At 36.4% G+C, this 72,089-nt stretch overlaps 2 long non-coding RNA genes across 2 annotated transcripts; both read left to right on the top strand.

Annotated features, from left to right (window-relative positions):
- The first annotated feature begins 20,133 nt into the window (after window positions 1-20,133).
- On the top strand, window positions 20,134-38,022 carry LOC128854411 (uncharacterized). The gene is made up of 3 exons (XR_008453490.1): window positions 20,134-20,245; window positions 34,899-35,035; window positions 37,200-38,022. It is a non-coding gene; the product is annotated as an uncharacterized LOC128854411 (long non-coding RNA).
- Window positions 38,023-43,886: 5,864 nt separating this feature from the next.
- Window positions 43,887-54,533, top strand: LOC128854409 (uncharacterized). Its single transcript, XR_008453486.1, has 4 exons — window positions 43,887-44,332; window positions 45,235-45,354; window positions 45,539-45,613; window positions 54,487-54,533. It is a non-coding gene; the product is annotated as an uncharacterized LOC128854409 (long non-coding RNA).
- The last annotated feature ends 17,556 nt before the right edge of the window (window positions 54,534-72,089 follow it).

The raw sequence follows: 72,089 nt of genomic DNA, 5'->3' as shown, positions 1-72,089 counted from the left end.
TAATATAAAGAGGGGAAAAAAGGCAGGAAAAAAACAGGTTGCTTTTCAGTGGAAATCTACACATAATTTTCATGCAAATGTACCTTCTCTGTGCATATTTGATGAGTTATTTTGCTCTCAAAAGATTTTTCCATTAATTGTTGTGTCTGTCACTTATAAAATGTGTTTGCTAGATTATAAAGGCAGCCTTTGCTGTGGGTGTACTCCCAGCCACTTCTTTCACAAAAGATCTTTAGTCTGATTGGTTTATCTACTGCTTGCTAAATTATACCTTTCACTGAACTTACAGAAAATCCTTCTCATGAAGCCCTTATAGTTACTGACATACAGAATAGTGTATACTTCTTGGATTACATCAGAGGATCTGAAAGATGAGCTTGAAATATATCAGCCAGAAAGACAAACACTCAAACCACACCATGGGATTTTTTATAGGAAATATTCTAAATGTTTGAATATTAAAGGAATTTAGAGGAATGACTTGGAGTTCCTTAAGAATCATTGGACCTTATTTGGCATGAAGTTTCTGCCAGGACAGGATCTGGCACCTTTGCTAGTATCTGCTGTGTCTCACTGCTGTTAGATTGTGATCCTATCTGAAAAATACAGCTCTGTAAGGGTAAAGCTGGGCAATGCGTCTCTCAAAGATTAATCTTTGGTTTTATGTTGAAAAACAAAGCTAAAGGTTTAGATTCAATGCAGAATTCTTTAGTTGTCACATTTTAAAAGCTATAGTGCTACCACAGGTCTTCTTTAACCCCAAGGGTTACAGACTTAAGCCACCGCTGGGTGAACTAGAACTCATTTTTGCTCTGTCCTCTGAGGTTTGGCCTCATCGTGGAGCTGAGGCCCCTGGACACTCAGGTTCTTCCATAGAGCTGCACCACCTAGCTTATCCTTAGGGAGCTCTTGGTAAATATCTCCCCTATGTCTGACCTTTTGCCTGCATTCACTTTCTAAACTGAATCTACTCATAGCAAATAGTAACTCTTGGGAGTTAAAACCAAAGTGTTCCTGCCCCATCTGCACCTTTCCCTTCATTTGGGTCCTTGCACCAAAGTTTCATTGTGCAATTAATCTAGGTTTTGTAAAAAGACTTTTTGGTATTTGAGGACAAATTATTTAACTGTCATTGTCACAATAATGCTAACAAAATGATGTAGAGGTAGGTTTCCGAAGAGCATCCAGAGAATGAATGCTTATACATCTATTGTTTTCAGTGAGCAGCTTTAATACATCAACAAAGAAAGTATTTATACATATGTGTATATATATATATATATAGAGAGAGAGAGAGAGAGAGAGAGATATGAAGGTGGCAGTATATAAATAGAAGTTGCCATTCAGCATCTTAGGCCAGCTCAAATAATTTTTAAATTCTTTTTTGTTTAATGGGAAATGGAACATATCCTTCAAGTGGCATCATAAAATTTAAGCATAATTTGAGTAGGAAGAGAAAGATAAATCATGGAAGCAGAGGTGGGGAAAATACAGTGCTGATGGCTACAGTGAAATCATCTATTTTTGTGTGTCCACAAATTATTTATTGTGGACATCTCTTAAGCTTTCATCTTGATGTATAGGACTCAGTTTCCAAGTCTAGACTTTAGAATATCTGATTCTAAAATATTTTATTTCATCTGGAGAAATTGTAGTGGAACTAAGAGTTACTTGGAGGAGACAAGCAGTTGTTATTTATTTAGCCTAAAAGTGCATGGAAAGGGCATAGATAATCGACTACTTCAATAGTGAGGATTATGGCAATGTTAGATCAATAGAAGATTAAGCTTTTCAGGTATTTCTAAAAATGCTTTTCATCTTGTATAAATATTGTTGTCTAAATCTACACTTTATTTTCCAGAAAAAACATCAGCTGCCACACACACAGAATATTAACTACGCTGAGTACTTAGAGCACTAATTTCTTGTCAGTTTTCTGAATGTAATTGTGCTAATTTGACTCTATTTCTTTAATAAATATTTTTGTTTTATTCCATTTTGTAGTCTTTTTTTCCTAGGTGCTACATTGTGTTGAATTTATATTTAGGGAATTTTTTGTTGTTGTTCTTCTCAAGAATATGAGAACTCACGAATGGCAGTCCATTCCTTGTGTGCAGATTTTGCCGTTGTGTCTTCCAACTCCACTTCAGATTAATTTCTGATGAGATTTGACAGTGTTATTTTTCTGCATCCTGTGAAGGCAGGGAGCGGATTTCTTGTCTGTTCTAAATTCGTGTTGTCCTAGTTCAGCTATGAGATGAGAGATGCCCAGTTCCCGTAGTCATGTCCCTGTTGAAGATAATGGAAGCTTTACATGTAGTATTTCTGAACCTAATATTTCAACCAAAGTTACAAGAAAGTGAATGAGAATTAGATTAATACATTTTAAAGAGGAGAGCCTGTATGGTTTATCACAGGATAATCCTGATATCAGGATCAACGTTATCGTAGGATAGCTGAGCTGAGGTATTTATACGAAGGTGTGCTGGGTTTGGTTGAGACAGAGTTCATTTATTTCACCATAGCTGGTAAGGGGCTATGTTATGGATTTGTGCTGGAAACCGTGTTGATAATACAAGGATGGCTTAGTTATTTCTGAAAAGTGTTTGCATAGAGTAAAGGGCTTTTCTGCTTCTCACTCTGCCCCACCAGTAAGTAGGCTGGGGGTGCCCAAAAAGTGAGAGGGGACACAGCCAGGACAGCTCACTCCAACTGAAGGGATATTCCATACCATATGACATGATGCTCTGCAACAAAACTAGGGGGAGATGGAGGTTAGCAGAGAGGCTACTGCTTAGGAACTGGCTGGGCATCAGTGAGTTTGTGGTAAGCAATTGTTTTCATTTACATCACTTGTCTTTCTTGGGTTTTATTTCTCTCTCTTTATTATTTTTCCTTTTCATTAAAAACTATTATGTTTTATTTCCATTCTTAAACTGTTTTTATCTCAATCCACAAGTTTTCTTGCTTTTACCTTCCTGATTCTCTTCCCCATCCTGCTAGGGAGAGGAGTGAGTGAGCAGCTGGATGGTGTTTAGTTGCCCATTGGGGTTAAACCAAGACAGAAGGAACTAATGTAACCAGTCTTGCAAGCTAATAATTAAAACATCTTAATATTTTCTGCTTTTATCATCTGCAGCTGATGGCTAATGAAACAGGTGGGTTTTTTTTTAGATGAGGGGAAATACAGGAAGAAGAACTAAATTTATCTCTGTGTCTGGAGTAACTCTCCAGTACCAAAGAGGCACTATCTGTTTCACAGAACTTAAGAGATCTTAGATCCTGTGCTTTATTGTTTTTACATGTTTATAATACATGGATCAGGGTTCCCTTGTACCAGGCATTGTAAAAGTAAGGAATCCAAATAACTCTGGGGTACTTGATACATGCAATACTGTTTCCTTAACTTTTCAAGTCATGCTAATGTCCTATAATCTCTGTGGTAATAAACTATTGCTCTTTTGAAGAAAGAAGATATTAGATATTGTTTTTAATGTTTATTAAGTAATGCATGAAATTAAATTTCATGCTAGAAGATTTTAATTTTTCAGTATCAGTAGACCACAAGCATGAACATTTTAAATACGAAACAAAATACTGAGACTAAACAAAAGATAAAATGAGATGAAAGGAAGGAGATCTACTCTTTGCTAGCATCTCAAAAGATCTTTTTTAGGGATTTTAACTTTCATTTAAAGTACCAACAAACCCATGTTTTGTTTGTTAGGCAGGCTTTTACACACAGGCCTTGTAGCAAGGTTCAGTTTCACCTGTATAACCTGCCTTATAATCTTTTGCCAGGTGTGCCTCAATGAATAGAGATTGTTGATAGGATGAAAAGGCATTGGCAGGGACTAGACTGAAGTGACCAATTAATTTTTTTTTGAGAACATTTGCCATCTCTTTATTCCTTTCAGCAATCTCCAGCATCATCTTTTTAAAGACCCGATATAATTTTCCTGCCTCAATATGAACATAAACCCCTATAGATGGATCCTAGTTTGGCCTTTGCTTTCCTTTCCCTCAGAGCACTTAGTACAACATTCACTCCCCGTAACAGCTGTCAGATAAACACTTACGCCTGACAGGGTACCAAATCACTAGGTCGACACGTTTTATCATGGACACAACAATGTCAGTGATTTCCTTTTCCTGCCAGAAAAGCATTGCTGCTGCAACCGTAGGGTGAGCAGAAGGGCTCTAGCAGCCAGCAGGTGCTATTAGTGCTGATTGCTTTTGACCTCTGTAGAAGGGGTCTCCTTCACTATTCTGAGAGGTGGGATTATGAATGTAATATGCTGTCTTTATCAGGAAAGGGATCAATTAAGGATTGAAAATAATCTTATTTATTTGTATCTTTCCCTTCATAAACATAAACTTGGTTTATTGTGTGTCATGCCTCAGATCCATAAGCTACGCATTTGCTTTCAGGCTTCTTTCAACCTGCACAGTTGAAAGAAGGGGGTTCATTTACCTGTGTGGTGATCCAGAGGCTGATATAGTCACTCTCAGGGCAAAAATAATAAAGCAAAAGTTACTCTGTCTTTGACCAAAACAAACAGAACAAAAAATCAGGTGCACAGTCAAGATATGGGGGTGCAACCTCCCAAGTTGCAGAAAACAGATTTCAGATCACTGTTTGATCCCTGAACACAGCCAAGGTCACTCGGATGAGTCTTGCCATGTGTGTGCAGAAGCTCTTTTGGGAGGGTCTGGCCAGGACAGTCAGGTGGGTGTGAGGAAGAAGGCAGCACCCGCTGCTGCATCTGCTCCCCCCATAGCAGCTGGCTCAGGACTGTGAGCTCAGCCAGGTGAGGGGGAGTGGTGCTCACTCCTGCATCTCCCTTCCCATTGAACCCAGTGCCACAGACGAGGCCCTCAGGCAATATCCCAACATCAGCCTTGGAGGAGTGCCTGCTGCTGTACCCCCTCTGCTACTCGTTGTTGGTGTCACAAAACAAGGGCGCAAATGGCCAGCCTTCAGACAAAATGTGTAAGGCAAAGAAAGAAAGTTGGACTTAAAATGGCATGTGTGTATTTTGCTGTGGTAGTAGAAGTGACCGCAAAAACACAATGAAATTTGTGCACAGCTTCTTGCATGTGGTTTTATTTAATCATGCTTCCAATTACTAGTTGCATAAATAATTCACAAATTGTCAGTGGAGGAAAAAGATGAGATTGAGTAATGTATGTATTTTTTATACACTAAAAAAGTGACTTATTATTCTATATAGTGATTTCAACTAAAGATGCAGAAATTGCATTCTGCATTATAGCTGCTTTTAAACTTTACTTTCATGAAGTAAGAACATGCAGTGGTTAAAAATTTCCTTGGTCTTAGAAGTTGATTTTATCTTTGACTTTGTGGTCTGACCTTGGGCAAGTTGCTATTACATGTAAAAGGGTGTTTCACTGTCTACATAAAAGCATGCAGTTCTCAAATCCCCGGCATAGCTTATACCAGTAAAATTTGCCAGATGCTTAATGTTTTGTCTCTGACTTTACCATTTATGAATGTTCTTGTGTCTTGTCCAAGAGTGAGTTACATGATGTATACTTTAGATTTAAACCATATTGAAAGCCACGAAGTGTGACCAGAAATAAATCTGCTACCTCGTGCTCGGAAAAAAACAATCTGATATCTATATGCTTAGTACACCTAATGTGAGTCAGTGTACCTCCTCTGCAGTGGGTTTAAGTCTTGTTTAAATATGTAGCCGGAGAACATGACAAGCACTTTCCCTATAGATCATTTACTAACGGTTTCCACACTCCGTTAGGATGTAGCTCACCTTCATTTTTTTTTCTATCCATTTTTCCCACTTTCAAGGGAGAAGAATTCAGAGGATAATTCTAGTCTTTGCTTTAAAGGGTATTTATGTATTTTATTTATTGTAAAGTATATTCAAAGTCTTTAGAGCGGGTACTGAAATACAGACTCTCCTCCCCAAGATGTAGAATCAGCTTATCTTCTTTCTTTCCTGCAGTGGCCTCTTGGCCTTTGATTCACCTCTTCTGCAAGATTTAGAAAGTTCTAAAACTTTCTAAACTGGGGAAGGCTCTCATCCCAGAACAGCCTTCTGACAGAAAATCAGGGCTGTCTCCTGCTAGTGGGGAGGTGAGGGCTGGAACCTAAGGGAAGGAGCAGAGCCTGGTTTTCCCAGCAGAGGTATAAGTACTGTGATCTCCAAGTTGGCTCACTCCCTCATCCACTAGTCTTTTTATGCTGTTACATTTCTTCTGTCAAGTGCTTTAAAGGAAAAATAAAAGTTTGTCACTAATGATCGTTTGTAAATTAGCTTGGGTAAAATCAGCTAAGTCCTTACATAGCAAAGGTTGTGAATGCCCTGCTCGAGCCAAAATGTTGGTTGTATGAAGGTAGTCTGCAAAACTGAGTGGACAATCTCCTTATCTGAAAAGTCAAGGACAGATGCACCAAGAAGGTGTGATATATTCACATAACATCTTAGGAAGGATGTATTATTGTTTAAAAATAAGTGGACTTCTTGGAATAATTGTTCCTGTATTTATTTCTATTTTGTTTTGACTTAGGGGGTTCAACACTTGGATTCAAGTGTTGAATAGTGTATAGTAAACCTGTGGCATCATACTTAAACTTGAAATAGAGAAATAAATTGATATTTTCTGGTTTTATCTTAAGAAAACTGAACTAAAAATTATTGTACTATTGTTAACACTTGTGATTTCATTGCAAGTTCCACGGGATTTGCTATTTTTCTCAAAATACTGGCTCCTAAAGCTCTGGGTGCATTAGTTATATATAAATATATAAAATGGAAAAAAAGCCCAGAGAATTGCTAAGTGAAAAAAGCATTTGCATGAAGGCCTTCCATTATACCTCCTTGAATGTAGTGGTTGCATAGTAATTATCAGGGAGAGACACTTGGGAAGCATTCTTTAATCAGAGAATTTTGATTAGCCTAATCACTTCTCTACAATGAGTATGCACATGTTAATTCTGGTGGTGTTTTTTAATTTGAAACCATAGGTTTCCTTATTAAGGAACACAAAAAAAAGTTAGTAGTGTTAATAACACTGTTGTGGCTACAGCATGAAATCTGGAAAACAAAAATGAGGGGAATATAAAATAGCAAAACGCTTCCAGACTGAAAACATCATTTCAGACATTTGGCCAAAGACGAAATATGTTTTCCATTGCTAGCAGATGCTTGAACAAAGCTGTTCCTGTTTTGATTTTCTATTCTAGGAGTAATGAATCTTTTTATAGACTAATCACTTACAGTGGTTTTTTGGGAAAAAACATTTTCTATGTGCAGCCATTCCAAATTAAGTTGGTTTTCATAGAAGTCCTTGTCAGTAAAAGTATTTTTCTTAATGATTTTTCTATCATATTTCTGAATAACTCTTGATTAGGCAAGTTTGAAGTTACTTAGAAGTACTTGTATAGCTACAGATGTGCATTCATAGTGTAAGGCCTTAAGGACTGTTAAGACATATTCTTGATCCAGCAAAGAGCTGCTTTCCTTTTTTTATAGGAATCCTTTCAAGAGCAGAGACTTTCAGCCTCAGGGCTGTTCTCCCACATTTGAGAATTTTGAGCTGGGTTTTTTCTTAGACATTGAAAGCAAGTAAAACTGTAGGATCTTAGTATTTCTGAAACATAGTGAGTTTCACCATTCTCTCAGCATAAAAAAAGACGGAATAGTATTGGAACTGTACAGCATAGTACTATAGAATATGTCAGAATTAAATAAGAATACCAGTTAAGCTTCCTTGTGTCACCAGTTGGAAGCAATTGTGTTCTTATGTGAAAGTGTGTTAGCAGGTTTGCTTGATTTATTGCGTAGAGGAAGGATGTTTGTACACACAGGTTTGCAGGATTGGGGTTTTTATGGCAAATTCTCATAATGTAGTTATGATAGATGTTACAATATTCAATAAAACCAAGTGATGTTAATGTGTATAAATCATTCATTGAAGTGATGAAAGAAATGAAGCATAACTAGCATTTGATAATGTCAGTTAAGTTTCATATTTATCTTTTATTTTTAACTAGAAGTTAAAATATTTTTGAACTGAATATGTGGCCCATAACATAACTTTTAAAAAGGTTTGAATGTTGTATTTGGACTTAATCTATTAAAAAACACGTGTTGCACATAGGGCCTTACCATAGCTGAAATTCAGATATCACATACTTTATGACTTATGCACAGGGGATAATCGAGTTACAGTCTCCATAATTATGTATGTCTCCCATGATGCAATGACCTGGTCCAAGAAGACCAAGTATGCCGTGGTGAAATGATTCAATAATCCAAATGGTAGAGAAGACAGCAAGGCATATAGTACGGCTGTGGTTCAGATTAAAGTTGAACTGACCTAAATGAAGGATGTAGTTTTGACTTATTTCAAATGGAATGAGATCCTAATATAAAAATAGTGAGTTTGAGTTGAGAAACTTTCTCCATTGGTGAGAACTGCAGGGCTGGCAGCATACATCTTATCTTTTTCTGTTCTCTCCAAACATGTTTGGGTTAGATGTTGTCTTCCATGCCTGGAAGTAGAGTTTTCCTTCTCCTTTTCTCATATCTTGCTAATTTATATCAATTGGCTCCCATTATTAAAATACTTTGTTCTTTATATATATATATATTTTTATTACATTTGATATCTTGATACTTTTATTTGCTATCTAAATATTTTCCAGATATTTAAGAACATAAATAAAAGAAATGCTCTAATTTTTTTCAAAGAGAATGAGCTTCTGTAAGTCTCTGAATCCACTGTATCTCTGAGTATTTTGTGATCTTAGTTACTTATATGTTTATAAGATTTTGGACTTTCTATTCCATATGTGGTTTTCTTTGTTAATTTATAGAGATAGATCTTCTGCTCCTTTTAAATGATTACTTACTGTGTTTGCCTGGTATACGAGATTTTGGGCTCTGGAGGATTTTGTAATTATCTTTTAGTTAGTTATTTTTTTTTTTTTCAGTAAAGTGTAAGACAGCTAGAATAGGATTTCGATTCTATTTCAAGCCAGGATAATTTTTACTAGAAATACTAATACATGCACTTGTTTTTACGTACAAGGGCAGCTCCAGAGATAAGCAGTTATACTTTCACTGTCCAAATGACTTAAATGCAAAAGTGTTTAGGGCTAAAAGTTTTATAAAACACACTAAGTAACTTCAGGTGACATTGACATTTTACCTCCTTCCAGAAATACAAAAACTGAATCTTTTCCTGTCTCTATTACTCATTGCTGCATTTGTACTTTTCAGGACAATTACAGAAAATCATTACTTCTATATTCTTATGGACTATGTTCTGATATCCTTTTCATGCCTTCTGGTTCTCAGAAATCATAAATGAGATATTAAATGGCAAAATATGATAGTAAGTATATGGCACAATCACACCAGAAAAAATGAATAAGAGATCTGTAAGATACACATAAAGGTAGTCTTGGTATTAAAATGCAGCCAGCTCCGATTATCCATGGGTAGCTTGTCTGGGTTGCAAATTACCAGGGTTGTGGATGCAGAAAAGAAGGTAGTCCCATGGAGACCCTTGAGTGAAACAGGATTTATTAACATGACTGCGGCACCATGCAGACATAATTACATTTCTTCCAATGGCTACTCAGTTATACAACCACTATTTAAGCAGCATCACAAGCTGATAAGCTCTGAGCTCATTTCTACTTTTCCCCAGACTAACATCATCCAAACACTTTATAAATTTACTTTATATAGTACAAATTTTTAATAGTGATAATAGAACAAAAAACATTGTTAATGATAATATGTGAAAAAAAAAAAAATCACTCAAAGTGTTTTAAATAGGCTTTTTTTTTATCATGTCTGGCTCAATAGCAGGCCTGCCTGCGTGGGATTGATTGCATAAATACCTGAGCCTAAGCTAGTAACTGTGGATGACTTTTTAGAACCAATGAGAAGGAGTAGAAATTTCTGATAGAAATAGGAGACTAGTATATCGTTAACACACACACACACCTGTGCAAACTACCTGACTCTGACAGTGACTCCATAGGCAACTTGCATAAATAGGTACTGCGTCAAATGGCATTGTAGTCCAGGGATTTTTAAGACAGCATGGCTAAATCAAGGACAAGACTCTTCAAGATGTTTCTTTGGCTCTGTCTAAAACTAACTACAAATAAAATGAAATTGTTTGAGTGGGTATAGTAACTGACATACTTGCAAGTCTCCTGAGAGTTATCATGCTGTGCCAGATCCTAGAGATCTCAAACTATTTAATGTGGTATTAGGACTTGTACACTGGCAACACTTTTCCACACATCACATGTGTGCAAACCATGGACACAGCTGGTTCTCCATTGCTGAGTACGGAAAAGTGCTGCATTCTCAGGTCTGGGGGTTTCAGAAGCAGAGGAAGTTGTATCTGTATAATACAGTGAGAAGGCCTGTCCAACAGGATATTTTTTCTCAGTCACCACTACCAGCAGAACAAGTCTCAAAATGAAAAAGTCTAGTTAGATGCAGCTAAATGGATTCCTCTAAATACTGTCATAAGTAACCGTGACCCTTAAATTCTGTATCCATAAGCTTAGTGTAATCGGTGGCAGGGCTTTTTCCACATGTGGCTCATGATGCATGCAAGTAATCCAAAAAGTTTCATCTGTACGCATGTATTTGCTATGCTTAACTCAGGAGTTTCTTTGCGGAAGACATACAAAGAAAACTGAGAACGCTTAAGCAAAAAGTAGTGAATGACAGTACCAATATTTAAATATATTGGATTATTATTTTCTTACAAGTAAGGTTAAACGGGAACAAACATAAATCAATTTTCCTCAGTTGTTCTCATATACAAGTATATTTTTAATGAAGTAATGTGGAGCAGTCTCAAATGTAAGAGAAACATTGGTAGGATCCAACTACAATAAATGATACCCATCAGAACCAGAATTTTGTGCTGAAGCAGTTGTCAGTAAAGCAAGCAGGCAAAGTGTTTATAGACCACTTCTAAGAGTTAATGTTTTGGAAATGTCGCCATGGATGAGCTAAAGAATAAACTAGTTTGTAGAAATAGGGGTCCGATTCTGGGTTCACTTATACTAGTGTAAATTTAAGCTAGTTTGTTGAAGTTAGTTGAGTTACATGGAGTGAGTATTTAATTTAGGGTGTTCAGTCAGATGCTTTATTCATTTTAGTATTGCTACATTTTTAGCATGCTGAAGTGAATCAAAGGACTTTTGTGGAATCAGAATCAGATCTACTGTATTAAATGACTGCTGGGAACTTGTTTATGGAAATTAATTTCAAATATTATGCAGAAAAAAAACATAAGGGGTACGTATTAATTGTGACTCATGCATGAAGATTTGGCTGAATAACTCCCATTAACAATAATAGAAGTTGCAGAACTAATTTCCTCCTAGGTCCTGCTAAAAATTCACCCAAGGATATTTTCTGTGCCTTCAGATTCAGATCCTCTGAATTAGCATTTAAAAATCTCCTTATGCAATCATTGCTAATCTATCCTGTATAACAGTTTATTTAAAAATTATTATTAAATTATAGCTCTGTTGGCAGGTTTTGGTTTATTGCTTAATTGTTTTCAAATCTCCATTTGATTTTAATTGCAATTACCGAAACTAGTTTATGGGAATTACACAGGATAAGTTATAAAAATATTTTCACACACCTGTTAATATAAAAATATTTCTTTGTTATTAAAAAAAATCAGCAAATAGTTGGAAGAAAATGAGAGGATATGTTCCAAAATCATATCTAAGTTAAAATTAATTTTTTGAAGAGGGCATTTGTGGGCTGGGATGTTGAACCAGTTTAATCATGATGTAAATATACTTGGACTCAGTGATTTTCATTTAAATTGTATTAGACAAAAAGCACAACACTACCACTTGTTTCATTCTACTGTGTCTATTTCTGGAAAAAAATGATTTTTTTTTTCCTTTTTTCTGAGATTTCCCCTCATGAGTGCCTCAGCCTTTATCTCTGATATGTGCTAGGTACGCTAGCTCTACCTAACTGCTGTATTTTTTGTCAATTTTGGATCATATAATAAAGTAGCCATTGTTTAGGCAAACGGATCTCCTCATTTCTTATTATCATAGCTTATATATCATAGTAATAAGGCAGACTTGAATGGAAATTGTGATTGTAAGTTAATGCAGTTAACCTAGGCAAGCTAACCCATCGCGTAACAGCCTACTTGTACAGATTGGTAGGCCCTAGGGTGTAGCATGGTTATTTGCTATTTTGTTTTCATCAGCTACTTCACTGATTGAAATTAAAAATCTAATCCTCTAGGAGTCTTTGGATTAGTTCCTAAAGCACACTGGCTTCATAAACCAATGGGCAGATTACTGAGACAAAAAGAATACCTTCATATTCTTCCTCTGGTGACAAATAAACTCTTACCCCAGTGTTGAACATATTACATAAATAGAAAATGTAATAATTTTTCAAAGACCCCATTTAAAGCTAAGGTAATGTGTTTGTATATTTTAAACAGGCTTCAGGCTTTTGGCAGTTTAACAAGAAGGGCTTCTACAGGTATGTCAATCGGAAAAGGAAGGTTAAAGGAAGCTTGCCCCCAATGATGGAAGAAAATGGTGACTTCGTATCAACAGAGAAGGAGAACGCTGAGGTATTCAACTTTTTTTTGCCTCAGTCTTCACTGACAACTGCAATCCTCACCCATCCTGGGTCACGGGACAACAAGATGGGGACCAGGGGGTAAAACCTCTCCCACTGTTCCCGCTGAGGATCCTGAACCTCTCTATGGTACCTGATGAAATGCATCCAGAGATCTGAGGGAATTGGCTGATGGGGTTACCAAGCCATGCTCCATGATATTTGAAAAGTCATGGCAGCCAGGAGAAATTCCTGGTGACTGGAAGAAGGGTAAAATCATCACCATTTTTAATAAGAATAGAAAAGATGATCCTGGTAACTACCGATCTGTCAGCCTCACCACTATGCCAGGGAAGATCATGGAACAGGTCATAGATTCAGAGAATCATAGAATATTTTGGGCTGGAAGGGACCTTAAAGATCACCTAGTTTCAACTCTCCTGCCATGGGCAGCGACATCCCACTAGATCAGGCTGCCCAAGACCCCATGCAACCTGGCCTTGAACACCTCCAGGGATGGGACATCCACAACTTCCCTGGGCAACCTGTGCCAGTGCCTTACCACCCTCATAGTGAAGAAATTCTTCCTAATGTCTAGTCTAAATCTGCCCCTCTCCAGTTTATACCCATTGCTCCTAGTCCTATCAGTACAAGCCTTTGTAAGCAGTCCCTCTCCAGCTTTCTTATAAGTCCTCTTCAGGTACTGGAAGGTCATTATAAGATCTCCTCAGAGCCTTCTCTCCTCCAGGCTGAACAAGCCCAGATCTGCCAGCCTGTCCTCGTACAGGAGGTGCCCCAGCTCTCTGAGCATCCTTGTAGAGCTTTTCTGGACAGTTCCAGCAGTTCCATATCCTTCTTATGTTGAGGAATACAGAACTACACACAATACTATGACATTCTGTCCTTCTGATGTGACAACATCAGGTAGTGATCAAAAGCTCCGTGCCCAGACGGAGATCCATGACAAGTGGCGTCCCTCAGGATGATCAGAGGGCTGGAGCACCTCGCATATGAGGACAGGCTGAGAGAGTTGGGCTTGTTCAGCCTGGAGAAGAGAAGGCTGAAGAGGTTTTACAAGAAAGTTGGGGGGAGGTACATGATAGGCATTTTTTTTACAAAGGCATGATAGGATTAGGAGGAATGGCTGTAAATTGGAGAGGGGAATATTTAGACTTGACATTAGTAGAAAATTCTTCACACTGAGGGTGGTGAGACACTGGAACAAGTTGACCAGGGAAGTTGTGGATGCCCCATTCCTGGAGGTGTTCAAGGCCAGGCTAGATGGAGCCTTGAGCAGCCTGATGTAGTGGGAGGTTTCCCTGCCCATGGCAGGGGGTTGTTTTTCTTTAAGGGGTGTCTTTAAGATCCCTTCCAAGTCAAACCATCTATGATTCTTTGTTTGAATTGTGTGTGAAAGAGAATTTTGACACATATGGCAGGGTAAACAAATACGCACATATATATATTAATGGTGTCAATAAAGTTGTCTACAGAGTCTTTTGAGTATCAATTAAGAAAACCTGGAATTCCCTGGAAGCTATTGAATATTTGCTTTTTATGTGCATCTACTTACTAATCCTTCGCACAGCTTAAATACAAGGCAAATTCTCCTTCAGCATGAACTTGTGCTAATTAGTTTATTTCAGATAGGGAGGAATCCAGCAGGTACCAGAGAATCATCTTGGAAAGGTGTTCTAAACTTTTGGACTCTATTTCAGTTTCAATAAATAAGAAGGTATTACTCTCTACCCACCTCCCTCCTGCCCTGGCTGTTCTGTTTGAAAAGTTCTTCCTTTAAAAGTTGTTAGAAGACTCTTCATAGAAACAGAAAAACATGCTTACAGGATTGCTATCTCAGTTCAGGCACGCTCTTTGCAATAAACAAATAAGTGTCATATTACAACACTAGTAAATTACACATCAATAGTTGATCTGTTTGCCACAACTTGATTTTTTTTTAACTTAATCATGTTAGACTAAAGCATGAAAACAACATGTGAAAGTACCTAGACCTGAGAAATACAGTAAATTCTACCCATCTTGTGAGTGCAGCCCAACTAATGAGAAATAGATCAAAGAGCTATATTTAGTGAATGTTCAGTTTATTGAGTGTTGTTTGGAAGCAAAAAGAAAAGCAACAACTAGAGTTACTTAACCACAGGGCTTCTCTTCATTAGCTTGGCTCCTTTTCACCACATGATAATATTTTAAAGCACCTCAATAAGAGACTATTCAGCAAACATTTAAAAGATATTCCCAATACTATGCTTGTCAATATCTGTGCTACCATGCAGCTTGCATTGCTGTTCTGTCAAAGCTGAGAGCTCAAAGCAAAGGGATATTTACTACTTATACCTTCCCAATCTCATCCTCTTTCTGAAATAAGAGGCACTCAAGTTGAACATAGTATGCTTTGAAGGTTGGACATGCTGGAGGGAAGGGATGCTATCCAGAGGGACCTTGACAGGCTTAAGAGGTGGACCTATGCAAAGTTCATGAAATTCAACAAGACTAAGTACAAGGTCCTGTACCTGGGTTGAGGCAATACCAAGCACAAACACAGACTTGGCAGAGAATGGACTAAGAACAGCCCTGAAGAAAAAGGACTTGAGGGTACTGGCAGATGAGAAGTTTAACATGAGTCAGCAAAGGGCACCTGCAGCCCAGAAAGCCAAAGGTATCCTGGGCTGCATCAAAGGAAACGTGAGTAGAAGGTTGAGGGAGGTGATTGTGCCCCCTGCTCTTGTGAGACCTCACCTGAAGTACTGTATTCAGTTCTGGAATCCTCAGCACAGGAAGGACATGAATCTGTTAGAGCAAGTCCAGAGTAGGGCTCTGAATAAGATCAGTGGCCTGGAGGACCTCCCATGTGAGGACAGGCTGAGAGAGTTGAGCTTGTTTAGCTCAAAGAAGAGAAGGCTCTGTGGAAAGCTTAGAGCAGTCTTCCAATGCTTATAAGGCCTCCAGGAAAGCTGAGGAGTGGCTTTTTATCAGGGAGTGTAGTGATAGGATGAGGGAGAATGGTTTTCAGCTGAAAGAAAGTAGATTTACATTAGATATCAGGAAGAATTTTTTTTTTACTGTGAGGGTGGTGAGGCACTGGAATGTGTTGTCTGGAGAGGTTGTGGATGCCCCATCCCTGGAGGTGTTCAAGGCCAGGTTGGATGAGGCTTTGGGCAACCTGATCTGATGGAAGGTATCCCTGCTCATGGCAGGGAGTTGGAACAGGATGATCTTTAAGGTCTCTTCCAACCCAAATAATTCTGTGCTTCTATGGAATTTAAAGCAAAATCAGATAAGTGTAAGTTTCTTCAATTGTGGTATACTTCTAAACGTGTAAGGAATGTATTTGTTTAGAATAAGTTTCTTTAGTTCTTTGTTTAGCTGCTTTTTTCATGGGCTTTGGTGAATGTGGTCTTTCAAAACATATATTCAGCTTAAGTATTAGCAAAATTGGAATACAGCTGGCCTAAAGACCACAGATCAGATCTTAGTAGTTCAGCCATTCTAATTTCCAAAATGAGCATGGCAAATTGATTGGTTTTGCTGTCTTTAACCATTTAATAAACTTTTTTCTCAGAATAAAATATATTTCCTGCTCATTTGATGCCATCTAACCCAGAAATATGGACTGGGTATGTGTTCTTTCCCCTTTCCATGGCTCATCATTATTCAAACGAAAAAAAACTTACCACTACCTAACCAGAGATTAAATCCTTGTGTTGTCATTTTTTCATGACAGAGGTTATTTTTGTTTCCAATTTATTTTTTATGGGGGAGCATGGAATCAGAAACTCACCCTAAGTAAATATATTTTTTGAAGAATTTTTGAAAATGTAGTAAAGACCTAATGTGCCAGTGGTATTCCTGAATTAATGAGACATAAGGATACTTTTGACAGAAGGCTGTCATGCGACTTTTCCTGGACTTTTTAATAAACTATTTGGGGTGGCTGAAAGGCTGTATAGGTACTAAAAGACCGACCTCAACCTGCCTTAGATGCTTAAGAATCAGGTTTGCTGGGTTTTCGGTATCTTGTTTTGCCAGCCCTTTTAAAACCAGATTGTCTGTTACTTGAATTTTGACATATATTTGCCTGAATGATGGAAAGATATCAAGCAGTTCACTATACTAAATTTATTTATCCATTGCTTTGCCAAGTGGTTTTGTCTTGCAATGTTCAAGGACCGTCAAACTCATAGTGTAACTATTTAATTTTTTTTTTTACTGTTAAGGTCTTGTTATTTTCCTGTGTTACAGGCAGGTATGCTGATGACTTGGTGGTCCCTCAGTCATTTTATATCCTTTTCTTTCTGTGATTCCTAGGGAATTCATTATCTGTGGAAAATGTACGGGCATTTTGAGATATGGGCTCTGCTTCCTACTTGTAGGTGAGTTAACCAGGTACAGGCTACCTTGTTAAACATCAGACATGTAAATCCAGATGGTCATTCTTAAAGAACTAAAAAAAAATGGTCTATTATGATGATTTAAATTGAGGTAAAAACCTTTGAAGGAATAACAGTTGCATTAATTACTATCCTAAAATAGTTTCTTTCATGTTCACAAGGTATTAAACTGCAAGAAAACTGCATCTGGAGATATTTTATTATTAGTCTTTTATTTTTAGAAAACAAAATGTTTGGTTTATGGATTTTGTGTTGTTATTTTTTTTTCCTAGCTGCTCAGATACTGAACCTACTATACTTGTGTTTTATTTCTAATCCAATACAAACACAATTAATAGTTCTGCATTTATATTTTTATTAGCATTGGTATAGGCTTATATTCTCTACTTTTGCAAATAGCACTTCTAGCCCAGTGCATTTTTTTGTTTACACTGCTAAAGAACAGTGAAGGAAACAACTGAGTCTAATAGACCATCTTTTTAAGTGTGAGTGTGAAATTGCAGAACAAGGATGGCAAAGACGGCTTGTTGTGAATGAATTAGGTTTTATAAAAAGGGTGGCTATTTTTGTAATGATGGACATTTCAGTAGCAGCTCCCACAATTTTTATCCTAAGAAAACATTATGCAGTAGACTACTGAAATGTCCGGATAGACAGTAATGAATACAGCCTTTTTCAACAAATAAAGTAACAAGATTTTGTGTTTCTTCTTGTCCTTGAGAAGTCATCATTTTAGACCTGTTTGAGTGTCAGAGTCTGAAGACATCATTGGTATAACAAGAAGAAAACTAGAAAATGGGCATTTACTATATGTGAGCTGAGGGAACTGCAATTGTTAAGCCTACAGAGAAGGAGTTTGAGGGGAGACCTTATCACTGCCTGTGAGCGTTGGTTTCCTCTTCAAGGTGATAAGTGAAAGGATGAGAGGAAATGGCCTCAATGTAAGCCAGAAGAGGTGCGGATTGGACATGAGGAAAAACTTTGTCACTAGAAGGGTTACCAAGCACTGGAAAAGGCTGCCCAGGGATGTGATTGAGTCACCATCCCTGGAAGCATTTAAAAGATGAATAGATGAAGTGTTTAGGGATATGATTTAGTAGTGTACAGGTATGGTTGGGCTTGGTGATCTCAAAGGTCTTTTCCAACCTGGGGAGTCTATGAAATATATAAACCCTATCACTGAATAGCATTCATGAAGAGTAGTCATGACAATAGTCGTTCTGCAATCCTTTTCTATATGGTAATTTTTTTAATCCATCTTGGAAATGGATCTTCCCTACTATGGTTTTGAAGAGAACATATTTAGCTGATGTTTGTCTTCAGAAAGAGGGAATTATGATGTATTGTGGTCTAAATATGTCATGACATTTCTTTTTTAACTGCAATACAAACTAAATGTGGTGTTTCTTTCTAAAACATGATTAATTCTACATGATAACACTGTAGCATATATGTTAGATGTTTTTAATTTAATTTCCTGGTGGAAAAATGTCTTTGCTGATTCTTTTCTTTCAGGAAATTATTTATTAGATGTCAGGAAACCGGCAGAAACAAAACTGTTCCGCGGTGATTTTTTCATTCTTTTCCTAAGATGATCACGTTAGCTCTTAGTATACGGTATATTGAGTCTTCCCTTTGAGTTAACAAAGCAATCTAAGTGTAGTCCGCTCATAAGCCTGACTAGTGGAGAGGAATGGGGACTGAAGGCAATCCCATGTAACTCTTTCAGAATGTGGCATCTGTGTAAGTATAGGCAGTGACCACAAATTATATGCTTAGATTCAACTCTGTGTAAAGTTGAATGTTTATTAGATAAAAATGAATGGCCTCAGCATTGTAGACAGTTGCTCAGATACTTCCTAGGATTGGGAGATCTAAATTCTTAGGTAAAATTTGACCCTTTCATCTCCGCAGTAAAAACAGATAATCTCTTTGTTGTTGAAAATTTTCTGTTCTTCTAGGTATCAGAATCCTACTAGTTTAGTTGAATAGATAAACTACTTGAAAGGATTTCACTTGGGTAAACTGACATTTTCAGTATCTATCAAACATCCCTGATGAATCCAAAGTATATTAAAAGCAGATCACTTTCAGAAATTAATCAATGATTTGTGTTAAGAAAACTTTCTTTTTGCTTTGAGAGCTTGAATCTTCTCAGCAGAATTTACTCCATATTCATAAAAGAATGGTTTACCACAAACTTCATTTCCTTACTTACAGGCCTTTGTTGAACTAATTTTATTCTATTAACTGCAGTAGGCTTAGCAGTTGATTATTTCTATTTACTGCATTGCTGAAGCTGTTATCCATCATTTTAGCATGGAAGGAGTCCATAGGGATAGTTAGCTAAAAGTTTATTTGGGTTTTCAGTGAACACTCAAAACATTAATTCATTTCACAGCAACTAAATTTTAAGAAATACTATCTAATTTTACTATGGATAATACAGGTATATGCAACTATCAGTCTGCAACTTCAATTAACTTTTATAGTATTTTCCCAGGACTTACTTCTCTGTATTTTGCTGTGTACTTTATTTTTTAACTCTTTAGGGAATGCTTTTAACGATGATTTTATTTGCATTTTTTACTAGTGCTTGAACCTTTTCTACTGCTTACTTGTGAAATTGTTCACAGTTGTCCCTGAGAAGTGAGCAAAGGAATGGTCACTTTGAGGCTATTAGTCTGAATTGTATTTCCTAGACTGTCTTTTTAATGGGAACTTTCTTACATTTTTAGTCTCCTAGTTCTGAGTTCACATTCTTCTTGTGAAATAGACCTGAAAGACAACCTTTTGCCAAAATGGCCTGCAATCACTTGTCCAACAAACTGTTCATGACATCTGAAACAGAGTAACTTGGCATATTCTTGGAATGTGTAGTAAAACTGTAGGCTCCCTAGCATTGTGTCAAATTCTCTTTCCTTTAAAGGGGATATAGGAGAATATTTGGAAAGATTTACTTACCTTTACAAGAAATGGAAACGGTTGTACCTTTCTTAGGGTCTTTTCTGGAGGGCTGATGTCTCTGCTGTTCCTTACCTCCATTCCTGTGTTTTAAAAATTACTGTTTCTAAAATCATTTAGATGCAAATCTGTTTCCATGGGTGAAACCCAAAGCTGACTTCAAGGCAAGTGACAAGACCAAGTACTCAGTGTTGCCTGGGCTCCAGGACAGCAGTATGTGCCTGTCAGAGCATTTGGGTAAGTGAACGTTGCTGTGTTTTCTGTCCTGGTGTTCTGCCTGTCTGCACTTTGGTGGTGGTGTTTTCCTTTGGTATCAGGAATACCATTGTCTTAATTCAAGCCATGGATTTGAAAGGATTTTAATTTATCACACAAATGCCATGTTAACAGTGCACTTTTGTGTGCCTTCCTATCATTTCCTGGACTAATTTGTACATAGGCACTTTTTTTTTAGGAAATGGGTAATGCTCATTAATGAATTCATTATGAAAAGAGGGAAAAAAAAAGGTGTTAAATAAAAAATAAACTATTAAAGTCTCTTTAAAGACTGGAGTAACCTGCTGTCGGAACAAGGCATGGCGATTTGAAGTCAATGATTTTGAACAGTTTCTGGAGGAAATGTCAGTGAAAGATTTGTATATTTGATAATTATTTCATAGTTAGGATCTTAATCAAGATGAGTTGAGGGAAAAGTAGTGAAACAATTAAACACCTAGGAAATAAGGGTTTAAAGGTGGTATTACCCTATAGTTATCATCAATCTCTAAGAATAAGAGAAGGACTAGGTTTCTTTTTTCATTGTAAAGTAGCTGATTTCTTCATGGCTTATAGCTCTCATTTCAGGTCATTTCAAAAATTCTTTCACATGTCACATATGTTGCAGACTTGATAGAACAGTCTTTTTGAAACAAGCTGTGATGGGACTATGATAATTTGTTTTCTCTTTTTGTATTCTACATTTTGTAGCATATTTCTTACTGTAGTCCTCTACAGGCTATATCGTGAATTATGTCAAAGGCAAATGTTAATTATATTTTTATTATATTTTAGTTACATCCGTAATAATGTGAACTGTTATTAGGGAATATAGTAAGGTCATGGACAGTTATTTAGGAAGTTATCACTGAAAATCAGTGTTTTAGATCCACATTGTGCTTTTAAATGCCCCTGCAGCTTTTTCTAGATATAACATAAAAACCACAGTTTTCATAGCTTAAGAGCATACCTCTACAGGAATTATTATTTTAATAACATATAGAGGAAAAAGTAATACTAATCAATCAAAAGTGCATTAAAGAGGAATCCACCATGAAACCTGAACAAAGTAATGCTTATATTTACAACTATAGCTTCTTTTATATCTGTGGTATACCAGGACAGATATATTAAAATATTAAGTATGTAGCCTCTTTCGTTCCATAGCCATGAGCCACTTAAATGGGCCTGTTTGCTGATCTAGATGTTGCTACTGTGTAGTACAAATAAGCAATACATACAGAAGAATTCCTCTGGACAAGCAGAGGGGCGGTTGCTTTTACTCCTAGAACCCGTTCCTCCTGTGAAAAGAGCAGTGACTATTTTAGTAGTTTGCTTATCCGTGTCAGATTGGTTCTCCTTGGTTTCTGGCTCAGGTGGAGGGTGTGATTAAAGTGAATGTGACTGACTGAATGAATTAAATGAACTGAAAATGTTGGATTTCTGCATGAAGCAAGTCCCATACTCTTTTCTTTTATTACGACTTTAATGTATGTTTTTTCCTTCCTACACAGACAACTGACAGTAATGCACATGCATTCTTTGCCTCCATCACCAGTGTTTTGCATCACTCCACATTACTGTGGGACTTTGATCCCTTTCACATCTGGGAACCTCAGCCATACTCTTATTTCATGGAAAATTACCATAATTTTCCATGTTCCTCATCAGTTTATCTGTAGGCAGCTCTTCCAGACAACTAAAGTAGGATTCTCCATCTGCTGATGTAATCTCTAAAAAAATTAGTAATAAACTGTTTGCAAATGCCATTTTTAAGCCCTTCTTGTAACACCAAGTCTCAACTTTATAAAGAAACTTTTGAAACCTGCTTTTCATTGCCTCAGACAGTCTAAAGTACAAATATTTTTAACTATATGATCAGTATTATAATATATAGAAAAAGTCAAAATGTTTTATATCTATATTGGTATTACATGATAATTGACATGAATATTAGATATTCTCCAGGTTTAAATGATGATTGGAGCACTTGTTTTGAAATTCTCAAGAGAAGGTGATTTTTTTATTAATTAGGCTTTTACAGCTGGGATATGAGTTGTGACATCTGTTTTGGGCTAATACAAAATTTTGGGGAACAGACACTGAAGAAATATTACTTGTGGAAATGGACATCCTCTTCCTAAACCATTTGAATTTTCCAATTTGAGCATTTTACTTCTTCAAGGAAAAGTTTAATTTAGGTAGTAAAGAAAAGGGGAGAGAATAATTTTCCAGAGAAGCAGAAAGTACAGGCTTATATCACTAACTTTAGCTCAGGATCCTGGGGGCAGGAGAGAAGGGTGCATCCAGCAGCAGAATAAACTCTCTACCTCCACCTGATTTACAAATTAACAAATTAAGACTTTGTTATCCACAGTCCTTTTGGCATGGAAATTTCCATGGAAGTGCTCCTGTAAAAGCTAGTGAGAGGATACTTCCCTATAGCTATTTGAATTATAATGACTATTTTCAGATAGTCTGCATAAACAAATTTAACTGCCTTCAACATATGCTGATTTGTCACACTAAAAATCACATGGACTGAAAAATGAACTGTTACACAAATTTATTTCCACCAGCACATTTGCCTACCGAAGTGTTTGATTTTATTGTGAAGACTGTGCAGAATACACTATGCTTCCAGCCACCCCCCTGTATATACAAAAAAACTTTTAGGTAACATTAATGGGTGTTTTTGCTGTAAATAAGCCCCTTCTAAAACAGCAAAGTACAAACAGAATTGTATCAGCTTGTCTCCAATGTGCATACATTAATTTATTCAAAAAGGAGTAGGTGTTCACACATGGTTTATAGTAAGGTCCTCCAATGGATCAACCCAGTTATGTATTATTAATGACTTAAAAAAAAAAGTGCTCAATCATTAATTAAATTGCAGTAGCTATTATTTCTCTAACATGTAATTTGTCAGACGTTACCCATGCTTTTAACATTTGCTGTCACATTGTGAAATAGGATAGTAATGAAATAAATCTATATATTTCTATGGCTAGACTAAATGAAAAAAATTATTTGGAAAACACAGGGTTAAATAGTGGACAAGTAACACAGTGTGACAGATAGTTTTTCAAGTAATATAAATATGCTTGAAATATTAGATTCTTCTTAAGGATGAGATCTTCAATGGAGTGTTCAGAATCTGTGGCCTGTTTGGCATCAGGAGAAAAGATAGGCAAATTGATGTTCTTCTTAAGATTTTCAATGGATTCCCACTAGATTATTTTGTAAATTAATTAAATGACTGTAGGCATTAACGTGAAGCTTCTTCAGTAATCTTTCTTCTGCTTATCTGAGGCAGTGAGATGTCCATCACACGATAATCTCTTCAACTCGGTTTACAAGGACAAAATTATCTGTAGAGAATATCGCAAAAATATTAAATAGAATTTATTTTGTTGAACTTTAAATATACTGCTGAATGAATATGTGCTCTGAAACTGCCTGTGCTGCTCTGTTTACATTTAACTTTCAGTGTATGACCTGCTGAAATGTCTTATTTGAAGGTTGGGCATACTTGAGTCCTGGATTGTGATTAATTTCACAGCCTGCTCTGCTCTGTGAAGCACAACACAGTACAACTGAGTATGTTGGGATATCACCCAGGAAAATCTTGATGCTGAATACTCTGAAGGATTCAGAGTTTGTAGGCAGATTTCTTGTACCCTCAAGAGGAGGGTAGTCAGGAGCGTGCTGTCAGTGTATGAGCAAGAACACCGGAAAGATATTGGAGGAGGATAACATCCCACCAAAGCAATGCTGAGCGATAGTAGAAACTAGTACCAACCTAGGTGACGTCTGTCTACCTATGCCTGTTACTAGGAGGTTTTCTGGGTAGAAAGATTTGACTCAGAAGCATGGCATCAAATAAAGCCCTGGGAGAATACGAAGGAGTAAAAACAGACTTTGGTCTGTTCAGGGTTGAAGGAAATATGTGATCTACAAGGATAAGGTTTCAAGGATGACGAGGTTTCGGGAGTTGTATGTGATTTATTTTCTGGTAGAAATTGGTGCTGCAACTTTTATAAAGGAGGTAAACTGCATTGTGGAGTCAAGAATAGAATATACTTTTTACAGTTATTCTGAATCTGAAGGAGTCAAAGTGAGAATGTAGGTATTGGAAGAAATGTTATCCATGGAGGAAGGGGTTTTTGTTTGGGTTTTTTTTTGTGGTTTATTTTGTTGTTCCTTTTCTGAAAAAAAAAAAAAAAAAAAAGAAACAAACCCAACACACAACGATCCCCAGAAGGCAAACCAGAGGCAATTGGCCATCTGAAATCTTATAATCTTATAAGGATGCAATCCCATCAATGTCAAAAGAGCTGAATGGCTGGGCTGATGAGTTTATCCACTGCATCCTATGATATAGGGGATGAATTCATTGTTGTTTGCCTTGACTGTTGGATATCAGTGTAAAATATTTGGATTTGACTAGGGTTGTTGCCTTTACACAGTATTTGCCTTTAATAACACAGGAGTTCAAATTTCAGCAGATAGATAAGGGACTGAAAAAAAAACCAAGAAGTCGAAATTGTCAGTAAGGTAAACATAAAAGATGTGCTCTTAAGGAAAGAAAAAAAAAATTAAAATTTTTGGTTTCATCACAGCAAAAGAGTATTCATTTGCTCTTTTTTTCACAGAAAAGGGTGTTTCTAGACAACTAACAGTGTACGGGCATATAAATAGCTTGAGAAGTAGGCTTTAAATGTAATCTATGTCACACAGTGACTTTAATTTACAGCAATAATGCCAAGTTAAGCCTATTCCATTAATTTTTTGAAGTCCACTCTAAAGAACTATGATAGACATAAGATGAATGTTATTGTTCCTGACAATGAGTAATTATGCCACTGTATTTCATATTCATTTTGTTTAAATTCTGCAAAAGACTTGTATATTAACTTATTGCAACTGGAAGTCTAGAAATGAATGGAAAAACTCTCAATGACTTTCAGGCCTTCATTCAATGTAATGCACATCCACACTTACGTGTACGTATATGTGGTCTGCCTCTATCCTGCTATAAAACCTTGCTCTATTTAGTATTTTTATTGAATACTGGAACAAAGGAAAGCTTCCATCATCTATGCACTGCTGCCTTAGAATCTGTTAGTGCATTTCCCAATTCTGTCTAATTATGCTCTTTTATAAACATAATTTCAAATATATTTCCATTTGATAATAAAAGCAAACAGAACTGTTCATATCAAGGAATAAATCTATTTTTCTATATTTGCTGTAGGTTGGCTTCCATTTATGCATCAGAAACCATCTGCCTTGATGAACTTAACCTATAGCTGCTGTCATTTATCCCCTTATATGTTAAAAGTTTGCATGTAATTCAAGAATCAAAGAACTGTGATTATTTTTAAAAAACAGTTTGAGACCATTTTTTTCTCTAAATAGTATATTTTCCTGCTTAAAAATTAATACAGGACGGAGAAGTAAAAACCTCTGTTCTGTGAACACGTGCAAACAGTGACAATATCTGTCGGTCAATAATATCTCCTTTTAGATGGAAGGAAGTGATTAATATTCCTTCTGGTTTGGGTTGAGGTTTTTTTTTTTTGGTAGTTTTTTTTTTTTCTTTTCTTTCTCCCTGACACATTAAAACTGTATTTGGCTCTTGTAAGTTCTGAAAGCAGAATTTTCTTTAAGTAGCTTGTCAAGGAACTGCCCTTCCTTGAAAGTTTTTAGACATTTCCAAACACTGTGGAGTTGTTTTATCAGGCGTAAGACTGCAAATGACTAGGTTCCAGGAACTGAAAAGCATTAGAAGTTAACATATGCTTTTTTAAAGGAGAATATTCTACTTAAATTTAAGAAATGGAAAGTAAGTTCTTTATAATTCTGTATTCAAAATGTAATTGAACAGTGGAGGCAGATTACAGGACACAAGTATGAATCTAAAATAGTGCAAGAGACTATTATGGAGTGTTGAAAGTACAAGAAGATTGGAGTATAATTAAAAGATAGCATGAGTATTTTGATAGAAGGACATTAGAAATAATTTCAGTCCCATTACAGAGACAGTAGTGGATGTAAAATCTTTGTTATCAGATAGGCAGCAACACTGAACCTCTGAAGATTTCCAGTAGATATGGGTGTATGAAAAAATCAGTTGAATAGTACTAAGTCACTTATGATTATTGAGAATTTCAATTTGATACACTACTGAAAAAAAGGACTATGGGGAAAAGAAAGATGAAGGAATAAGTGGAGAGTAGCTTGAAACACAAGCAAGCCTTAGGATTTCTACATATTTAATTGTATAAACTGAGTAGGAAGTGGGTGTTATATATAAGGCATAATTAATTACATTAAAATGGCTGATTAATTTCTGCACAGACTAGCATCCTCATGAGTGTGAAATAAGCTGAACCTTTGCGGACTCTGTGGTACATATGTGCTGAGTTTTGCAGGCTGCACCAGGACTTCTGTGAATGCCTGGCCTTAAACTGTATAGACATAAAGCCTCTTTAGTGTGATCCTGGACATTGCTGCTGGAGATCCAGGAAGTTCATTCTTGTCATTAAGATGAAATGAGCTCAAGGATGCACAGAAACTTGGTATGGCATCAGGAAAAGATTAAAGACCAAGTGTAAGGTGTACATCACAGCTTAATATTCTTGTGACACAGAATCATAGAATCCCCCATGGACAGGGACACCTTCCACTAGATCAGGCTGCTCAAGGCCCCATCCAACCTGGCCTTGAAGACTTTGAGGGATGGAGCACCCACTTCCCTGGGCAACCTGTTCCAGTGCCTCATCACTCTCACAGCAAAGAATTTCCTCCTTATGTCTAGTCTAAATCTGCCCCTCTCCAATTTATAGCCATTCCCCTTGTCCTGTCACTACATGCCTTTATAAAAAGTCCCTCTCCAGCTTTCTTGTACTGCCCCTTCAAGTACTGGAAGGTTGCTGTAAGGTCTTCTCAGTCTTCTCTTCTCCAGTCTGAACAACCCCAACTCTCATCCTGTCCTCATATGGGAGGTGCTTCAGTCCTCTGATCCTCTTTCTAGTCCTCCTCTGGACCCATTCCAACATATCCTTCTTATTTTGAGGATTCCAGAACTGGACACAATACTCCAGATAAGGTCTCACAAGAGAGGAATAAAGGGGCAGAATCACCTTCCTTGGCCTGCTGGCCACACTTCTTTTGATGCAGCCCAGGATAAGGTTGGCTTTCTGAGCTGCGAGAGCACATTGCTGGCTCACATCAAGCTTCTCATCAACCAGCACCCCCAAGTCCTTCTCCACAGGGCTGCTCTCAATCACATCATCTCCCACCCTATATTGAAATAGGGGATTGCCCCAATGCAGGTGTAGGGCCTTGCACTTGGCCTTGGTGAACCTTGTGAGACTCACACAGACCCAATTCCACAGCTTGTCCAAGTCCCACTGGATGACATCCCATCCTTCTGGTGTGACAACTGCACCACTCATCTTGGTGTCATCTGAGGGCATGCTTAATCTCACTGTCTATATCAGTGATGAAGATATTAAAGAGCACTGGTTAGAGTATGGATCCCTGAGGGACACCACTTGTCAAAGATCTCCCCCCCCTTCAGCTACTGGAAGGCCGCTATAAGGTCTTTTCAGAGTGTTCACTTCTCCAGGCTGAACAACCTCAACTCTCTCACCGTGTCCTCATAGCAGAGGTGCTCCAGCTGTCTGATAATTTTCGTGACCCTCCTCTGGATCCGTTTCAATGTTTCCTTATCCTTCTTATGTCCTCTCTCTTCTCTAATCAAATTTAGCTCCTACTTTGGAAGAGGCCATCCAAAAGACCTGTGCTTCTTTATATTAATACCAAATTGCTTGGTCAGATTCTTAGGCTGAAAGTAATGGTATGTAAGTGATGGTCTCAGATATTGAAGATGATTAAGGGCTTGTTTTCTTCTAAATCCAGACATCACAAACTCTATTCTTAGTTTGTCTACATCCCAAGGAAATTACTGTAACATGCAAAAATCTTTGAGGTTCAGAGGAAAGCTTGATGTCATACATATCAATTGAAGCAGAAAGGAGGGTCTGCTGTCAGATTATATCACTTCTGTATAGGTTACAAACATGTTCTTTTTAAGGTGTAGTTTTCATTACTTTTTGAAAGACAACCCCCTCAGTTCACTTATCTCCTGAAGATCAAGATTCTGGAGGGAAAACACTTTTGTTTCTCAATTTACCAGATATTTCTGTAACAACAGAGAGAACTAACTCTGCCTCCCTGACAATGGGAAAAGAAGGCTTTTTCTTTGAAAAACCTAGGTTGTAATAAAAGTTTCAGTCTCGTACTGTTCCACATACCTGCTTGAACAGATTCTTTACCCTTGTGTTGCTATTTCTTCCATATTCACGAGACCATCTTCATCTTGCTACCTGAGGACAGCAAAGATAGCTGTGGGTTATGGGATGGCAGAGGTTACATGCTGATTGAAATAAAAGCTTTGGTTTTTAACCTGTTTTGAAGCATATCTGCTCTGAAGTCCTGCAATTACAGATGTTGTTATAACAGGTACCAGCACTTTGTCTGAAAGTCCATTAAAAGAGCAAGAACCATACTTGGGAGTGGTTATATCTGCTTGTCCTTGATTACAGAAATCTTGAAATACTTCTTCACAGTTGTTTTAGCACTAAAATACAAAAATCAAAACAAAGACATCTGGTCAATCACACTACTTCCAGTTGTACTGCCATCAATATTGGTATTTTCATTACTAGTGCAGAATTCATGTAATCAGTACTGATTGTGTGCTACAATAAGTGCCAGAAACACTAGTACTGGTATCATTAGCTTTGGTTCTGCCTTTTTTTTTCCTCCTCTTAACACTTTATAGCTTAATGTGTTGGATATTTCGGAGAAGTAAATAAACTGAATTATTACACAACATTTAAATAAGAAATAAAAATCATGAAACACTGGATGTGAAAACAGAGATTGAGGAGCGTTACTGAACTGAATGTTGTGTCCTATTTCTGAAAGAGAGTTTCCTGACATAGACAACAATCTGCAGGAAAAACAATGTTTCTGATTGCATTATTGCTCTCTAACACTATCTGTTCTGGTTTTGAGTAATGCCTAGAACTGTATGCATAAGAAAAGAGAAATGCATCTTTGTGGTAATGACGCAGCCTATCCTACCCTCCACAGACACTGAAACCTGAGAATTTCTAATATTTGTATATTGACTGGCTAGCAATGACTATCATCTTAGTTTCTGTTCTTTTCAGTTTGCAAGTCCATTTTATGAAGGAAAAAATCGCTTTTCTGACTGTGACTGAAATTTCATCATCCATATTTTAGTGTTTTTACGTTGTTCTGGTCTTCACTGGCTTAAAAAGAGTGGGAAGTGCAAGATACATGAAGAGTTGGTGTATTGTACATTCAGAATTTAGCTGAAAAGAAAGAGGGTAACTGTGATTTTGATTCAGTGAGATATGTAAACCTGTGTATAACAGCAAAAACTTGACTGATCTCTTCGTACCTTTTAGCTGTAGTTGTGGTTCTTGTTCTACTAATTTTAGGTGTTTTGGGCATATTTCCAAGTCTCCTTTTATGAGATATCTTAAAGTGCTATATGAATGTCACTTGGAGGAGGAACAAAGATATTTTGAGGGCCTCTTGTATTTTCCTACTGTAACATTAAGCATATAAGATATTCATAAATATGTAATCAACTATCAAGTGCATAGACTCTGGAAATGTCAACCGCTTATACTGATTACTTTGGAAAAGGTTGGAATTTTGGTGTTGGTATTAATCACTATATCAGTTCTGTTGACAGGAAGTGTTTACCTTGTTATACTAGCTACAAAATACAGGGAAATCCAGTAATGCTATGCAAGCTGACAAAGATAAAGAAAACTTCTGAGTTCTGTTCACTTTTTAAATACTCCATTTGTCTGGACTCTGACTGAGGTTATTAGTAATGCTGGAATTGTCTGCTGAAAGTAGGCTTGGACTTCCAGTATCCACATTGTTTACTCTCAAGTTCTTCCTTATCTTCTTGTGCTAGCTATGTAACTACCAATATTTCTCCTAATTTTAAATACTCTAGATCATGCTGTAGCAGAAAGCAAATACAGTCTTTCAGAAAGCGGAGATCACTTCTATTTAAACAACAAATGTCTGAAGAGGGCCAGTAGGGTTATCTCTCACCTTTTTTTTTTTTTTTTAATATGGTAAAGCTTTACTTTGATTAACATTATTGCATGGAAAAACATATTATTGTCTTTTTTTTTCTTCTACCTCTTTCTTGGTGATGACAACAATTAGGCATCAGCTTTGGAAACCTCTCTAGTGCTACCTGGTTTTAATTCCAAATACCTTTTTCTCACAAGAAAACTAAGATATTAAATATTCTTTGACAAATGTCAAGACTGAAAAAACACTTTAGGTTTTGTACGGAAGGTAAGTTCTGTTAGTAGCTTTTTTCAAATAAAAAGTATTGCTTCTATGTTTTTATTAAGTCACATGAGACCAATTAAAATGCTTCATTTTTCACTATAATTCTGATTAATTTGGTTGCTCTTATGTTTTATTGACATGTTCCTTAGTATATGTGGAAAAAATACATAATCATGCCATATGATGTAAGAATTCCTACCCAAAAGTAATAGGAGCATTGGAAAAATATCTTTCTAATCAACCTAGCAAATCTCATATCTTCAACAGACTACCAAGAGGAAGGTTAGCATTGTGTCATATCCATTTGACTGGAGACTCAAAATCTGAACAGTAAAGATCACAAAACAAAACTGATTATTCAAGAGTTTTGTTTAATAGAAGGTTCTCATAACAGGAATTTGTCTTTCCATGTGCATTTTATATGCAGTGTAATGTTCCCCAGTGATTGAAATGTAAAGATGAAATACAGATGAGTTAATGTCATTTTGGCACAGTTCATTTCACTTAGAAAAATACATACTTCATATACTGAGAATTTTATTTCAGTGTATATTGACAGGATTTCTCACCAGCGCTAACAGAGAAGTAAGAAACATAGAAGTATTGTATAATACAAGTTTAAAAATGTCAATGTGGGATAATTCTGTTTGCATCTTCATGCAAATTTTCATTTTTCCTTTCTATTTTTATATGGCCTTTCTACTGGCCACACAAGGTAGAATTGATTTATTCATATACAATCAATTCCATTTCAATGACAATTGGTGACAGTCTTGCAGTGAGATTTATGTTCGCGTTGCAGTTAATGTTTGTGAGTGTGTGAAAAAAAAAGTAGTAATGCCAAAGAGGGGACCGAGTGCAATGTGCCCCACTTGTTTGGTGGGTGCTGCAGCTAGATTTCTCCTGGGGTGTGGAGGTTGCTTGCAGTTGCCCAAGCTCCACATGCCTGCTGGGAGCTACTTGCTTTCCAGCCGCAAGCTGAAATCTCTGCTACTCTCCTACATCAATTAAATGACCTCATAAAATTAATGAGTCATGTTTTTACCACCTTCTCTCAGACAAGGCAATAGTAATCACTGTATTATATATTACTGAATGTTTAAACTGTTTAAACTGTCAGTGTGGAAAAAAAATCATACAAATCCAGTGTAAATACTTCAAGTTGCATAAAGTAATTATTAATCTTAAAAAGCATAAAATATACGCAGTTAGCTAATAAATGACAAATGAATAATTTATTCAACATAAAAAAGAAGAAAGGTATTAACATTTTACCCACAGTTACTCTTTCTTTGACAAGCTATTACTGAACGACTAGATTTTTAGTTTTACAATGTTTATTCAAATCCTTGCAGTAATACAGAGATCTTTAGTGATTTTGAAGGATATATGTGAATGTGTCTTTGTCTGTACATGGGTTTCTCATATAAATAGATCATATATAGAGAGAAAGACTTTTTGTACTACTTGTTTTCAATCATTCACACTGATAGTAGTTGGAGGAAGTTAGTGGGGCTGTAAACTAATGAATATGTTCCCTACATATGCTTGCTGAATTGCTTCTTTTCTTACCACAAAATTACATGGTCTTTATGTATACATACAATTCAGTTATTTGAGCAATATCCAGATATAAATAATTAACCCTTAGCATTAGCTATAATGTAAATTTCAAAGTTTGTGAGAATGTATGTTAATCAGCCATGAATATTAATTTGTCAGAAAACCAGAGTTGCCAACACCCAGCATTCGACACTCAGACACCAGTCCTCTAAAGAACAAGGAAAGAAGAGGAAAAAAAAAGAATTCAAATTAGACAGGACTATTTTTCAATGATTAGTTGCAGGTTCTTTGTATCTACCTTCTGGTTTTCAGGCTATGGTTTCAGTGCTTTCTTTGCAACTCAGAGGAATAGGAAAGAAAGAAATTTACAGTTCTTGTATGCCCACTTGACTTGAGGAAACTGGAGCTTTAAGAAAACTTCTTCTTCCAAAGTCACTGGAACAGTGCATCAAATTGCTTTGTGTGTCTTTGTTCTTAAAAAAATTCCCTTTTACTTTGTTCCTCACTTTTCAATATCATGTTTGATACCATGTTTCTCTGAAGAAGGCGTTCTTTCAGGATAAGAGCATGAATATCACGTGGAGGTCAACTGCCTTGAGGTGAAACAAAACAGTATTAGATAAATTAAAAATTGTCAGCTGTTCTGTTAATTTTTTCTGGGAGCAATTAAAAAAATCATGTGGTTAGGTGTTGGGAAAAAAAAAATATTGTACACTAATTTTTCAGAATCAGAACTTGGACAGTCATAATGTCCACAGGAAATAAGAAAACAAGTAGATTAATGTGTAAATCGTTTACTGATGTAACTTAATATGCTTTTTGTATCTGAAGAACTTACAACCTTAAGATCTTTGGAGCAGGAACCATTAATTCGCAGCTACTCAACCTCTGGGTGTTACTGGGCTTCTAAATACTGGTATAGTAAGTATTTGAAATAAATCAAGAGCTTAGTTAATATTACTATTTTATTCCTAAACGATAAACTTGTACAGGTCAATAAACTCTCAGAGATTTTTGTGCTAGGGTAGTGGGAGAGTATCTATAGACATTTCAGTAATGTGAGCTGTACAGAAGATTTTTAAGCACAACGTACGAAAAGCAGTCACTTTATCCATTAATTTGAACAGCAGGATTAAGGAATGTAGTCTGTACACTTTATCCCTGTTCATAAAAAATACTGTTTACATGTCTTTAAATCTATTGAAAAGTTTTCAGATAATTTCATATACTTAGATGACACAGGAACATGGCAGTCAGGGAAGCTTCAGATGGAATAACCTTTCGGTGTTATCAGTAAAATCCTAGATGTTACTAATGTTATTCAGACCCAGTTTATGTCATGTGACTACACAGTGGAGTAAATAAGCACTTACAGATGTTAGTTGAATTAATGACAGCCTGTGTATCCCAGAGTGTGATAAATTATAGTTTGCTGCTGGCAGCAAGGGCTATTCAAACAAATATTTCTGCATTATGACAATTTCTTAAGGCTTCCATAGAATTAATGTATAATATAAGAACTGCCTACAGGGAAGATTATTAGGATACTTAGAAAAAGATTTTCATTTAGTGATTTCAGCAATGTCTGTAATTATCAACATAGCCTATCATTTACTAAGTGGTTAGTTGTACATACAAGACCTTGATCTTGTACAGTAATTACAGTATACAGAAACAATATACTTGTTATGGATGACTGCACATAAGTGGGTGGTTAAGTGTCATTAAAGATGTTTTGGAATATATCTATTTATGAATAAATATTATGAGTTTTCTTTTTTAGAAATTTTTACTGAATGACACTTAGATGCAAACAAGAAATTTCTGGATAACAACAGATTTAGTTTAAAGCATGTTTTGCTAAGCACATTAGAAACATTGTTGACAACATTTTAAACTTGACCACGAATGAACCTTATATTTATCACTACCTTTTCTATCACTTCTCTTTCAAAACCTCCTAGTGTTCTCTGCATTTTGTTATTACCTGTTGCCCTCAACTTTCTTATTCTTTATTTTAATTTGGAGAGGTCTTTCGTTTTGTTTACACTACTTGTGTGTTGTCTGGAAAACACTACAAATATTGTGCTAACAGTGGACAGTCCTAAGGCTTTAACAGAAAGCCTGTGGCCTCAATATTTTGACTCAGGAAGAATACCAAAATCATCCTTTTGAACTTGCTAAGAAAGTCCTGGAAATCTAAAACTAACATTCGATAAGATCAAGAGCTTGAATTATGAGAAAATTATGCAAGCAGGATCCATCCCAAAAGAGGGCATTTAATTGCAGCCACTCCTGACCTCCAAATAATGATGCAATATCACTTCAGAACTTTGATTAAAATTGCTACTATGGATCTGCCAACACTTTCTCATATCAGGCTTTGCAAACAGACAAGGCAAACCTAATACTACTTTGAGTTATGACAATTAATAGCAGATAACATTGATCAGACAAACTTCTCTGAATTAATTTCTTGATATAATTATCTTCTACTCAAATCTGTTATGTTTATTTTCTATATTTGTCTGTTATGTTACAGCTACGATAGTGTATTATGTTATTTTAGTATAACTGTTATCCTTTATACAGGTAGAGGATTTTAATAGGGGAGGTCATGGTCTGTCCCCATTTCTTTTTCTCCCAGATGTCCTCTATAGGTGATATGAGAAAGGTGAAGACAGGTAACAGCCGGCAATTCCTTTGTGCCTAACAGCTCTATGTTTGGATCCATTTATCAACCGAAGGAGCAGACTGGCTCTCTGTTGGACAGCTGCAACCAAGGTATAGATATTTCAAGTATTTCATGTTGTCTCAGCAGTGTAGGTGGCCAGAGTAAACTAATGAATCCAGCCAGTACTTTTTTTCAGGGAGAGAATCATAAGTAAGTTTATCTTTCTTAAATAAACATTTATTTGCCTGGTCTAGTCTAATATTCCAAGTCTGCCGTAGACCAAGTCTGATATCTTTCCCCACAGTGATTAACGAAATAATCTCACAGTAATTAGTGTTACATGAAGAAATGGACTGTTGGTGTGAGTCAAATGGCTGAACCCAGCTTTCTTTTCCCTGACTGGTCTGCAGTAGGGTATAAACTTCAGTAAGGCAGCAGATGTGGTTTATTAAGTATACAGATTTTTTTTTTTTAATGTTTATTCTAGGGTTTTTGGTTTTTTACAGATTAAAGTGTTTCTATTTAAACTTTATCATTTCCACTACTTAATTTTGTTACAACTTAGCCAGCTGCTCACCAGGAGTGTCTGCTGGTCTAGTATTTACTAATGGACTATGAAACAAAGGGAAGGCTTGCTTTCCTAGTCAATTTTAGTATATATCCACAATTATATATTTTAGTATATATCCACAATTATATAAATACATGCATTTCTGTTTATGTACATGTGTGTGCATATATGTACATAAAAATGCTGAAAATAGGTATGCCTATATAAAGGCAAAAAGAACAGTTGGCTATAAAATGAACTACTGTTCTCATCTTCCCTGCATGTCAGGATTCAATGGTGAGAGATAATTATGCAAGGAACACATCAACAACTTTGTAAACATTTAGTTTGCGTAAATGTCACTTTTGCATAAGCATTACTTGTTTTGTGTTTGGCAGGCATAATCTGTGAAAGAAAATACTGCTTGTTTTTCTTCTTTTTAAAGTTTTGAATTTTTTTTTTAATGTTTATACATTTCTTACAAGAACGATCTGGAAAGCACTACAGTTGCCACAGCAAAACTATCTGCAACTCACGCTCTTGGGTGGGCTGGTCTACAAATTCTGGTGGATAACTTTCTCCAGGAATATTGATTTATGCATTTTTTATATCATTCAAATGAACAATCAAGAGAAACAAAATGTATATACTGTACCCAGAAGTTAGATATACCATGAAGATACTGAAAAGATACTTAAAGCCACGTCTGTATTAAAAAATTACGGATTGTGGGAGACAGTAATACATGTAATTCTAGTTTTGCTTGGCCTCTAAAGACAATACAGCTCCATTTACTATCCGATGAGCCCTTCTTATCTGTCAAGATGGATGAACTGCAAGTATAGAATCTCATGGATAAAGCTGTGACCTCCTGCAGCATATCACAGATACCTGGGGTATCTCTATAACACAATGCATTTTGCAGCAGCTAATGTGACTGCTCTGAAGAACTTTGTAAGGCAATCACTGTGGGGTAAAATGGATCCCTACTTTTATGACAAAAATTTCATTTAGAAAATGAAAATTTGTGTGGTGGGTGAAAAGGACTATTATTTTGATGAATAATGGCAAAGGAACTTTTCATTTATTTTTAATTAATAAATGGATAAAATATACTCAGTTCATTACTGTTTATCTGTTAAGAAAACTTTCAATAGTTACTCATTCTTAAAATAACATAAAAGCAAGGATTCTCTCTGAGATTATTAAAATCCTGAAATATATAAAATAGGATGGTGGACTTAGAAAATTTTGTCCCTTTCTCTTTCAGCTTCAGTGTTTCCAGGTTTTGCTTTCTGACCTTTCTTCCTACCATTTAGTGAGGCTGTAAACTCTGTGGAAGGGAAAGGCAGGGCAATCAACATGCAGAATATTGAAAAGGTTGAGGTAATAAAGCACCTGTCACAGATTGTTCAAGATATTTAAATTCTGTTACTCAATTTCAGTGACCATGGTTTCAAAGGAATGAAGACAATGATAGAATACAGACTTAGTTTCCTGAATAATACCATAGTGAGTATAGATATAATAAAAACTTGAATAATCATATTTTACTACAATTTCAAATTGGTAATTTCATGTTCTTCAGAGGGAGTTTAATGCTATATAAAGAAAACACAAGCAAATAGAATTAAAAATCGAGCTCAGTAAAATACAAGTAAGATAAGACCATTATAGCTTCCTGAATTCATAAGGATATATTTTAGTCTCTCCTTATTTCCCAGAAACAAATAAGGTGAAAGCAGTAATTCACATCACCAGAGTGAATGAAGTTCTATTGCCTTTGTTGGTCCAAATCATGTGAGTTCTTAATAAAATCTCTCCTGGTATTGAGCTACTTGTAATGTTACTTTTCTTGGTGATTCTCTGGACTTTACTAACACTTGAGCTTGTTATTTAGCACCATGCCCGGTATGCTCTCATTCTCCTACCTGGCTGCCTGTTTTCACAACCTTTGTAAAAACAACAATATTTTGTTATTCAGCCAGGCTGAAATTCACTAGCAAGTAGTAGAAAGGATAAAGAAGATCAAGGAAGTTTATCAAGTTAATCAGTGTAATAGTGTTTGATGTGTCAGAAATAAGGAAAGGAAATTTCTTGAATTCAAAAATATTTTGTGTGCATGCACATTTCTGAAGTCTCAATAGATTTCACACTTTTCTATAGTGGATACTTGCACATACACAAGTTATTTTCCACCTCTGAGTTCAAATCCTTCTAAAAACAATTGTAATTTCCTCACATTCATTCAACAAATAGAACATATGCTTTTTTAAACTCTTTTCTTATGTTGTTGTTGTTGTCGTCGATTTTTGTGAGATGATACCCTTTTGGACTAAGGATGCCCTAGGAAAAGCATAACAAAGGGAAAACATACAAAGGAAATGTATAAAGAGAAATCAAATTGGATCCCAGAACTGAGGATGAAGAAATCTCATTACCAACATCACACAACCCTCCCAGTGAGAGCTGGAGACAATGGTGACTCACTGCAGCATCCCCAAACTCTCGTACTGACAAGTAGGGGGCCTTGAGAAGGTTAGGCTTCGCACGAGAGAAAAGAGGTAAGTTTCCTTCTACAAGGTAAGATCCTTATACAAGTTTTCCTGTATAACAATTTTACAGGTATTATTAGTTATGCTTTCTTGTACTAATTTGAACCATTATTTTTTAATGATGATTATTAGTTCAGTTAATTAATACTTATTCTTAAGATTTTACGTAATTTGCCAAAAATTTTTGACTCCATGTCTATCATGAGTTCCCTTTTTCCCCAACAAGTACTGAAAGGTATTGTATGAAGGAGAGGACTTGAAACCACAACCCACGTGCCAGGCAAGGATGTCTTTGCCATTTGTTTTGGGGATAGTTCTATTTAAAGTTACTACGAGTCTTTCTTTTCTATACTTGTTTATTTTGGATTAGGAATTTGAAAAACATTCTCTGTCACCAAAGGTAAGCAGAAACCTACCTCTTGCACATTTTCTTTCTATACATTTTTCTCCCCATCACAATTTCTCCTTAATTATTTACTTAAAATACAATAGTTTTAAAAGGATAGACAAGTGAATTGCCTAATAGATAGGACTTTTTCCTCACATCCATGTATCTGACTATAAGTTACTCTGATCCCTTTTCAAGCCAGTTCTCGAGTCTCTAGGGGATATTAGGGATAATGGAGTTTGCGTATTTCACAGAATCACAGAACTGTTTAGGCTGGCAAAGACCTTTAAGGTCATGAAGTCCAACTGTAAACCTTACAACTGCAAGTCCACCACTAAATCCAACGCTGCCAAGACCACTGCTAAACCATGCTCCTAAACGTCACATCTACACATCTGTTGAATACCTCCAGGGATGGTGTCTGCTTTCCAGAGTAGCCTGTTCCAGTGATGACAACTCTTTCTATGAAGTAATATTTCCTTATATGAAGCCTAAATCTCACCTCGTACAACTTGAGGGCATTTAGTCTTGGCCTGTCACTTTTTACTTGGGAGAAGAGACCAACACTGCCTCACTACAACTTCATTTCAGGTAGTTGTAAAAAGCAATAATATCTCCCCTTAGCCTCTTTCCTCTGGCCTAAACAATCCCAGTTCCCTCAGCTGCCCCTGAAAGGACTTGTGCTCCCAACTATTCACCAGGTATGCTGCCCTTCTTTGCACATGCTCCAGCAGTTCAATGTCTTTCTTATAGTGAGGGGCCCAGAACTGAACACAGTATTCAAGGTTTAGCCTCATCAGCACCAAGTACAGGGGGACAACCATTTCTTGAGTCCTGCTAGCCACACTATTTCTGATACAGGGATGGAATTCATCGTTCCATGAGAAGAAGCAAGTGTGATGTTGACTGCCCCATTCTAGGAGAGTTTTTCCTCTAGAAGATGCTCCAGTAGGGGTGGTCACTTTCCCATCTGCTTCTTGGTTCTAATGGCACGAGTAAAAGCAAAAATTTGTATTTAACCTCTGTGTCACCTTGTCCTGCCCGACTTTAGAACTACAGTTTCCTTTGGGTTTGCTTTCATCTGCAGATCCATGAGCTTTTACACTTGAGCAACTTGTCTTTTCTGTTTTGACAGGTTTGTTAGCCCCAAGCTGTTCTCTCACTTACTGTACCTCACAGTAACTTCTGAGTAGTTTCTTCTTTTCCCCTAGTTAATTTGGCATCTTACTGATGAGGAGAGACTTCCTGATCTGCACTTTCCATCAACTCAGACTCTCCTGTTGAGCAACAAAACTGAAATCCCTTGTGTGACATACATAGAGATTGCCAGTTTAGAACTCTTAAATCAGACAATTAATAGCTTGCACAGCCATCTTCCTGCCACCCCTACCCTTCCCTTTGATTTCTGACGGCATTTTTTTTGGATGATTTGTCTGGTGTGGGATTTTTTAATTTTTAATATATAGTAAATTTCTCTTACATGCTGAGAACAGAGCAAGGGCAGAGAGAGAGAAAAAAGGAAGAGAAGTGCTTTCTTGGATTTTCCTTTTTCCCCTCTGGGTGAGTGGCTGACCAGACTTTCCCAGCACAGTTGTTTGTTTTGGGGATTTTTTCAAACTCCAGCTTTCTTAGTGATCTTCTAACAATAGTTTGTATGCAAAGCAAGCTGTATTTTCAAATATTTTCTTTCTCCTTTTTCATATTTTTGTCCTTTATTTATTGAACAATCAAATAAGATACTTTATAAATAACTGTTGTTCAATAATTGTCTTTTTTTTTCCTTCTATTAGCAAATGCAAACTGTAGGCAGTTTCTAAGGCATCTTATCCATCAGTGCACTTGTCATTATTTTCTGTAAGTTTTATCTTCAACTGTCCTTTAAAAGAAGTATGGTTTGGTGATGTGGCCTGCGGAAATGTAAAAACTAGGGCTCATCTTAGTGATGTCCTTGAATTGCTATGTGACCGTGACCAAGTTTATATCACTATATCTTGCCTCTCTGCTTGTACAAATGAAGATACTGCCTTCTGCAGACCTCTGTCAACCTCTGATAAAATTTGCAAAGTGAAATCCTAACTCTATAAAGTTTTTATTCATTAACTAACTTTAATTCTTCGTCTAAACGAGTTAAGGAACTATTCAAAATGCTTCTGCTCCTTACACATGAGGCTCAAAGCACAAAACAGTATTCTTCCACTTGGTTAATTTTTAATTATACACACTTCAATCCACTTCCTAACTAGTTTGTTTCTTCTTTGCCTCGCTTTAATTTGCTAAATTCTACTTTCTATGAATTTCACTTTCTGAAATCAGGAAAGATTTCTTCCCATCTCTAACTAGTTTCTTCTATTATATCAGTGCTTTCCAGTCTCAGTACTGGAAAACTGATTTTTTTTCCATTTGGTTTATGTTCTTGAGGATAAAGAAAATACTTGATACTGAAGTTTTTATTATACTTTCAAAAGTAGAGATTAATAGATTTAGATAAATGTTTATGCTTATTAACCCATTTCAGGATTTTTTTCCTTGGGTTACTAGTACTGTGGCTCATGGGGAATAATTTTAATCAAACTGTTGGTGTCTGGTTCACATTTATTTGAAAAGAACATTGATCGTAATCTTTTTTGTCTGCATTCCCGTTGCTTCCAGTCCTTAGAATACCCTGTAACCTGGTGGCAATGAATGATGCAGTTACACTGATAAATACTTTAAACTTGAATATCCACAACTCTTTCTGCAAATAAATTGTTTTCTTGGATATTGTATTTCCTGGATATATATTATGAAGCCTGTTTTTTTAAACTCTTTACATAGTCATTTTCATTTTGTGCTAAAGGTGAGGCACAGTTCAAATCACTGATCTAATATTTGTTTGAAGTAGTCTTTAATCCAGTGCAAATGCAATGGAACAGCAAAAACAGTACCAAATACTGCAAAACAGAGACAATTTTTTATATAGGCGGAATACCAAATCTTCTCTTAACTTTAGTGCAAACTGGAATGTCATACTTAATACTTGACTACAGGAGCTGGCTCCAACTTGAGAGAGAAATATCTTTAGAAAATGTAAGCAAGCGAAGACTTAAAAAAAAAAAATACTATCCTTCACTGCACCATTTACCTGGCTAAATAAAATCTGTAGAGTTTTGAGTACACTAAGGAAAATATTAAGACTTTTTTTCCACTTGACACACAACACCCCATCAGGCCTATGACAGACTATCTTTAACATGATGATTTTGGCTCTGTTCTTAGGGACGTCATTTGCAATGAACAGGACCGCAGTAAATCAGTAAAAAATGATCCATTCATTGTAAGATTTTTGGCTGGATTGCTTCATTATCTTTGTCCCCACTATTCTGAGTACCTAAGCACGTAAATAGAAAATGAACCTTTACAAGGCAGTCAAACAGAATGATCTGATGACTCTGTAAGCAGAAATGACACAATTTTGAGCATTTTGCCATTTTTGTATTCACATGTTCTTTTTATGTAATGTTCTATCACACAGATTTTCACATAGAGAGTTAATGGTAGCATAGTAATTTGCATTAAAGGACTCTTTTTGTCTGTTCAGATTAGCAATAACACTTCTTTAGTTAACAGCTTGGACTGCCATGACAGTTACATGTGATAAACAGTATTGGATTTTTTTGCAAAGTCTCAGGACATCACATAATTCATGCATTTTAAAAAGTAGTTTAGTTAGCACTGTTCATGTAGAAATTCATGTCTCTTTTGAACACAAGTTTCTTCGCTACATCTGTCCTAACATCTTTTTCTGTGACGAGCAGAGAAAGGAAAGCAAATATTTCGCTCAGATCGACCATGCCTCAGCATCAGAGGAGAGGAAAGAAAACAAAATTTAGGTACACTTGATTTGTTACGATCCCAGCAAACAAAACACTCAGGCTCTGCAAAAGCTAATTTTAAATGTTGTTTATTAGACTTACAAAATTGTGTCAATAGTGTCCCTTCGGATAGTGGGATCCCTGAGCCACGAAGCACTGAAGGTGCCTCAGGTCAGGACATACACACCCTGCAGATCCCATACCTGGAAAAGCCTCCTCACTTTATTCCTATGAGATTTTGTGGGATTTTCTTGAAAGGAAACCAGCTGTATTCATCATTTTTACGATCCAACAAAAGAGTGTTCCCATGGGAACTTGCTGCAGCTCTCAAGGGAGGCAAGGACACACAGGTGTTATAACTTACTTACTTACCGGTACCAAGTGGGAGCTGCTTGCACTCTCCTTTGTCACAAGCAACCAGAGAAGTTTATTTTGTGCTGGAGGGATATGCATAGCACAACACATAGCACAAGCTATCCTGTCTGTGCAGCATAGCACAGCATGGTCCTGGAACTGCTCAGATTAACTGTGCTATGAATCACTAACTCCTCAAAGTGCAATGGTCTTACAGTCAGGATGACTACATTCCTCTGCCTTTGGGCAATGTGTAATTCTCCTGCATGGTGTGCTCTCCTCAATATCAGGAGCCTTTAAAGCCTAGGAGGTGTCATTGAAGGGCAAATGTGTGTTTTTAGCAAGTTTCTCTTTCAATTATAAGGGACAAGTGCATCTTAAAAATATTGCTCTTACCTAAGCTTACAATGCAGCTGCTACTGTAGTCAGAATCATCCATTTTTTCACCAGAGTAAATTTGCAGGGAAATAGTGGTTAATCAGGCTCAGATTTCTCTGAAATCGTGTTTCTCATTTGGCATTGCTTCTAAAAGCACCTGAGAATCCTTAGTGTGAAATTTGCTTTCATATCAGATTTGTCCATCTTTAGTTTTACAGCTTGTCCTCATCTACTAATTGCTATGCAAATTGAGAGAGTCTAATATGCTGTGTACTTGCACAAGTGAGGGACCACATCGTACTCGAGTAAACTCTGAGAGGTTTCCTTTAGTCACATTGGGCACTGGCTTCATGGAGAGAAGTTGATTCTGTGTTAAACCACAGGAACTTATCTTTTTTACATCTGCTGCATTGAGGAGCTCAGTACTTTGGGATAGTTTTGCTAGAAAAGCTCCAGATCATTTTATCAGCATTTTACCAATAACTGCAGCTCCCATTTGCATAGGTAGAAGGAGTAGAACAGGGATGTGCTCGGACAAACCAGTCACAACCAAATGTCTGTTGCCTTCTGTTTCAAGATACTTTAAACATATTTCATCCCCCTTCATGCACCCTAGAGACCAAAAGTAGCGTAGTTTCATCCAAGATTAAGAGTACTTGCAGTCTTTTTAATGCAGGAGTTATTCCTATCCTAGAAAATTAAGCTGTTTTATTTACATAAGGTTTGTTGAAGCAAAGTTAAAGCTATTATAGTAATTAATTATAATAAACCTTCTAAGGAAATATTATTATGGAATGAGAAGGCATTCATTGATCAGCCGCCTGTGTGAGTGAATCTCTGTGCCCCAGTCCTTGGGTGTTATAAAATACCTAGCTTGTTATTAGAACAGTAAGTGTAAAATACTGTGACTGATCTTTTCTTTGCTTATAATAACGGGTCCAGATTATTTCTCATAGTTTTATTTTTCTTGTCAAACTAGACTAATTTCTTCAGTTTATTCCTTCTAGTATCTTTTATTACAGCTGTCCAGTGGTTTGCATTTCTGAATTTATTACAGTATTTTAGGTCCCACAATAGTTTTATAGTTTAGAAGTCATATTTTATGGTACAGTAATTACTGTCAACACATGTTCATTATCAGTATTTAATTTATAGTTTTTAAAAAAGTATATTCAATTCACCTTCTTTTGGGTTTTCCCTTTTGAATCTGCTCCTGCATGCAATCCTGTAAGCTAACGGCAATCAACAGGCATGGCAACGTAGCCCTGATTCTGGAAGGTGTCTTCACTGTATGCATGTTTTGAATACACAGACTTCGGCATTTCTACCTGGTAAGCTGAAAAATGTTAGAAATTCCTAAACTTCCCCTTTTTATTCATCTAAATCTTCTGTAACTTCTAGTTGGAAGCATCTTTTTCATGTAAATTGCTGTAAGAGAGTCCCTGTCTAGGTCAATGGACTGAGTTAGTCCTGAAAAGAAGCCGTTTTCCTGACAAATTTTCAGATCTGTGTTAGAACATAAAAAATGTCCACGTGACTAAAAACTTTGTGACTGCTTCCTACTATGTACAAAGAGGGGCATCTCTGTTTAAACAGATTTCCTTAACTTTCGACAAAATTTAGAAGGTGACTTTAAGTAATGGAAAGTACTTTCAAAATTCAATGTATGAATGTAAATCTCCACCGCAAGATAATGATACAGTTGCATCTGTTTCAGGCAGTATTCCTGTGACCAAGTATATAAAATAAACTTGTGACTATATGAAAGGAAAGTACAGAGAACAATAATTAGATTTTCCAATACGTCTTTTAAATTTTGTTGTTGAGAGAAGCACTTGACATAGTTAAAAGTGAAAAGACACTTCAAGCAGTTGGAAGCCTTATTTATGTTGAGAATGTTTTTTGTTCCGGGGAATTATGTGTTTCTTGAAGAGATGAAATGTATCTAAATCCTTTGCAAACAAAGCATACTGAAACAGAAAGCACTGCTGTACAGATGAAATAGCCCTTATCAAGACAGACTTACAGCTGCAGAAGTAATGTTTCGTTGTTCCAGGTGCAAAAAGTATTTCTGCTGCAGGTAGATGTCTTAATTAATGGGTGTTTGATTTAAATGTATAGCGATAAAAACTTTCTGACAATCTTTTTCAAGAAAACATGAAATTCTCAAAAAATCAGTTGCAAGAACAATAATAGCGAAATAATGAAATCTACTGTCCTGTTTCATCTTCAGACTGGCCCTATATGAACAGAGTCAGATTAGCATTTTAAAGACCTATGTGCCAGCATTCTTGATGGTGGAAGGGATATGTCTGAGGTGGGAGGAAAAGAAGTCCTACAGTCCCAGTTAAAGGTATTTCACTCTCTTTTTCTCGTGACTTTTTTTTCTCCCATCTCTTCTGACAGGAGGATAGTGCTTTGAACTGAGGAAAATGTGATGTCTGTGTTAAAGTCCCTATACCTGTCTTGGTATGTCTTTATTCAAGCCTAGTGATGCATGGAAAAATAACTGAAAAGTAACTATTATCCTGTTACAGAAAAGAAGGAAATGAAGATTAAGTAACCACGTAAGAGAGTCCTGGACTTCAGAAGATTTGGCATTAGTCAGGTAGGTCTAATTCATTCTGCCCTCCCCAATCCTTTTATAGGGAAAAAAATTTTTAGAGTCAGATAGTAGTCTTTAATTGCGGATAACACGGCAGACAGAAAATAACAGAGAAATAATTTCTAAATATAACAATTCCATGCTGCATTTGCTTTAAGTCACCTTACTGGTTTCTCGTCTTCTTTTATTCCTCACATGTAAATCTCGTTCATCTGAACATTAATATTAAAGTTAAATCCATCAAATTTCACAAGTTGCAATTCACTTCATCGAATTCAACTTAGTGATGGTTTTCCCTTAAGTAAATTGTATTAAATGCTGCTTTTGTCCTTTGAGTGTCAGAAGATGTCAAATGTAAATCATTAAACAGGATCACGGATTAGTTACTTTTTTATCCTTTTGGAAAGTGGACAAATACTACACTGTTAGTTTATAAGATGGCTATTTGTTTTCATATCTGTGGTCACGTATGCGGTTTTTCATTGTTTGCACTTGTTTCTTTTAAAAAGTCATTTCATTTCAATCCTGAAAAATCTAACAGATTGGTATAACTTGGAAATTGGGATAAACTGGTTATCAGCAATCATTTCTCTTAACTCTTCAAATGACAGAGTTGCTCTGAAGTTATCTACAAGAGACTTTCTTGGAAAGCAGCTATTACTGTTCAGACAGTTTTTACCCAGTTATATGCTGAAGAAACAAAGTAGTGTTGGGAACCACATCTGTGAGCAATACAGGGTCTTCTTGGTCCATCAGGATTGCTTGTGTATCTCTCTCTGAATCCTCTTCTGCCTTTAAGAAAGCTTTCTGATGACTTTCCTCTCTAGAACTTGTAGGGAGAGAAAAAAAAATGAGCTATTTCAGAAAGAAGAAAATTGCTTTTCAACAAAAGTTTGCCAGTCCCTGAGGATGAATGCAGTGGTCAAATATTTATATGCAATGTTATGTTGTACATATGCAGAATGTTCCTTGTCCTTTTTTTTTCTTTTTTTTTTTTTGTCTTTACCTGTTTAGTATGACTGAGATACTATTAATATTATCAGATAGAAATATGGAGAGCTTCTTTAATACAGTAGGATATTGATCTCATTCTAGTATGCTTAAGGGGTTTGTGGAAGTACTCATACTCAGGACTTTAGTATCATGTGTGAGGTAATATTATTTAACTTGAGAAAGGACATCAGAAGTTACCTGTAATGTGAATAACATGATTTGAACTTCAGATCATAGTGTTTCCATCTCAAATCATCCATTGAGCCTTCCTTTAATTTGGTAATTGATTCAAAATCAATAAACAGTCTGCTTCAAGTAGCTAAAAGGGAGTAGAGTACTAAAGCCTGAGGAAACAGAGTTATGCAATGTGACCTCCTGGAAATTATATTTTGAATGTGGAAAATATAATCCAAAAATATTTAAATCCATTCAAATTAGGCAATTTAGATAGCTAAATGCATATCATTTCATAGGCATTTATTTAATTACTACCTCTATAATAGAAAAAAATGTTTTCATTGAATCTGAAGTCTAACAGTAGATGAAAAATATGTATTTTTTATATTTTGATCATAAATAGCATCAAAAAACTCTAGTATGGTGTAGCGGCAATGTAAAAACCAACCCAACCCAAAGACTACTAAGCAACACAAAACTCATCATAAAAAAAAAGTATAACTTCTTTCTTAAATGATAACTTTGTTTTACTATCCAACCTCTGACTTTATTTATGTATCAATTATGCCTTATGTATTAGTAATAAAGCTTTAGAAAACAAAATTCTAATATACCGAAGCTTCCACCTATTGTTCTGATTCAGATTAAACTTTAAGTCTTTAATGAATGTTGTAAAAGAAACACAATCACAAAATAAATCATTCTTATTCATTTTCAGTTTTACTCCATAATGGTAACTGGAAAGCGCTCTAAGACTGGAAATGAAATTCTACTTCTTAGCTTGTGTATTTAGGAGATATGAGTCATTGCTATTCCTTTTTGGCTTTACAAGATTAATTTGCTTGCTTGCTTATGTGCAAGAGTACGGAGACTCCCTAGGAAAGGAAGAAATGCCAGGAAAACGTAATTGTAAAACTATAAACAATAGCATAGCAAAATAATACTTTATGATATAAGCTCCAAATTAACCTAAAACAGAATAACTTATATTTAAAAACAATTAAATTCCTTCATTTTTTAAATGCTTTGACATAGGTTATAATTTTGCAATCCGAGTAGTCTATTAATCAAACAAAAACTGTCAACTTGCTTGCTCTGTGTTCAGTAAAATTTTTGTTCTCATTTCTCAGAACAACAACATCTGGTACTAAAACTTATCTATTTGTTATCCTTTGTTAGTAATGATCTAATATTAACACCCCAAAAAACTGTTAATCCACTTGTTTAGTTTACATGAGAGTAAAATATCCTCTTGCTGCTCAAAATAGACATGTAATAGTATACTGTGTAATAGTACTGTGTAGTAGGCACTGTGTAATAGCAAATCCATAAAACTACTCTCTTTTTCATAAAATGCATGCCAGAAGAATCCAACTTCTTCAGGTAGCTGACAGGACGTCTGTAGGATCTGTGGAGTGAACTGAAGAAAATTAACGTTTTGCTAGTCAGGTTTTCAGTGACATTCGTAATCACTGTGTTCTGGGAGAATCTTTATTCCTTGACAGATATATGGCTTATCTTGCCCCTTCTTGCTAGTGAGAAACTCTGTCATAGAACTTATCTGTTGTGACAGGAAGATATAAGTATTACATTTTGTTATTTCATTGATACTTCTCCAAGTAATATCACATGCAGGATTATGTCAGAAAAGACAGAGAAGACTGGATCCCCCCCAAAGTTTGTTAACAAACACATCACTTTAAAATCCAAGGTACCAAAGGCCAACAAAATTAAATACAGCTTGTTACTGAGACTATGGACCTACGTGGTGTTTTCATGGAGGAACTGTGAATCACAGTGGAACAAACAAGGAGAGTAAATAAAGAGTTTATTCATGGTTCTGCCAGTTAGTCATTGCTTGCTTTTAGGCAAAACATATGTAGTTAGATTTTAAAAAGCAACTGCTGCTTTCTGGAGGAGCTTAGAGTCCCTGTAAACTCTGAAAAACCTTACAGTTGACTCAAGTAGAAACCTCAAGTTGGAGTGCTTACCCATACAAACCTTCACACCCACTTCAGCTTCAAGGACTCATGTGTTTATTTCCAAACCCAAATTTTTATTGATTTCATTCAGTAAAGTAGTGCTGTATTCAGTCAGGGCTGAAGCATGTTTCCCCAATGGCACAACTCTGGCAGGGCTTAACAGCATCACAGAAGTGAAAAAGTGGTGATGATGTGACTTGTCTACCTATGTTTGGACATCATCCTTCAATTTAGAAGGAAATGCTTAGGTGCTGAAAATTACCATCTTAACACCTACTTGCAGTTCTAAAAGGATGCTGTAGCAGAACTGTAGGTGAGATTATTAAACTAAATGTATAAACCTGAGGGCAACATCCCTTTAGATGTCATTTAAGAGAGACCTGTTCAATGCTACTTTCACACAGAGTTTTGTCTAAGGGCAACAAGGGGTTTTGTGCTTGTTTGTTTTCCTATTTGGGATGTTAAGAAATGCTTAAAAAAAACCTTTAAGTGTACTGAAGTTTCCTATGATGATATTCAATCATTACTAGAAAAGTCAGACTGTTTCCCTTGGATTTATATTTGCACTTATAGGCGCAGAAGCATGACAACAAGATAACAGAACTTCTGAAAACTTTGAAAAGAAATTAAGCTGTCAGCTTAAACATTATAAAGCAAGGATGACCACAGTACCATAGAAATTAGAAGCACATCACTCCTTATGAAAATACAGAACACTGTTGCAAGGTCCAATTTTTCACTTTCCAAAATAGAAGACAAACAAAATAGCTTCTCACCCATTTTCCATATAGTCTAGCAGAAATATTGCAGCTCTGCATTTTGGAAGTCTCTCATAGTATGACATGTACTTACATTCAGGTAATTGTTGCTATTATAAGTTTTGAAGTCATGGGAACAAGATATTGCTAATGGTAGAAATATTGAAGATTGAGTGGTTTAATTACAGGATTTTATTTTTTTCTAGTCACTTAAGAATTATATCCTCTCTGTTTTACATGAACTCAGAATGCAAATCTTTGCAAAGAAACATTATTAACTTAGCAGGAAAGACAAGTCTAATTGGGAATTTCATTTTCTTTACATGCAACATTGAGGCTATGCAAGGTAGTGGCTGCAGTTATCTTTCTATACAGAGCATTTCTAGCCTGCAGTGACTTCTACTTTGCCAGCTTTAAAAGTCTCTACAGAGAATCTCTTCTCAAGGTTGTGGAAAGGTCCATGTTATAAGACTTTAAAATTAAAACATGACTTTGAAATTTTAGGTTAGCATTTTAGCAGACCTGGTACACACACAGATCCATTACATATGTGACTCACTGAAAGAGTCCCTTAAAATGAAACAGCAAAATCATAGAAGCAATTTGAACAAGTACATTTTCTCTTTCCAGCTTATGGTATGATGTCAGACAGTAGCACAATTTTAAAAATCATGACTGGGAAAGTGTCTGGTTTCTATAATACATAAAATAATTGCCTAAATAGTATTTAAAAAATTTTAACTAAAGAGAAGGTATCAACATTTACCTGATATCTAAAAGTGGGTTATCTTTGGGTATATGAAGACATTTCTTCTCAAGTAAAAGCTTGTGGATGGCTGCATAAGAAATAAAATATTTTAAAGTGCATGAACATTCTGGCATTTCAGCTGTTGATGAATGTTGAATCTGCTGATGAATATTGCTGAAAAAACACCCTGTGTGTTTTTGTAGAAACTCTGTAAAAACATTACGAGGGGAAATAGAAGAGCAGATTGTTGAAAACGCATGAAAAGCACATTCCTGAGAATAAATAAAGAAACACAGTTCATCCACAAATGGAATAATACACTTCAGCTTCTATTAAAAGTTACTTAATATGCACATATAATGATTTCTTGAGTAGATCTTCTCTGTTCATACCTGTAAACTTGTGAAGTTTTACAACTCTAAACATTAAATGAGAAGAAAAATCTGCTCTTAAAGAGCAACACTTACACACTTAAATTTTAGAGAAAATTCTCCTTCAGTCTTTACTCTTGTTCATTTTTTCTAATATGATACTGCTTTGATTTTCATCTTTCATAGCAACTTACATGGAACGGTATGAAACATGGAAGAAAACATGAAAGAAAGAAGTTTAGCAATAAGAATCGTGAGTGAATTGAAATAAGTGATGTTCCTAATAAAGTATCCTAATTTCTTAGTGTGAAAACAGCTGGAAATCTGGCAGCAATAAGTTTCTTCTCTCATGTACTGAAGGTCCAGCAGTCTCAATCATCTGTAACAGATGATGATATGAGAACACAGCAGTCTCCAGTAAAACTGATTTCTGAGCCCTTGGCATTCCTGTTCACAATTCATAAAGAAGGGTGTACAGTGTTCTCTCCCCTGCAAGTGATTGCTGCCCTTCACTGCAACTAGGACACAGTTGTCTTTTGTGGCAAAATGGATATATAATTTAGACATCATAATTTCAACTTTAGCTGTATGGTGACAAAAGTCCTGAAATCCACTCCTTGTATATGAAACGTCACCTTTTATGTTTTCTCAGAACGTGTCTGTTTGCATTTCATCAGTTCAGCCCATATCATACAGAGATGGAGCGAAGAGTCTAAATTAATTATGAGAAGTATTTCTGTGATTTATGCATTATGCAGGCATTCTTGCTACAGTTACTGATGGATGTGCTCCCCACAGGACAAGTGTTCTAGCCCCCAACCAGCTTAGTAGTCCTTCATGGACAAGTTTCATGTCATCAATGTCCTTCTCGTACTGGGGATCTAAAACTGGACACAGTATCTGGATGTAGTCGAATCAGTGCTGATTAAACAGAGGAAATCCCTTCTCTCGATCTACCATCTGTGTCTGTGTTAACAACAGCCCAAGACACTACTGGCCATTTTTGTTGACAGGCTGCTGGCTCATGCTCTACTTGCTGCCTACCCAGACACTCAGGGTCTTTTCTACAAATCTGCCTCCCTGCTGGTGTGTTCCCAGTCTATAGGGTTGCTACAGGTTGCCCATTACAGGGGTAGAAATATATATATGCCATTGAATTTCATAAGGTACCTCTCAGACCTTTCCTACAGCTGTCTAGATCCCTCTGGACAGCAGATCTGCATTCAATCATGTCGAATGCTCCTCCCAATTTGGCAACATTTGCCATTTGGTGAGAGTGTCCTCCATTACCTTGAAGATGTTAGGCAAGACAAGTCCCACAACAGACCATTGTGGTATTGCACTTATTGGTTTCCTCTACCTAGAGTATTGCCCATTAACAACTGCTTTGAACCCAACCATCAATCCCAACTTATCTTACTGTTCATCCATCCAGATCAGAACATTCCAAATTGGATACAAGAGCATTGTCAGAAATAGTGTCTAAAGCCTTACTACAAAAGTTGAGGTAAATGATATTTACTGCTTTCCTCTCATCCACCAACCTAGGCATTCTACTACATATGGCAATAAATTTGGTCACCCATTCACTACAGTACAAAGCATACCCAAAAATGTGGTTCAGGTAAGTGAGGTCTTGACTATATATGGTCAGTCCTAATTCAGTATTCTGATATGTTTGGGGAAAGAAAACCATGAGAAGATAACTTTTGAATGGGAGATATATCCAAAACCTCTGGACTACAGATGTAGTTTGCCCTACTCTAAGAATTTAGATATGTGTAGAAAAAAACAATAAACAATAAAGAAGCATAGATAACTCCAAATAGTTTTATTTCCTTTCGCATTTGGAGTTGGAGTCCAGAACGTAATAGTAAACTAAGTCATAGCAGCTAATTACCTGTGGGTACTGAGAAAGTGGAAAAAAAGTTTGCCTGCCCTGATGTAACTGGTAAGACCATTAGCAGCTTTCATAAATCATCTAAATTGGGAAGCAATAAAAAGTGAAAAAAATTGTCCTTTACAGAAAATACATCCATGGGCATACAACATTGTGTAGAAAGCTGAGTTCAGAGTAGAACCACTATGTGTTAAAGCCAAACCATCAGATAGGATTGGACACCCTACCAAACACAGAAGAGTGTCCTGTTTTCCTGCATCAATGGGAAGTGAAATCCTTCAGTGGGTGTGACAAGGGACAGTGGTGAGGGGCAGCAGAATAGGAGTTGCTAACCTACTATATATATATATATATACATATATATAACCTACTATTCCTGCTACCTACCCTATTTAGTAAATACAATCTAAAGTTTATGTTCCTAAGTGGCGAGGTTCTGTTTCTATGGCTGTGATATTCAGTGGAGAATGAGGGTGTCTGAATGTTTTGGAGCATCCCTGTGCTTTTGTCAGCATTGCCAAACACTCTTTTTACATGACAGGTGTATTGCTTAGGCGGAACTGCTGCCTTGTTATACCAAGTATTTGAACTTTGCCTCTCTGTATGCTGTGTTCATTGATACAAAGAAGACTACAAGTGTTAGCCCTTTGCATTTGTTGGTCTGAGTGGGTCTTACCCTTTAAAGTACAGAATGTGATGCTTGAGGTATCACTGTGCCCTTGACATGCTTGTGTGATACATGCCCCAAAGACGCATTGGGTTGTTGGTGCAGAATTGTGGGGTTTGGCTTTTTTGGGGAAAGGGGTGAATAGGGAATGAGCATTTGTAGTGAGCTGCTTCCATATATACTGGATACCGTTGTTCACTCTTCTAGGAGCTCGGTTTGTGGTGTCTGTGTAAAAGATGCCAGCATTTGCCATGGAGATGGATGTTAGCTTAACATCTGCTAGCAAGCACAGAGACTGATTAGCCTGCTAGTAAGAACAGGATCAGACCGTTTGTATTGTTCCTGTTTATGCAAGTGCTGTAAAAGCACAATTCTTTCTTTGTACACCTGTTAACGGATGTCTGTGTCAGTGCCTGTCTTTTGGAAATGAAAGCTCGGCCTAGCAGGCTTTGAGAGGAAAGTTACCCTTGAATTCCAAAGTCTTCCAGATTTATTAACTCCTTAACATGCTGTAAGCATTCCCAAAGTTCCAGGTGTAGGAGTTCAATGTGAGAAGGAGACTGATCCTTTTGCAACCATGCCCAAAGTGCCATAATTTGTAACAAACCATATGACATTCAGTTAAAGGAATATGCTCAGTGTCTCAGGAAAACGAGAGTATACTACAAGAAACAATAAAATTTTGTTGGCTATAAAGCAAGCAGAGACCTAAAAGGAATAACCTAGAGCTGAACTCTCTACAAACTGTTCCCTGGATGTGTTCCAGAAATGTAAAATATCTCTGAATAATGTAAAAAAAGACCCAAACAAACAAAACAAAAAAAAACTCCAAACAAACCCCAAAAAACTCCAAACAATCAAAAAAATCCCCCAAGAAACAATATGCAGTTCAGACTATAGTAACAGATTAATGTAAATTTGTGTAAAGAAAAGTGGTTTTATAAATAACAGTTAAATCTTTGGAAAAGTGCTACAAAAATATACTAATTCAATGGCCTTAGTAGGTCTCTCTTAGTTTGTATACAGCATAATTGTCTGAAGAATAGCCAGCTGAAAAGATAGAATGAAGGGATAATAGCACAGATAGATGACTGCTGAAAAGTTACTTATGAATAACGGCTAATGAACTGGAAAAACTGGGGAAAGAAATGTCTTAACACCTTAGTACTAACAGAGACTTCTACTGATGGAGATGTTCCAGGCTGGATAGCTAAGTTAATTATTAATTATTAATTATTAATAACTAATTACAATCCTTTGTTATTATTGTTTTTCCACAGGTAGCAGAGAAGAACAAGTCATTCCTTTCAATCCCATGGGTATTTCTAATAACAAGGTGCTTATCTTTGCTTTTGCTATTTTTATTTATTTATTTCACTTTATTATCATACCTGGTCAGGTATAGTTCTTTCTTTGCCACATCTATCTTCAACACTTATCATTCAAATGGCTGTTTAAGCTTCAATGCTCACAGGCCTCTGCAGGACTCAGAATCAAATATTTTACATCCTGGATATATACTTCTATGCAAAATGTTTTTAGCATCTGAATGTCTTTTTATTCTCATGGATTATCTTCTAATTTCTATTGAAAAATGAAAATATTTAACTAAATGGTTATGGGTAAAAATATAAACACTCTGCAGGAGGTAAACAATATATGTAATCATTGCACTGAGACCTAATTCAGTCTGTAGGAAGACTGAAAAGTAGTATTGTGAGGAGTAAACAGTCTCATTTGTTTCTGTGAGATCCCGACTCCTACACAGACAGAACTAGGCATTTTAGTAAACAATGCAAACATATTCATTGAATAAAGAGGGAGAAAACTAAAACTCTGCACTAATAACCATGAAGTGAATACTTAATATCCAGTCACAAAGGGCCAATTAAAAGTATCTTGGAGATGAAAAAAAGATTTAGAGAAACTAGCGGGCTGATATTAAACCATTCTGATTACATGAACAGTCTATTCTGAGTAAAATGATCTTGTCAGATCGTAGGGTTATGTCTTCTTTTATGTCCTATTTGGAAAAACAGAGCAGCCTGTGCTCTGCCACACCTGTTGTTCTGTCTCATGCATGACCATGCCTGTAGACTTGTTCCCACAACCTCAACAGCTCTTCTACCAACCATGATCCTCATTTAAAGAAAGCCCCCAAAACCAAAAAAAACAACACAGTAGGATTATGGTTGTAGGGCAGGTACAAAAGCAACTGCACAGAGATACCCAATTTGGTCTGCAAGAGCTAACTCTTTATTCTAGTCTTGAGAGCAGAGCACAGATTCATGTAACCTGAAGCTTGGCTGGATTTTGCAGCCTGTTCTGCACTTCTTGCTGCCACAGCCAAATTGTTGCTGATATTTAAAGTAGGCCTTGCAATATATCTAATTCAGTTATATACTAACTGCAATCATTGTTATGACCTCAGAATTTATTTACAGCCTTACATATTCAGTCACCACTCCAGCTACTAGTTCTTCTGCTAGGATTTTTTGTTTAATTTCATATATCAATTAAATTATATATTTGCTCGTATATTTACAATTACTTTTTTCTATTAGGCTTCCATATTTCTCTGTCATCTGCTCCTCTTTAGAGAACTTTGCTAGCCCCTTACTGTTCTAAAGGCATCAAGGACCCCTGTTTCTGTTATTACTTGACAGTACTTTAAAAGAAACTAGAGATTATTATTATTAGAATCCTTACTAGAATGCCCTAATCCCTAAAAAGAATTTTGGGTCATTCACTCTCTTTTTCCCATGTTTATACCTGGAAAGGAGCCCAGAAAAAAAATTACTTAATCCATTTCCAGATAACCAAAGAAGAAGGAAAAGAGCAGGATCAGCCAACAAAGCAGAATCACAGAAAAGTTGCCTTGCCCTGTCTAAACACCTAGAAGAACTACTACAGGAGGAAACAGAGAAGTCAGTGCCTTTAATTAAATTCCTTGTATTCATCTACTCCTGTACTAGCTGTTGTATGACGTCCCAGAAAGAGATGAGATTGAAAAGCAAAGAAGCATAATCTTTCATGACAACTTCACAACAGCATAGAAACCCTCATTTCTTGAGTAGTGCTGAATTTTTTTAGTTGTTAAGCTGAGTGCACTGTGACGTTGAAATGCAAAAAAAAAGTGCAAAGGGACAAGAAAACACTATGATTCAGTTTGTTAGGGGATTAGTGTTCATTAAGAGAAAATAAGCCTGTTCAAGATAATATATTTGAAATTATAGTGCAGAATAACCATTTTCATCACGACAAAACTCTGTCAAGTACTACAAAGTGCTAAAAGCAAGAGGTATAAATAGGTACACAGATAAGGTAGTAGATCTGGAACTAAAATTAGTTAAATTTTACATTCCTAACAGTCTCTTAAATATCTAAATTTGTCCAAATATCTTCAAGGGGACACCATGAAGATCGTTTAGAAAATGTTTTTCTTGAAAGTTTGTTTCCCTGGGAAGCTGAGTATGCCTCACAAATATTCCAGGTTTCCCAAGCTTAATACAGAACACACAGATAAGAAGTCCAAGGATAAATCCAAGGAATTAAGCTTTAAAACATAATCACTTCTGTGTTTGTATACCCTTTAGCAGACTGGTTCTGTCAAATTCAGCCCTTAGGAAAAACAATAATTCAATCAAAGGCAGTGTTTAATATTTCTTGTGTTTGCAGTGAGTCCTAGATGTTCTGTTTCTACTCTTCTTTTTTTCCCAAGTCACGAATTCATGACTGTTTGTGACCATAGAAACTCCTTTTATGGAGCAAAAGGAGAGAATAGAAGCGATGTTGAGATCAATTCTTTGCACTTGTAGGTGGTGACGGTAGAAAAGTAGAACATAAACAGAAAATAAATTACATAAGATCCAATGAAACTACTGTTCTCCTTAATTATCATAGAATTATTCATGCTAGCATTTAATAACTTAAGATCATAGTAAAAAAAAGACAAAAACTTGCTAAAAAATACCCTCAAGTATTTAAGCAGGAAAGGGCCAGGACAGGAGCAGTTGCTGGGTTCTACATATGTAAGAAATGGAGTAAACAATCAAAAAACCCAATGCAAGAGGAAATATACTACATGAGAAAAAAAACAGACAAACCACCATTATAATTCCTGTCTGTAGTTACTACCTCAACAGCAAGTTTATTCTGGACCACACAGAATATGCACTGGGTAACAAAGTTTTTCCTGTACCTGTAGGAGCTACCATATGTCCAAACTTCACCTATTGTTCCACATTTATGAGTAACAGGGTTAATAGTCTATCATTTTTGTTGTATAAATAAAAGTTCATAGACTTAAGAGTTCAGTAACTAAACACTGTAAATAAAATGGTGAGGAAATAAAAGAAGTGTAGAGTCCTCAAGCTTCATTTTCAGATTTATGGTTTCTTCGCTGATGCTTCTAGGTTGTTTCCTATGCTGTATTTGAACGTTAAGAGGTTGTCTTGTGCAAGCAGTATAATATAAAAAAGTATATCTGCACCAAATCTTTTTTTTTTTTTTATGAAATAATAGAAACACAAACAAAAATAAAACAGATATAGTGAGGAAAAATAAATAGCTAATTAAAAGCTCTAGGGTTTTAAGATATAATAATGTCTGAATTACAATGTAGATTTTTTGCTAAGACCTGGCTTGGAAATCTATCTATTAAAATATTATTAGGAGATTACTCTGTCAGAGCCAGAGAGGAATAAAATATATGAGCACACAAAATTACAGCCTTGCAATTTATAGGTAATTTAAAGCTGTTATATTTCAATTTTTCAGAAAAGTTTAAAAATGTTTCATCAAGAAAAAAAGATTATAGAGATAACTTTTTTTTTAATTGAGACTTTGAAGCCTTGAAATAATATTCTTCATCCTCAACATGAGCAATATAATTTCTTATTTAAAAATATGAGATCATAAAATAACTCTTGTCTGAGATTCAGATTATCCTCTGTACAAACACATGCCTACATATCTGTGTGCAGGCATACAGTGTGCTGACCTTTCACTTCCATATATTGTGTTTATCACAGGTGATTTCCAATACATAAAGTTATCTGTAAAATCATTAATAGTCTGACATTTACAAGTGAGTCAATATGAAAATCCATTTTAATACATATCCTACAGCTAACACCAATTACTCAGCTAAGTAATACAACTAAGGGATTATTGAGCAATAGAAAGGAAACATTGAAAAAGACATTTATGTTGTCCGTTACTTGTTCGTTGTCAGCCAGTTTCATGAATAACCAAACTAACACATCTGACAAATAGTTAGCAGTAAAATCAGACCTTTCTATTATAGATTGTGATTTTTTTATATAAATATAATGCAAGGTCTTTTAATGTTAGACTATGGTGCTTGGAAAATTCCCCACAAGGTTTTAGCGAAATAAGGTTTCTCACTAGGAAACATCTAAGCAATTATTAGACAACACAAATACCAAACAAATATCTAAACAAATACTAGGAACCTTTGTGAATGTGCTGAATTTACCATTTATACTGATGATCTTTCTCACTACAACCTGTTTCTATTGTTGTGAGACTTTGTATTTAGTGAGTTGGAAATGGCCTGAATACACTAACAGTAATCTGCTTACTAACTCTACTACTTATGAAGCACAGAAAGCGACCTGTTTAGTATGTGGTACTTGTTTTAATTTTGGTTTATTTATTTATTTACTTTTCAACAAAGCACATTCTTTCAGTCAGTAAAGCTCTGGGCAGTGCTGACTAAAGACTGCGAAGAGAAATATGAGAGGATTTTGAAAAAGTTTTATTGAGTTGAAAAAAACCCTAAGTGTACTTCGATGCTTTCTTCAAAATATTCTTAGAATATTCCAGTTGCTGTGTAGCTGTAAAGCTTCCAAACACGCTTGGAGTAATGTCCTTTTTGTCATCATCATTGTTGCTATTAATACTTATTATTTAAGATATTGCTAGTGAATACTTTGAAGCATTTGATTAGAAAAAAAAAAGTGTGAAATTTCTAGATTTTACTTTACTTGCAGGCTGGCTACCCATGTTAATCAGCACAATTTTCATTATACATCCACCTCTGTCTCCTCGTACTGACATATTTCCCTCTCTGACGAGCATAAGTACCACTAGCAACTGTAATATTTCAACATGAAGTGGATTTAATAGATAAGGAGAAGCAAAAGAAGGAAACACAGAATACGGTACATAAGGGATAAGTACAAATATTTCTCTTATAATGGCTTTCTCTTTAGTAGTAAATGCTCTAGGGAGAATTTTGTTTAGGATTTTCTGTCACTCATTACAATTGAAATTACTATCTGCATTGAAATGAGCATTTTCCCTGAAAGTCCCCAGGAACAGAATGTTACTGATGAGATTATCTTTTTCTAACTATTTGGCTGTTGTAAAAGAAGCATTGGTTGACATAGTACATCATGCACTATATATTTTATTTTTTTATTATGTTCTTTCTAAAAAATAATGCAAATTTGATCATGGAGAATCCTATGAATAGAAAAGAAGTTATTCTCATCTGGATTGAACTCATCGGGGGAAAAGTAACTTCCAGATTGCACAGATGGAAGGCAGATGATAGAGAGGGTGGGATAGTATATAGAGGAGAGAGATTTCTGAAAGGCTCAGCAAGCCAATAATGACAAAAACAATCTAGGGATCAGAGGATGTGTTTAGAGTCTGTGGCAACTCCTAAAAGCAATGAGCTAAGAGAAATCAAGCATAGTAGCAACTAGCTGTCCTGCAGGGATTTTCTTTCAGTATTTATGGACATTTTAGAATCCTCTCATTCAAAATGTTAAGAAACATTTTAGAATGTCCATAAATGGGTCAGAATAAAAGACAGGAATCAACGAGAACCTTGCGTATACTACAGGCCACCTGATCAAGGAGAGACAGCCGATGAAGCTTTCTTCCTCCAGCTACAGAAGGCTTCACGCTCTCAAGCTCTCATCCTACTCGGGGACTTCAACCAGCTGACATACGGTGGAAAAGGAGCACGGCAAGCTGTACACAATCCAGAAGACTCCTGGAGTGCATTGAAGATAGTTTCTTAATCCAGCTAATAGAGACTCCAACCTGAGGGGATGCAATACTGGATCTGATTGTCACTAATACGAGTGAACTCATCAGCGACACTAGGAGTGGAGGCAGCCTGGGCTGCAGTGATTGCACATTAGTGGAGTCCAAGGTCCTGAGAGATATGGGACGAGTGAGGAGTATAGTCAGGACTCTAAATTTCAGGAAAGCAGATTTCCAGCTCTTCAAGGAGCTACTCAGTAGTACCTCCTGGGACAGAGCAAGACAGAGCTGGCAAATATTTAAGAATGCTTTCCATGAGGCACAAGAGTGTCCAGTCCCCAGATGTGGGAAATCAGGATGGAAAGGGAAAAGACCAGTGTGGCTGAGTCGAGACTTGCTGGTCAAAGTGAAGAACAAGAGGGAACTGCACAGGCAGTGCAAACATGGAAAGTAACCTGGGAAGTGTATAGGGACTCTGCCCGGTTGTGTAGGGATGAGGTTAGGAAGGAGAAGGCGCAGCTGGAGCTGAACTTAGCAAGGGAAATGAAGACCAACAAGAAGGGCTTCTACAGGTACATCGATCAGAAGAGGAAGACTAAAGAGAGTACACCCACTGATGGGTGAAAACGATGACCTCATATCAACAGACAAGGAGAAGGCTGAGGTACTTAACAACTTTTTTTTCCTCAGTCTTCCCTGATAACCACTCTCCTCACCTCTCCTGCATCATGGGACAGCAAGATGGTGACCAGGGAGGTAAACCACCCACCTCCACTATAGAGGAGAATCAGGTTCCTGACCATCTGAGGAATCTGAACATATATAAGTCTATGGGACCTGATGAGATGCATCGCAGAGTCCTGAGGGAATTGGCCAATGTCGCTGTCAATCCACTTTCCATGATATTTAAAAGTCATAGCAGTCAGGAGAAGTCCCTGGTGACTGGAAGAAGGGTAACATTGTGCCCATTTCTAAAAAGGGTAGAAAGGATGATCCTGTCAGCCTCACTCTGTTCCTGGAAGATCACAGAACAGATCCTCCTAGAAACTGTACTAAAGCACATGGAGGACAGGGAGGTGATTAATGGCTTCACTAGCAGCAAATCCTGTATGACCAACTTAGTGGCTTTTTATGATGGTATAACCACAGTAGTGAACATGGGTAAACCAATGCATGTAATCTATCTGGATTTCTGCAAAGTCTTTGACACAGTCCCCCACAACACCCTTCTCTCTAAATTGGAGAGATATGGATTTGATGGGTGGACTGTTTGGTAGATAAGAAACTTTTTGGATGGTCTTATTCAGAGAGTAGTGGTAAATGGCTCGAAGTCCAGATGGAGATTTGTGATGAGTGGTGTCCCTCAGGGGTCTACATCAGGACCAGTGCTGTTTAATATATTCATTTTCAGTTAATATCTTCAGTTTGCTGATGACACCAAGGTAAGTGGTGCAGTTGCAACACTGGAAGGATGGGATGTCTTCCAGAGGCACCTAGACAGGCTGAAGAATTGGGCCTGTGTGAACCTCATGAGGTTCAACAAGACCAAGTACAAGGTCCTACACCTGGGTCGGGGCAATCCCCGTTTTCAATACAGGATGGCAGATGATGTGATTGAGAGTGGCCTTGCAGAGAAGGACTTGGGGGTGCTGGTTGATGAGAAGCTCGACACGAGCTGGTAATGTGCTCTTGCAGCCCAGAAGGCCGACCATATCCTGGGCTGCATCAAAAGTGTGGCCAGCAGGTGGAGTAAGGTGATTCTGCCCCTCTATTCCTCTCCTGTGAGACCCCTCCTGGAGTATTGTGTCCAATTCTGGAATCCTCAACATAAGAAGGATATGGAACTGTTGGAACAGGTCCAGAGGAGGGCTAGAAGGATGATCAGAGGGCTGGAGCACCTCCCATACAAGGACAGGGTGAGAGAGTTGGGCTTGTTCAGCCTGTAGAGGAGAAGGCTCAGAGGAGATCATATAGCAACCTTCCAATACCTGAAGGGAGCCTACAGGAAAGCTGGGGGGGGACTCTTTACAAAGGCTTGTAGTAATAGGACTAGGGGTGATGGATATAAACTGAAGGGGAGCAGATTTACACTAGACATAAGGAAGAATTTCTTTGCTATGAGAGGGATGGGACACTGGAACAGGCTGCCCAGGGAAGTTGTGGATGTCCCGTCCCTGGAGGCCTTCAAGGTCAGGTTGGATGGGACAGCCTGATCTAGTGGGACATGTCCCTGCCTATCTCAGGGGGGTAGGAACTAGATGATCTTTAAGGTCCCTTTCTACCCGAACTATTCTATGATTTTACAGATTTTTAGTGCCAGTAATTGCACATGCCCATGCTATTTAACAGCATTATTTGTCTGAAAATCAGGAACTGAATCAGCAGAGAAATCATTATAGAGCCAGGGCTTTTTGTGTGGCCTCAAGAAGCACTAAAAAAGCCCTGCCGAAATTTGGAAATGGGACAAGGAATACTTGTGTCATGTCTTGCTCGAGATGTAAATTTTGATGGTGATGTGTCCTGCAATGCTTCCTGCTGTTTTCTTTAAAGACATATTTAGATTTTTAATACAAGGTAGATGTGAAGACTAATAAGGAGTGGAGTCATAATAGAGGTACTTCATATAGCGAGTGAGAAAGGTCTATGTTTTACCACAAATTTGAGCTTTCATTGGGGCAGAATATCAGCTGATAACATTCTTGGACAACTTGCATGAAGTGAAAAACATTAGAGGGAAAGCAGTAAGGAGACTACCTCTGACTCTACCTGCAACTAGAAGGGAAAGAAAGAAGAGAAAGGAAAGAGAGTATTTTCTTATAATGTGTTATTTTGCACATAAAGTATTTTATTACCAGTGGAAAGAAAAAAATCAGAGCTCTTTTCCATGAGCTTAGTTAGCTGGGCTAGTGGAAAACTTTGTCATTCTGAATTTAGGAAGATATCCTTATTTATTCATTCAGAAATAAATTGTGTAGGTCATGCCTACAGGGTACAGGTAAAATCTTTTTTACCATTCTGTCATTCATTATGGATATGCCTTATTTTTAGATATTAACAAGTTTATTGAAATTTTAACTTTTGAGTTTTAGGCATATTAAAATATATTTTCCATAGGTTTTCTTCGCATGCCATATTTACAGAAACTTAGGCTGCTTTAACGCTGTTAAATGTTGACACTTTTTTCCATCTTGATTTTTACTGCATTAGATTCCATAGGATGCCATGTTGTTTTTTTGAATTTTGAATTAGCAGTTGTAATCTTTTGAGTGCATACAACCTGGAAAAAAACCACCGTTAACAGAGAAGAAATAAAAAGAAGTACCCTAAAAATAATTTTAAAAGTCCCACCATGAACAAAGCAGAACCAAAATAAAACACCCGAAGTAGAATGTTGTTTTATGTACATTTCAGGGTTTATACTGTCATAAAGTTAATGGAAACTGGTGAAAAGAAAAATGATGTCGAGAAAATTTCAGAAATTTGTGTTCCTAGTGATGAAACTGTAACAATTTTCCTATAGGTTTCGATTTCATGTATTTTAGAGACTGCATTAGTAATGAATTGGATTTTTATTTACCTTGGATATGGAGCTCCAGATATGGAGCTATGATCACTCTTGAGGGTTAGAATTCATACTACTACAGGTTTGTAGTAACAGTAATTTATGCATTCTGGTTTTTAAGTAATAAGTATGTATTTCTGACTTGGCAGTACACTTAAAGAGTTTGTTTATAGCTAAAATATTTTCACTAAATTAATGTTTTATATTTTGAACTGTATTGCAAATGATGTCATGGTTACATATTTAGAATGGAGGAAGTGAAGGATTGTTTACAGTCTTAGAAAATATATCACACATTTCTGGATTTCAGCATGGACTTTACAAGAAATGTGTATTTGAAGCTGATTCTGCACTATAGCTATGGAAGAAACCAAGTACTACATGTATGAAACCCATTAAAGTATTATTTGCAAGACACTTCAGTGGGAGAAGTTAAAAAAAATGTTTTCTGCATCTTATTATAAATATATTTTTTTCATATGCTTCTCATTTATTTCTGTTTCGGTGGCAGACAATATAAATCACCACATAATTCCAATATATATCCCTATCCTCTCCTATCAGACCTATCCACATAAGATATTATATATGTTATTATAAGGAATCTTTTCTATTTTTTTCCTACAGAACATCATAAATACTGTATATTTAACAGATCTATCCTTAATTACAAATCATTCTGATTATGGAAACAAGTTCTAATCTCCTCCTCTGATTTAAATTAAATAAAAATGTACACAGCAACAGCCAGGCAGCTTCATTTGCCTAATGCACAGAGTAAACAACCACAGTGTTACATCAGAATTCAGGTCTTGTGGACTCAGCCCTCAGAAGCTCTTTAGTAAGAAAAACTATCATAAGAATAATAATAAAAGTGAAAACATAACTATAAATTGCTTGTTCTGTGTAGGTAGGATATAAATCAAGATTTTGTGGTTTTTTGGTGAAACGTTTACAGAAATATCAATCTTGTGGCATTCATGTTCATTTAATTGTTCTGAAAAATTCACTCATAAAAAACTATCTTTATAAGTGCATATAATCTCAAAGATCCATTTTGTAGTAAAAATCATACTGAAGTATTAATGAAATATCATTTTCTCTTTGGAAAGAAACCTTGTTAAAGGACTGTAAAGTTAAATATAATGTCAGTTTTGAAAAAGTGAGGAAATACGAACCAATTTTTCATCATCACCATAAGGTTTTGATATACCACTGATTTTATTTTAGAACAAATATATCGTTAAGGTCTAAGAAAGAGAAGATGTGCTTTTTGCTATCTGTCAATATAATAAGGCAACTTCACTAATGCTATATCTAAAAGAAGGTTGCTGAAGAGGAAATAAAGGACAATTAGATATTTTCCACATGAAATATACGGATGTTTTTCTTCTGATAGTCAAGTATTCTGCTGTCAGTATTCACGTCAAATCTATAGTATTAGTATTCTAAATGGATCTTTCTGATTCATCACTTTAACTGTCATCCAAACTTCACTAATTCAAAAGATTTGAGGTTACTCACTGAAAATATCAGCCAAATAATTCAAAGTATTTTTCAAATGTGTAATGAAATGTTGCAGTTAAATTATATGTACTGGAATGGTGTATTATGTTTTAATTGACATATTTTAGAATACAATATAATACTTGCACAGTTTTTGATCTGAAGAATGGATGTTCTTAGGCTGCTCATTTGCATGTCAGTAAAATTCAGTTCCATTCAAATACAGATAGTAGCTGAGCTGTTGATAAATGTCATTAGCATACCAACGTGCTTTCCACAATCACACATCTGACAACAGAATTGTTTGAGTATTATAGATAAAACAGAACTGTTGCAGACCATTTAGCAAAACCCCAAACCAGTGAACTTCACAGCTTACTAGGATATATTCCAGACATAAAAATTCAGGTATATTTCCAGAATGACTTCTCAGGTTTCAATACTTTCAGTTGTGGCCATGCTAGCTGTCAAGAGGGACTGTTCTTACTTATTGTTTGGAATTTTGTAAGATTCAGAGACATGTCTCTTTTAATTAGAAATCAAGAAATCATTCAAGACTTTTACTGCCTTTTCATGTCAGACTTCAGAGCATGGCTGTATTCATTTGGCTATTCCAATGTGGGATTTGAGCAGCAGGTATTCCTCTAGCAAGTATAAAAAAAAAGCTTCTGAGAGGGAAGTGAGAAAAGCTATGGTTTTGAATCTCTTAAAAGAATAACTCCTTTGTGGTGATTGAATAGGAACTCTGTTGGACAAAGAACACATTTTCATGCACTGATACAGTTATGTTATGCTCAGCTCTCTGAGATGGAATCTTTGTTACCTGAAAATACAGAACTAATTTCACTAATAAATATTCCAATTTACACCTTCTCATGACAACTTTTTTTGGTTTTATGGAAGGAAGAGGGCTTTTTTAGTCAGTTGTCCATATTCCCCTTGTGTCCTTGAAACTGTAGAAACACAGTCCAAAAAGTGCTCGCAAGAGGAAAAATATTTTGAAATCTTTTTGCATTTATGAATTCATTTCTCTTTCCTCACAGCTCTAAGCCCTTGCAGCGTAGTCGAATCTCTTGAAAGCTCTTTTTCTTTAAACACACAGTGTAGATATGGAACTAACAATTCACAGTTGTGGACATTTTGACCATTGTGTTTATACTACGTTATTGGACTTCTAAAGGTGAATGACACTTTTGAACAACTAAAAGGCTTCAAGTTGCATATTTTACTGTCTGTAATGATTTCAAAAGTCAGCTGCATGCCCCATAAACATTGCCACTATAAACTGTTCTTTATGTGGGAATATTATTGAACAATTTTTTTTCCTTTTAATTAACCTCCATTTCCCCACTAAATCAAAGCTATTATCTCTCCAACAAAATGCTATATTTTTCAGACTAAAGAAGGTTTTTAAGTATATATGGTATTTCACTTAGAAGTGTACTAACAGCAATGTCCTAAGCAGTCCATTACAGTGAACAAAAGCTGCACCATAATAAGGTTCGAACAAGTTAGTTTATCCAAGTTTCTAATTCCTGCATCATAATTTTATTTTTATCTTTTTGTTCACAGTTGCCACGTGAAGTCTACTTCTCATTTAGAATGGGAGTGTTTTACTGTCTGAAACGTCGGAAGTCAAGACTACTTAACAAATTTGTTTCCAACATGCTGAGGAGATACAGGTTAGGTGCATGTTAACTAAAATTTCCAAATAATAAGAATTATGGTGTTTTTATTTTATTGACTGTAAGGGAGACAGGAAACAAAGATCTGGGCTACTGAACATTTCTTTCCTCTGTCCATAAAGATTTCCTGAAAGTAATCTGTCCACCTTTTAAGCATGAAGTCAATATCAGAATTTTCCTTTGGCTAGCCTAGATGTGATCAGAACTATCAATTTCTGCAATATTTTGGACAATATTTTTTTTCATTGGCTAATAATATAATCTCTCATCTTCTAACCTGTCAGAGTACATGCCATTATTAGTATGTCAAAAGGTAATAAAAAAAATAATTAAAAAAGCAAATGTAACTATTTCTTAGAATATATATCGGAAATCTTTTTTCTGAAATATCTTTCTTATTTTGAAGAAATCTTCTTGTGTGGTATATATTTGTTACAGACCACCAGCAAAAGGTATTTTCCTGAACAAGTATTTTCTAACATAAATCTGCTTTGATTAATATTTTACAGCACTATTTTTTCAACAACTGTATTGAAAAAAAATGTTTAAATTACAAAATCAAGTAAAGCAAGTTTAGGGAAATCCAATTTCCACACTCTGTATGTATATCATAACTCAATAAATTACTCACGAATTATTTTCTCCTTAATTCTGTCCTCATTTACTTGATTCAATGGCCTTACCTTTTGTGTCCTACAAATTCCACAGAGCAAGCGGGCAATTTTTCAGTGTGGCATCTAGTATCCTAACTTCGCAAAGGCTGCTTTCCAAAATCTCTTTCTTTTGCATCTAAATAGGAGTTTATCAAGATAGAGCATAAAAACATTACTTAGTATGATTCTATTTTACCACCCTATTCTAGTCTACAGGAGGTCATGCTTTGGGGAGTAAATTAGCCTCATCTCCGAGGTCAACTGAAAAGACTCATATAGAAGCATGTAGGCACTGGAGGTGTCTGAAGTCATGTCTCCCTGTGATCCACCTCTTAAATTATAGTAATTTAAGACAACAATTTCAAATTTCATTCCTAACAATGTTATTATATAAAATACCAGTTCAGCCAATTACCTCATTTTATATTGTCTTTGGTACGAGGAACCAAAACATATTCCTGTGTTGCAGACATTCTCAAGACCCATGGAATAGCAGTTTTGACATTAAACATATATATATATATTATCTATTAATTCTTAACATCTGTCAAAGACAACCTAAGTTTAAAGTCTGCTAACACAGCTGAATGCTTTGACACAGTTTCCCTGATAATTTTGCATTGTGAGAAAGCCTAGATTCTCTACCTTGGCCTGGAGAAAACTTTGTATTGCCTTACTCCTCTTTATCCATATTCTGGAGTTGCTTGCTTTCCGAGATCTAACACGTGCCTGCTCATGATTGATCTGAAGACACACTTCTAGGAGAAGAACTTCACAATACTCAAAAGCCTCCACCAGGGCCTCATAACAAATGCGGGAAGGTCTCAGCAGGACCTGAGCTTTGGCTCTTAGGTTCTCCGAAACACCTGTGGAGTTGGCTAAATTTTCATGTCGGAACACAGCTGTGCCTAGCTTTCTTCATGGCAATCATGAAGCTACCTGAATGTTTTAGGTTTTCTTTCCCAACACTGCCACCAGCAGCTCTTGGAGAGCAGTGACAAACACTGTGTAATGGCAAGGACCTAGGAGACTCAGAATCATGAAGCTTGCCAGGGTGCATCCCCCAGCACATCAACATCACACAAAATGTTGATTTTCCCTTTAGAGTTGGATGTGGGAGAAGCAACAGAAAAGAGAAGGAAATGCTGTGAGCCATGGCTATCCCACAGGCTAAGATAAGTACTGCCTCTGCAAAGCATCTGTTAGGGTGTGCAAATGAAACTGTATTCCAGAGACAGCGTTTCTGATTTAGTCACGGTACTGATAATATATACTTTTTATATACAATTTGGCTCCTTTTAAGAATGAAGCAAAGGAAATGTTGGATCAATGGAACAATGAATCTGGGTCTACAGCATCACAGTAAATGTTTCATGTGTTCTGTGCTCATGTATTCAGTCTTGGTGATTACTGAGTATTAGATAGCATCGGTATATATTAAAAGTTGCCAAGACAGACTCTGCTCCCTCCTGGGCGGAAGAACATGGGCACAGGACTGAGCCAACACTAGTTACACCTGTGAACAGCCGTTGCCACTGCTGTCACCCATGCAGTGCAGCAAGGAGCGTAGAGATAGGATAATTTCTGTCTGGACCTCATGAAAGCAGTATGGCATCTTCGCATTCCCCAACCTTTGGCATTTGGGCACAGCATGTTTTCTCCCTGAGGATTCTAACGTGCATGGTTGGGACCAGGCTATGAGCCAGGCAGGCCTAGTGTATACCTCCCCTGTGAAACACGTCTGTGGCTCTTGATGTTTGCTCAAATGCATTGGGATGGACAAAAAGACACAGCATAAGCAGTTGCTCCTGTCTGTGCAGGGACACTTCTCACTCAGAGGGTAGCCACAACCTCATGGCCCCTGTGCCAGCTGTGACGTGGGCACCACATCCCCTTGGGGTCTGAGGAGACAGTGGTATCTGCTGTTTCTCTTGTATCAAAGTCATCCTGATCGTGCTCAGGCAAATAAAGGTAGATGTCAAGGACAAGTGCTTTATGTACTTGCCTGTGATGATTTTAGCTGTCCTATGAATGCACATGAAACTGGCAGATAAGACATAGAACTTAGAAAAATGCTTGACCTTTTGGATCAGCCAGATATCAAGATACACAGGGGCATCTCAAATTGCCAATAATACATATTTTAGTTCCAGTCGTGATGCCCAGATATACATCGACTCTGTCTGTAGACACAGTACACATCTAGACAAACAGAGGATGATTCCAATATCTGGAAAAAAGGCTCTGCAGTATCACTTCAGGTATTGTGAGGACTGCTGATTAAGAACAGCACACTCTGGACAGAAGTGCTGTGTTGTGTTAGTCTGCTCTGCCTGGATGTCTCAAATATCCTCCAAACTCCCAAGTGACACAGATTATTTGTAGCTGAATTATCTCTATGTAGAATAAATTAATTGCTTCAAGGTGCGTGTATTGCAGCATTTTTGATATCCTAAGTTATCCTGCCAACCCAAAATGTCACTTTACAGATCAACAACGGATCCTCTGTCACAAATGGCAGATCTAAGCAGACATCCCGGGTATTCTAGGACATCTAGAATGACTCTAAATAGATATATTTATGCTTCTAAGTTGCTTTGCTGCTTTTAGACATCTGAATTAAGTTTTCTGCGGTGTGGTAGTGAAAGATTCCAGGAAGGATTCAGTTCTGTGCCGATGTAGTTCCAACTTTCTTTTGTACTTTAGCACTAGAGATGAGCTCATTAGTTCAACAGATGGATCATTTCATCTCACAAGTTATGATTGCATGAATATATGCTGAATTTCTTATTACAGTGTATATATCACGTACATATCTATATGCATGCATATATACAGCTACATCTTATTGCAGTCTATGTATCTTTCAAAATCTCTTGAAAACATAATGCCTGCCCAATTGTCCCATGAAATATAATGTAGCTCAGTGCAATATCTTGCAGGAAGGAAAGATCAGTTTATAGCACAATTGATTTCAGCCTCACACTCACAGTTTCGAACCCACCAGCACCTTGACATGTGTAAGCAGTCTGCCAAACACTACAACATGAAGACACTCTTATCTAGGTAGTCTGTCCAGGGTTGCTGCAATAACATAGAGGATAAGGAGGCATCAGTTTTCAAGCCCCTCACCACACTTCCTGAGGTCTGCTTAAGAGTGTGCTGGTTTTGGTTGTGTCTCATTGGTACCAGTCAGGGGATGACAGGGGTTAATTCTTCTACCCTGTCCCACCTCTGCTAGGTGCTAGAATTTAATCACTGTCTTTGTTTCAGATCTGGTTGTTCTAATAATTTACATGTAGATGTGTCATACATGATGTGGAATATATGATGACCTCTGCAGCCACGTGTTGGTAATACATTTTTGTAGCCTTTCTCCATTCATATCAATGTGAACACTGTCATTACAATTTTGCAGTGTCCTAGAAGATTTCTGGATTTTTGTTTTCTTATATATTGCAGACAGTTTGGTATCTACCAGCAAAACATCACCTTATATGATTTATAAATTTTCTTCTCAAATATCTCCCAAGCTTCTTGTGTATTTCAACAATACGTTGTCAGAAATTTTGCACTTTCCTGGTGTAGAATTACAAATTGAGATTACAGCTCAATTTCTCCTATGCAGTAGTTATTGTCTTTAAATTCTAACCTAATGCAAACTTCATATGCAATCTCTCTGTTTCATTTGATACTGGTGACATATATGATGTACCTTCCCACTTTCTCATTCTCTGTTATTTACCTCACATTATCCATTTTTATCCAAGACAAACTGGAAAAACTTTGAAAAGAAGTAGAAGAGGCATATGCCATTGCTAGGACAGATGTGCTCATTTCATCAGTTGTCATACTTTAACTGACTGTACTGCTGCACGTTTATGAAGGGCTACCTCTCTGGTTAATCTGCACTTCACTGGTTATAACAGACATGGCAGCTGACAACAGACACAGATCTTCATCGAGGTTCTGCTATGCAACTTTTTATAGCTGGATGCAGCACCTGATTCTCCTGAGACAGCAGCAAAGTGATCAATACCACATAGGTAATACAAACCTCAATTCCATAAACCTCTGTTATGAGAAGAAAATTTGAGCTGTGGAACAATATGGCAGAAATTTTAAGTAAGCTCACTTTTGTAAGAATAAACTTATTTTCCATATAATTCCATCACAGAGCATATTTCTTACAATGTTAAACATGGATATGCAATTAAAAAAAAAAAAAACCAAAAAAACAAACAAACCAAAACCAAGAAGTTTGTACTGTCAAGCTCACATTTTGTTAGTAATGGCTGGAGAAAAAAATATTTCATCATAGGAAAAAAAGAAACTGTTCAAATGCTTTCTGTTCAGACCATTAAGTTTATTTAGAAAGTTGCTTCAGAACCACTGGAATAACTATGAATGACTGTTAATAAAAACGTAAGAATATAAGCCTTGAAATATGGTTAATTC

Source organism: Cuculus canorus, chromosome 1 (assembly GCF_017976375.1).
Source record: "Cuculus canorus isolate bCucCan1 chromosome 1, bCucCan1.pri, whole genome shotgun sequence".
In the NCBI taxonomy this organism is placed as follows: Eukaryota; Metazoa; Chordata; class Aves; order Cuculiformes; family Cuculidae; genus Cuculus; species Cuculus canorus.
Note: the sequence above shows the minus strand (reverse complement) of the source record. Positions and strands in the feature narration are given on the sequence as shown.